The sequence below is a fragment of the Camellia sinensis genome, chromosome 10, assembly GCF_055761805.1.
Source record: "Camellia sinensis isolate YWXY chromosome 10, ASM5576180v1, whole genome shotgun sequence".
Lineage (NCBI taxonomy): Eukaryota > Viridiplantae > Streptophyta > Magnoliopsida > Ericales > Theaceae > Camellia > Camellia sinensis.
Window position 1 is genome coordinate 133153114 of NC_138970.1, and position 72089 is coordinate 133225202.

At 37.4% G+C, this 72089-nt stretch overlaps 2 protein-coding genes and 1 pseudogene across 2 annotated transcripts in view; 2 read left to right on the top strand and 1 right to left on the bottom strand.

Moving 5' to 3' along the window:
* LOC145800700 (uncharacterized) overlaps positions 1-1017 on the top strand; it is a 1505-nt gene extending 488 nt beyond the window's left edge. Inside the window, exon 2 of the mRNA XM_082890429.1 lies at positions 707-1017. Within this exon, the coding sequence (XP_082746555.1) occupies positions 707-1017 (311 nt within the window). The remainder of the gene's footprint in view (positions 1-706) is intronic.
* A 3043-nt stretch (positions 1018-4060) lies between these two features.
* LOC145800701 (secreted RxLR effector protein 161 pseudogene) lies at positions 4061-8383 on the top strand (annotated as a pseudogene).
* A 1208-nt stretch (positions 8384-9591) lies between these two features.
* LOC114315667 (putative WRKY transcription factor 40) lies at positions 9592-18476 on the bottom strand. The gene is made up of 4 exons (XM_028262280.2): positions 18251-18476; positions 17504-17761; positions 17249-17365; positions 9592-10062 (listed from the first exon to the last, which is right to left on the bottom strand). Exons 1-4 carry the CDS (start codon positions 18284-18286, stop codon positions 9760-9762), a joined length of 714 nt encoding a protein of 237 aa, XP_028118081.2. The 5' UTR covers positions 18287-18476; the 3' UTR covers positions 9592-9759.
* Between the last annotated feature and the right edge of the window lie 53613 nt (positions 18477-72089).

Here is a 72089-nt window from a genome sequence, read left to right on the forward strand (position 1 = left end):
ATCATATATTTTTATGATTTAAATTTGATATCATGATATAATTTTATGATATTGGATATTAAATATTGAAGTGGTTAATTTATTTAGGTGTAATTCTTGTTAACCATTATATAAGATATTCATGATTGTCATATTGCACATATATATTCATGTTCATCTAGAGTTATTGTTATTATCATATTGGTAATTGCAATCACATAAAAGAAATTTTAAAAATCATAATGGTGATTGCATTAATGATAATTAAATAATTCAAATTAATGAATGGAGAATATTGTTGGTTAGTTTCGTATTCATAGGGTTTACTAATTTAGTGGCTGCAAAAGTGGCATAGATTTGTAAAACTTATGAATATAGAACTATATAAAAGAATTGTTAAAAGGGTAATATTAAGGTCGACAATATTCTCAATTGCAGTTATAATTAGGAGATTGAGACTAGCCCAAAAGAGAGTCACTTTCAAATAATTATGAACTGGGTATTGTAATGTAACTTATATAATTTGACAGATTAGAATTGAATACCCAAAGGCAACATGACTAACTGAAAAGTTTCATAAATTACTTTAGACCCACATAAATGTTTCTTAACGAGTGGACAATGGATATACCTAAGTTTTGCCCAAAGGAAAGACTTGTGTGATATCAATAGTTCATGATTATAATTCTCAAAGCTTTAATATGTATATTTTTCTATCTTATTCCAGTGAAAGTTCCCACCTCATTGCACTCTCTTGCATCGGGCGTCCCTCTACTTACTAGCTCGAATTTTTCGGAATGGTATGAACACGTTCAGTTTACACTGGGTGCATTAGACTTTGATATGGCATTTCTTGAAGATAAATCAGCAGACATTAATGAATATAGTACTACAGAACAAGTTGCCCTTTTTGAATCTTGGAAAAGGTCCAATAGACTCAGTTTGATGTTCATGAAGATGACCATTGCAAATAACATCAAGACCTCCTTACCTCAAACTGTTAATGCATTGGAATACTTAAAGGCTGTTGAAGATTGATTTAGATCTGCTGACAAGTCACTTGCTGGCACTATTATGGCTGAATTGACGACAATGAAATATAATGGCAACCGAGGAGTTCAGGATCACATCCTCAATATGGCTGACAAAGCTGCAAAACTTAAAACTTTAGGGATGCAAGTTGATGAAACTTTCCTCGTGCAGTTTATTCTCAACTCACTTCGATCACAGTTCGGCGCATTCAAAATCCACTATAACACCAATAAAGATAAGTGGAGTTTGAATGAGCTGAGTAATATGTGTGTTCAAGAGGAAGTGAGGTTGAGGGAGGAAGGGCGTCAAACTGCATTGGTTGTAACTCATGGAGCTATAAAGAAAAAGAATGGTAAGTTTGTAAAATCAAAGAAAAATCCACCAAAGAAAAAGAATAAGCCTGGGGAAGAAAATCAGGCTCAGAATGGTTTCACTATCAAGTGCTACTTTTGTGGCAAGAAAGGACATGTGAAGAAAGACTGCAACAAGTGAAAGGCTTGGTTCGAAAAGAAAGGGATACCTCTCAACCAGGAAACCGAAGGAAAGTGAAAGATTTGTCTATATGGGGAACCATCTCAAAGCTGAAGTCGTAGCTGTAGGAACCTACCGACTGATCTTAGAGACGGGTCATCAGATGGATCTAGAAGACACTTTTTATGTTCCTTTAATTTCTAGGAATTTAGTTTCGTTATCCAAATTAGATCGTGTTGGATATTCAACTTATTTAGTTGTGGAAAACTCAATTTAATGTTTAACTCAATAATGATTGGTTCTGGTAATTTATGTGATGGTTTATATAAAATTACCTTAAATCATGAGTTTGCACAATCATTAGTAATTCTGCATTTGAATATTGGTTTAAAACGTGGTCTAATTAATGAAAAATCCTCAATCTTGTGGCATAGACGGTTGGGGCATATCTCTAGAAATAGAATTGAAAAATTGGTGAAGAATGGGATTTTGGAAAACCTAGACTTCACTAATTTTGAGATATGTGTGGATTGCATTAAATGAAAGCAAACCAAACACAGAAAGGTGCCGCAAGAAATAATGAGCTTCTTGAGATAATTCATACAGATATTTGCGGGCCACTCAACATCCCATTTCTTAGTGGTGAAAAATATTTTATCACATTTATAGATGGCTTCTCACGTTATGGATATGTGTATCTAAGTCATGAAAAGTCTCAGGCTGTTGACATCCTTGAGGTGCACATAACTAAAGTCGAGAGACAATTAGATAGAAATGTTAAAATAGTGAGATCAGACAGGGATGGTAAGTATTTTGGTAAATATGATGAGCCAGGCGAAAATCCTAACCCATTTGCCAAATTCTTAGAAAAGAAAGGCATTCGTGCTCAATATACAATGCCCGGTACGCCACAACAAAATGGAGTTGCTGAAAGGCGTAATCGTACACTTAAAGATATGGTTAGGAGTATGTTAAGTTACTCAATTGTACCTATTTGACCGTGGGGTGAAGCTTTAAAGACTACAATGTATATCTTAAATAGGGTTCCAAGTAAGGCGGTCCTAACAACTCCTTTTGAGTTATGGACTGGTAGGAAACCTAGTTTGAGACACTTACATATTTGAGGTTGTCCAGCAGAGGCAAGAATCTTCAACCCACAAGAGAAAAAGTTGGACTCAAGAACAATATCTAGATATTTCATTGGTTATCCAGACAAGTCTAAAGGATACAAATTCTATTGTCCTAATCACAGTACAAGGATAGTGGAGACTGGTAATGCTAGATTCCTAGAGAATGGTGAAATTAGTGGGAGTGAGAAAACATAAGTGGTGAATTTTGAGGAAATTGGGGTGGATGTCCCAACATTTGACCCTTATTGAAAAATTGTTGTACCTCAGACTATTTCACAGGCTGAGGGAAACAAATAACATAATGAAAATCCTTCACCAGCTCATGTTTCACCACTTCATGAAGATACCACCATTGAAAATATTGTAGAACCACCACAATCGGCAGTTCTAGGAAGATCTCAGAGGGAAAGAAAGTCTGCCATTCTAGATGATTACATGGTGTATCTACAAGAATCTGATTTCGATATTGAGATTAATAAAGACCCAGTCTCATTTTCACAAGCCATGAATAGTGATGATTCTACTAAATGGGTCAATGCTATAAATGAAGAGTTAAAATCCATGGAATAGAATAATGTTTGGGATTTCGTCGAATTGCTTAATAACTGCAAAAAGGTCGGGTGTAAATGGGTTTTCAAGACCAAGCGTGACGCAAAAGGCAATATCGAAATATTTAAAGCCATACTTGTTGCCAAGGGTTTTACTCAAAAAGAAAACATAGACTATACAGAAACCTTCTCTCCAGTATCTAAGGACTCACTTAGAATCATCCTAGCATTGGTAGCTCATTATGACTTAGAGTTGCATCAAATGGATGTGAAAACTACTTTTCTAAATGGGAATTTGGATGAAGAAATTTATATGGAGCAGCTAGAAGGATTTGCAAAGAAAGGTAAAGAACATTTAGCTTGCAAATTAAAGAAATCTATATATGGCCTTAAACAAGCTTCCAGGCAATGGTATTTAAGGTTTAATGATACCATTACCTCCTTCGGATTTAAGGAAAATGCGGTTGATAAATGCATATATCTGAAGGTTAGTGGGAGCAAGTTCATTATTTTGGTGCTATATGTGGATGACATTTTGTTAGCTAGTAATGACCTTGGCTTATTGAATGAAACCAAGGAATATCTCTCTAAGAACTTTAAAATGGTCGATATGGGTGAGGCAAACTATGTTATTGGCAGAGAGATCTTTAGGGATCTATCTCGAGGATTGCTAGGACTATCTCAAAAAGGATATATTGATCGTGTTTTGGAGAGATTCAATATGCAGTTTTGTTTAGCTGGTGATGCACCCATCATGAAGGGTGATAAATTAAGTGAAAAACAGTGTCCAAGGAATGACTTGGAAAGAAAACAAATGAAGGACATTCCATATGCATCAGCTGTAGGGAGCTTGATGTACGCCTATAATGTACCAGGCCAGATATTAGTTTTGCAGTTGGAATGTTGGAAAGATTCCAAAGTAATCCTGGAATAGAACATTGGAAAGCAGTGAAGAAGGTTATGAGATATCTTCAAGGAACAAAGGACTATATGCTCACCTATAGGAGATCAGAACAATTGGAAGTGATCGGATATTCAGACTCAGATTTTGCTAGTTGCCTTGATAGTAGAAAATCTACATCAGGTTTTGTTTTTCTACTAGCCAGTGGAGCAATTTCATGCAAGAGTGTGAAGCAGTCCACTATTGCTTCATCTACTATGAAGGCTGAGTTTGTGGCATGCTTTGAGGCTATAAATCATGCTTTATGGTTACGAAATTTCATCTCAGCACTTGGTGTTGTTGACTCAATTGCCAAGACGCTGAAGATATATTGTGACAATACCGTAGCAGTTTTCTTCTCTAAGAATGGAAAGTACTCCAGTGGTTCCAAACACATGGAAGTAAAGTACTTAGTTGTTAGAGAAAGAGTCCAGAAACAACAAGTGTTAATTGAAAACTTAAGCACCTCTCTTATGATTGCTGATCCATTCACAAAGGGATTACCACCAAAGACATACAAAGAGCATGTTATCAGGATGGGTCTTTTAAGCAACCCTTGATGTGTATGGTTAATCGTGAGTGCATATTTTTATTTGACACTATTTGCACAATAATAATTTTGTTTCTAATTCTCCTATTTCTAAAAGTGTGTGTACATATTAAATTGAATATTGATAAACAGGAAATGTCTTAACAAGACAAATTATAGGGGCCTTTCAGGAAAATAATTATATATCCCGATAATGGACTGGGTTGGTGAAGGTTATCGATGGTGTAGTGTATAGAAGGAAATATGACATAAATGTTATATAACTGCTATGATTCACATTGGTGATCTGAAGTAATCACAGTATTATAGTTTCTAATATATCTGAACTTATTGGCTACTTTTAAAAATTCGTGATCTCGTGTCAAAGTTTTTAGTGTGGAATCCAATGACTCAAAAATTTTATAAATTGCATATTTTGAAAAAAAAAAAAACTCATAATTGCATCATAATCGGCTTAATGGTCCAAGTGGGAGAATGTTGGATTTATTTTTTAGTGTGGCCCAATAGCCTACATATATCTACATGTTTTAATTTATTTGAACTCCACAATTAGATAAAGCCAATATTTTATATAAAGTTCAGTAATTAGAATTTTAATATAATCACTCGTCTAAGATAAGAAGGAAACCTCGATGGATTAGGAATTCTTCTGATAAGAGTTTATCTGGCCCTCTTCTCTCCTCTATATAAGGATGGGTGACTCCCCTTTCATATGATAAGTATTTTTCCATCACTCTAAATTTTATAGTCATCCTAATTAAGAGAGACAGAGAGAAGAAGGTGAGCCAAGAATTCAAGGTTCAACTATTAGGGGTATTTTCTCAACCTCTCTAATTCAATGGCTAGTAAAGGTATGTTCGTTTTATTCTTGAGTTGTATTGAATTCAAGATCATGTAAAATTTAATTCTGCATTATTATTATGATTACACTTACATTTATATGATGCAACTCGATGGCTTTTAGATTCAAGGCAATGAGGACAAAGTCTACAAGTTCAAAAGATCCTTATATGGCATTTGAAATTCTACCAAGCCATTTTGAAAATTGTCTATATTATGAGTCCATTAGATCATTGTGTCTATATTTGGCGGAACTACGACAAGTTAACAATGTTGTCTTTATATGTTGACGATATATTGTTAGCTGAAAATTGCCCAAATATGATTCATAAGACCAAAACTTTCTTGGCATCCAGATTTGAAATAAAAGACATGAGCCTGGCAACCTATGTTCTGGGTGTTGGAATTTCTAAGGATATAGTTCAAAGCTATTGTATCTGGATGTAGAAAAATATATGGAAAAGTGCTCAAAAGATTTAACATGGATAATTGCAATCCTTTTAACACACTTGTTTGCAAGGGACAAAGTTTCAGTAAAAACATGAGTCCTCAAAATAAATCTACAATTGAGGAAATGAGGGATGTCCCTTATGCCCAGGCAGTTGGTAACCTGATGTGTGCCATGACAAGCATAAGGCCTGACAATTGTCATGCAGTTGGATTGGCAACTAGGTTGCAATCCAATTTAGGCAAAGCACATTGGGAGGAAGTCAAACAAATGTTTAGATATTTACGAGATACAAAAATGTTTGAAATTGTGTTTTGGATTATGTGATATAGAAGTTAAAGGATATACTAAAGCGAATTTTGTATTCGATGTAGATGATAGAAAATCTACAAGCGGTCATGTATTCCTATTTGGTGGACTGCAGTTTCTTGGTCAAGCAAGAAACAAAGTTGTGTTGCAAAGTATACTATCGAAGTTGAGTATTAGGAATGTGTGCGGTTGAAGTTGCCAATGATGATTAGGTATAGTCTATTTTCCCAAAACTAAAAATTGATATCATTCACTTGAAACATAGTGAATTGAAGTTATTTGGAGTGTGTTGCTAGTAGAAGAATACATTCATAAGGATGCAGTCAGATCGGTGATAAAAATGTGTGCACGTATGGCCAAATGACAATTGAACGTCGATATGAGGTAAAATCATACATGAAAGTTGGCATAAGGCCAAAATTGTACCAATATAAAACATGTCCAACTCAGGTTTTACCACCTTTATTATAAGGGTAAATTACCAGTGGATCCTAATAGCTGGATTTAATTCATATTCAATCCTATTAATTCGTAGCTGAAAGTTGGTCCTATCAAAATCATCGCTAAAAATGAATTTTTGTGACGATTTTCTAAATCTGTCACTAAAACCTGACAATTAGTGATGTTTTCTATGATGGATTTTTAAATTGTCGCTGAAAACTAAAAATTAGAGATGTTTTTTTTATCAGTTTTTACAAAAAATGCCGCGAATTATCACAGGACTTATTGTTGAGACCTGCACGTAACTTATTATAATGTGTTCAAGTGGGAAATGATAGCATAAGTGTGAACACACCATAATATGGTATGCTTTGGTATATCTAATCATTACTTATTTTGGTGATGAGACCTCTCGCAAAGGAGGAGAATAATCTAGAAGCATGGAGTTTGAATTTGAATTTCAAAGAACAAAACTCTTAGACAAAGCTTCGTGAATGTTAGAGTTTATGAGATATTTCTAATGGTTGTGACTATTACTAAAAGTTACAACATTGTCTATATATATCTACTATTCGACTCGATAAGCTTACATGCACTATAAAAAATCACACTACTCAAGCTCAACTCGTGTTTGACTCGTTTAAAAATTGGTTGAGTTCGTTATGCAAACAAACTAAGTTTGAACATAATTTTAAACTCGTTAAGCTATCAAACAAAGCTTAGACAGCCTATTACTTGGTCCGATTCAGCTCGTTTTCAGCCCTAACTAGCTTTGATTTTTTTTTTCATTTTCTTTTGAATCAAGAAAGAGTTTTATTGATAAATAAAATTTTCTAAGTGACTCGAGAAGTAGCCCAAATGGTCTTGAGAGGTCATTTATGTACCATGAGTGTCAGGTCTTGGATTATAATTTATGGCAAACTTCACTTTACCCCCTTGTGGTTGGGCCGGGTGCCAATTACCCTCTGACATTCGGAAATCACCACATAACCTCCATGTAATTTGTGGACTAAAACGCACACTAACTTCTATTGACAGAACATATAAATTTACCTTTATGCCCCCATTTCTTCCTCTTCTCTCTTTTAAATAAAACCTGCAAATATACATATATATATATATATATAAACACACCTATTTTCTTTCTCCAGTTGTTCTTTTGAAGGTAATAGAAGATGATCAGACGAGAAGATGAAAAATCCTCTTAAGAGATTGTGGATCGGAAGCTATAGCCTTTTCTTTCAGACTTTTCTACAGATTCAGCTGGATGCCTTTCTTCCTTGTTGAGAGACAAAAAAAACAATAGAAGATGGATGAATATTCATTCTATTGCCACTGTCTCTAATGAGAAAAGCTCCATGCTACCAACTCTAACATATATATATATAAACCTACAAATTGCATATATATATAATTTGTATATATATATATATATATGTATATATTCTTAAATCTGTAGCTAAGATGTCCACAATACTTTTTTCATGGAATCTCAAAATTTTAAGGCTGAATGACCCCAAATTTTTTGTAACATTTCTAATTGCCTCTCATCTGCAATCTCCATGGTTTTGACTATGGTATTAGTAATCATTCATGTAGTATAAGGGAAGGAAAATCAAGAAAGAGATAAAATGGTTAGCAATGAAGCAGGGTAAGGATATGGAAGCAAAGGAGACAATGGATGGATTTTACTAAAGGAAGATAAATGAAAGGGATCGAATGTGCAGTAAGCTACAAAAGAAGAAGAGAAAATGAGGAAAAGAAAAAAAAATGAAAGGCTACTAATGGCTGGGATAAATGGAGTAGAGAGAGAAATAATTGAATGTCATTGTTTATAAATTTGAAGATGTGCTAGGGGCATTTTCGTCTTAAAAATAGTGTTACTCTCCTTATAAGCACGTGACTCTCACATTGTGTTATCTTGAACAAAAAAACTAACTGTGCATTTTATTCCACAAATCACATAGGGGTTATGCGGTGATTTCCAAATGTCAGTGGGGTAATCCGCACCTGGTCCAAACCACAAGCGAATAAAGTGAAGTTTGCCCTATAATTTATTGAGATACATTGACTTACCTTCTAATCTAACTATTATCACGTTAACATTTTACCTTGTGGAAAAAATAAAATAAAATAAAATTTCCTCTAAGCTTAAAATTAAAAACTATTTGGTTGTGTTTTCATTTTTTTTTTTTTTTTTTCCACAAACAAATATAATTTATTTTGCAAACTATTTCCAAAAAAAAATTTAGGGAAAAATTTGTGAAAATAACCCACTTTTTAGGAAATTCAAAAAAGTCAATTTCACACAAATAATGAAAATGATGAGTTTTTTTCTCATTATTTTTATTTATGAAAGACAAAAATACTAAAACAAAAAACACTAAAATAGAACTAAATGGGCCAGATAATCTTGGATTTCAAATACTCTAAACAATCCATCCTCCATTCATTGTACCTCAATGGCAGATTATAAATACGATCTAAACAACTCTTCTTGCTATACACACTTAAACTATAAATCCTAGGCAGATTAAAATGCTAAATTTTATGCTTGAAAACTAAAAGGACAAGGACTGTTAAATACGAAATAATAAAACTAATAACATAGTAAAGTTATGATAACATATATTTTGAGCCATCATGGATAGTAGTATCCAAAAGTATTTGCTTCTTGCTTTGTATTATATCAAACAAATATGGTTTCAAGCTTTTGTAGGGGAACTTGTGAGTGAAAAGAGAGATTCAGAGCCCTTTATAAAGCTTTCTGGGTTTGTTCCATCAATGAATTTTGTTTAACAAAGGATTTGTTATCTCTCCTTCATTTAATTAAGTTTATGTGTATATACACTATAATGGTTGACACTCTTTAATTAAATGCACAAATGTAATACATTTATAAATTGTCTTTTAGTGATCATATGAATGTTTTTTAAACTTTCAAATGCCATTTTTATAGTTCTATGGATTATTTTAATGTGGTCATTAATGCCACTAACATACATAAACCTTTTGATTTGGTCATTAAGGCCACATGAATCTAACATAAAATTCACACTTAGATCAAGTTATTATACTATTTGTTTAGTAATGGAATGTGCAACTGCTTTAGCTAAAGCCATCATGTAGTTAGGATCTTTGGTTAATGTTTCCGCATATTCTTCAACTCTTTTGCAGGTGTCTTCATTTTTGGTGTCTGTAGCTAAATTTTGAGTAAGATCAATGGCTATAGTTGACCGAAAAAGATTAGCTGAGACCAGACTATGATCCGGTGAAGAAGAGAAATCCACAACTGTGCTGTAATGAACTCCATGGCTATGTTCTCCTTCATAAGTTACCATTAGGATGGACTCATCCTCCACGCTTCTTTGCACCTAAAACCAAGAATAAAAAGAAGCATTCAATTTTAAGAATAAAAAGAAGCATTCAATTTTAGAATAAAACACTTATTAATTACAACTATGTCAATTCATATAGTTGATGATTGTAATTATTTAGCTGAAAATACGCACTATTAACTTTTTTATAATTTTTTAACTTTTACAAAAAATCATCTAAACCAAGAAAACAAAGGTTTGGGCTTGAAAGAAACATGCAACAAATTAAGAAATCCGAACAAAACTTTACTTCTTACTAATGGATTACTAGCACTTTTTTTTTTTTTTTGATCAGCAAAGAAAATCCTTTATTGATGAAGAAAACATACATTACATATGAGATAACATCAACAAGGAAGAGAAAGAAAAAAGGACAAGAAAAAAAACCGAGCATAGTGTTGGTGAGAAACCAACACTAGCTGACAAGACCACAAACACTTGAAGCCAAAACCCAAAAACTAGTTAACAAAGCTTATACCCACTGAAAATTCCAGCTAAGCTTACTTGAAGCCATCCTTCAACCTTTTAAGACCAAACCCTCCTATCTGGATCGCTCTTTGTTCTTTAACTCTAGCTCAATAATCTTGTTTAGCACATCATCTTCTTTCCCATTGAAATTGATGCCAAGAGATTACTAGATAAATAGCTATCTATATTAAAACCATATATATATATATGGTTTTAATATATATATATATATAGATATATATCTATATTAAATTATAAAGAGAGCACTTTAGTTAGTGTTGAGAAAAAAATGAGGCTATATAATGTTAATTTTCATACCAAAATTATACAAATAAACATATTCTTACAATTGCTTAAACTATTCACATTAGTAATTGTTTGGACAAAAATAAGAAACCCACCTCTCTAAATTCAACCTCACTAAAACCACCTCTCTCAATACTTTCTTTTGCACATATATGTGTGTGGAGCCACTTTAATATATATATACAGAGTGAGTGAGAGAACTGTCAAATTTTGTTGGTTCATGAAAGTTGGAAGGATGATGGTTAAGGGTGTAATTTTGGCCAAGGCCGGTCCATCCAGGCTCGTGCCCGGGTCGGGCCCCCGGCCCAGCCCGGCCTGACCCATGTCGGGCCTTGTGGACTCCCGCAAAAAATCGGGCTGAGCCGGGCCGACCCACAGGCCAAAAAATGAGGCCCAAGCCCAGGGGTATTCGAGCTTTGGGCGGGCCAGTGGGCCGGGCCCTTCGCTTGGACCTGGGCTCGGGCTTTGGGCGGGCCTAAACAATTTTTAATTTTTTTTAAAAATTTTTTCCACCAAAATTTTATTATTTTCCATTAAAAATAACACAGGGCCTCGAGTGAGTTGGGCGGGCCGCGCTTTTGGGCAGTCCTTGAGCCGGCCGATGGGCCGGCCCGAGCGTCAAAACGATGGCCCAGGCCCTGGCCAAAGGCCTCGGGCCACGATGGTCGAAGATAAATCTTCTAGTAAATTTGGGCAGTTGAAAAACTTGATGATACTAACAATTTTGGCATGTAGTAGTGTGAGGTATTGGCATGTGGCCTAAAGGTATGGAAAAAAAAGTTTGGGACAAAATTAATAGTTAGGCTTATGAACCAGGTTGTGCCTTGCAAAAGATCATAAAGTATTTTGCTATACGAGAAATGAAGACCAGAGATTTGTGGAAAAGTTTCCGGGCAAGTTTATGACCAAAAGTGTATAGAATTATCTCTACTTAAGGAAGAAACTCTTTCATTTTTTGTATCATGATGGTTAATCTATGTTTAATCACATTCATGATTCTAATAAAATACTTACTGATCTTTTGAATTTGGATTTGAAATTGAAGATGATAAATCTCTTTTGTTATTGAAACCTCTTCTCAATACATATGATCATTTTATCACCACTATATTGTATGGAAAAGATAAAATTTGTTATGAGAATTTGTTCTTTGGATTAACAATGAGTAGACAAAGAAAAATAGATAGACCCACAATGACACATCTAGTGAAGCTTTGAAATTATAATTAGAGTCAAGATCAAGAAAAGATAAGCTAATAAGAGACAAGCATTAGATCCCGTTCAAAATTAGTGGGAGCTTCAATTGATGGATTGAATCTCACAAATAATGGGTATGCGTATTATCACAACAAAGGGCATTGGAAGACATAGCTTGTTTTTGAAGAACAATTAATTCTAATGTCGATGTAGCACAAGATGACTCTAATGATTCTGAGTGCATTATTGGGTTCATCATTGTTTGTCACTCTAATAAGTGATTTTTAGATTCTGGTTGTACCTACCATGTGTCCCAATATGGACTGATTTTCCAACTTTGAGGAGTTGGATGGTGATATAGTCTTTATGGGCAATGATCATACATGTAAGACTTTGGGGATAGGTGACATAAAATTGAGTTGCATGATAGAACCATTCAAGCGTTTAAGAAGTATTAGACTTGAGTGAGAGTCTCATCTCTCTAGGTACTTTAGAGTATGAATATTACATGATCATCATGAAAAAAAAGGACTCTAAAGGCTGTGTTGGGTGCTTTGGTTGTGATGAAAGCTTTTCAGTAAAGCAACTTGTTTTTTTTTTTTTTTCAAGAGAGTATGATTGTAAGTGGAGCTAACCCCATTGTTAGTTTCGAAAAAGTTGATTCAAGCACCTCCAAATTGTCACACATGTGTTTGTTTGTTAAAGAAACTTCAAGGAATTTTCCAAAATTTATTGGAGGGTGTAAAGCTATGCAAACTTATCTTGGTACATGCAACAGGGAAGCATTGGGAAAAATGTTCTCATGCACGACCATGTGCATTTAGACTTGGGTCTTTGATGGTTGCTTCTCGTGAAGTTAGTTTTGGTTCGGTAGAGAGCATTAGGGTTAAGTTCCAATGTGGTTTGGATTTAATTTGTTTGGTTTGTTGAAGAAAATGTAAATCAGTTTCTTTATTAATTTAATGAATTGAATACAAACAGCTGAAGATATTATATACAGTAGTGTTATAACCAACTCACTAACAAACAACTCTAACTACCTAACAAACTTTACAACTGTTACAGATATTATTTTGAGAACCACTATCAAAACATGACTGTGATATATGAGATCTCAATGCTGAATTCTCCTTTGGCTGTGACAACTGAGGTTGTGAGTTAGGCTTCAGCTTTAGCTCTAACTGGTTTAGCTTAGATTCATTTAGAATCTTATTAGCCCCTTGCAAGCTAATAGGGCAAGGCAGCACAAGATGCTTGTCCTTCACATAATGAAACGAGAGGTAGGAAGAGGTTTGGTAAAGATGTCTACCACCTGGTCTATGGTAGGCACATACTTCAAATCAACAAGTTTGGAAACAACCTTATCTCGAATAAAATGGTAATTTATTTCAATATGCTTAGAACGACAGTGAAAAACAAGATTAGAAGCTAAGGCCAGAGCAGAGAGGTTGTCACACCAGAGCTCAGGAATGGAAAAAGAATTGATATGCATGTCTTTAAGTAACTGTTGCAACCAAGTTAATTTTGCAATGGCATTAGCCAAGGCCGTGTACTCAGCCTCAGTGGATGATCTAGAAACAATGGACTATTTCTTAGCACTCCAAGAAATCAGATTGGGACCCAAATAGACACAATAACCAAAAGTGGATTTTCTATCAAGACTATCTCCAGCCCAATTTGAATTAGAAAAAGCATGAAGAGAAAATGGACCAGCAGTAAATTGAAGGCCATGATGAAGAGTACCTTTCACATATCTCAACAGTTTTTTTACTACTTGAAAATCAGCATTAATAGGAAGATGTATATACTGGCATTCCTGTTTAATAGCTAAGGCTAAGTCAGGCCCGGTAATGGTAAGATACTACAAGCAACCAACAAGGCTCTTATACAAAGAAGGGTTGGAAAAGGGAAGATCATCTGAAGAAGAAGTAGAAGCTTTGATAGCTAAAGGGGTAGAGCAAGGTTTGCAATCAGTTAAACCAGCCTTGTGAAGGAGTTCAGTTGCATATACTTAGCTTGAGACAAGAAATAACCATGAGGCAAGGTTTAACTCAGATCCCTAAGAAATAGGACATAGTACCCAGTTCCTTCGTAGAGAACACAGTATGCATGTGTTGAATAAACTGAGTAAGAAGAGAGGGATCACTGCCAATGACCAAGATATCATCAACATAGACTACAAGAATGAGAAGACTTGTGGAAGTATACTGAACAAAGAGAGAATAGTTTGAGTGGCTCTTAACAAAGCCTTAAGAGAGAAGAAACTTAGAGAAAGTGGAATACCAAGCTCGAGGAGCTTGTTTAAGTCCATATAAGGCTTTCTTAAGCCTGCACACTTGGTGAGAAGATTGAACAAAACCTAGGGGCTGCAGCATATACACTTTTTCATCTAATGTTCCATGAAGAAAGGCATTAGAAATGTCTAACTGATGAATAGGCCAGTGAAAATGAAGAGCCAAAAAAAGGAAGATGCTAATGGTAGGCTGCTTAGCCACTGGGCTAAAGGTTTCATGAAAGTCAACTACCATGAAGAAAATGTAAATTAGTTTCTTTATTGATTTAATGAATTGAATTCAAACAGCTTAAGATATTATATGCAGTAGTGCTCTAACCAACTCACTAACAAACAACTCTAACTACCTAACAAACTCTACAACTATTATAGATATTATTTTGAGAACCACTATTGAAACATGACTGTGATGTATGAGATCTCAATGCTTGACTTCTCCTTTGGCTGTGACAACTGAGGTAAACATGATTGTGATATATGAGATCTCAATGCTGACTTCTCATTTGGCTGTGACAACTGAGGTTATAAGTTAGGCTTCAGCTTTAGCTCTAACTGGTTTAGCTTAGATTCAGTTAGAATCTTGTCATTTGTACTTCAGCATCTTTGGGTGCAAGTGCCTTCAGATGATTTGTAGGAGTTTTGAAGATGATTTCATGGAGTTTTTCATCGTTGGTCTACTATTTGGTTTGGAATTTGGTTCTCTTTTGTTTAGCTATTATTATTATTATTATTTATTTATTTATTTTTGAATTTGGTTTGTGTTGGCTCTATTGTTTTGGTTTGGAGTTTGTTTTGGTATTGCAACAACTTGGTGACGCTCTTCAATTTCGCCGTATGCTTGGATTGGCTCAATGTGTCTCAAGTGTTTGCTTGGTTTGTATTTGATTTGAAGCACTTGTTTGGTTTGTTATTTATTCATTTTGGTTAGTTGGGTATCTCAACTAGGTGGAGTTTTGTTTGAGATTTTTTGTCTTGGTTCAAAGGTTGATTGGGTACTATAGTTGGAAATCTTGCCAAGGTAGAGATTATTTGTTGTTTTTTTTTGGGTCTCATTTGTGATATTGCCCACTTCTGCTCAAGCCGGTCTCACTAAAGGGAGGGGCTTTGATACTGGTTTAATCCACTCAGGCAATGGACTTAAATATAGTTTCTCTCATATTTTGTATTGTGAAGCATAACTTCAGTTTAGTGAGGGATTCAAAAAACTTGTATTTGAGTTTCGTTATTTAGTTATTTGTGAGAATTTGCTTCATTACCACTGTAATTCTTCATAGAGCAATCATTCTCTTTGTTAGTGAAATCTTCTTTCTTTTGTTTGTGATTGTAGCCTTAGCCTAAACCTTGTAAATCTTAATTTCATGAGTTTGTGATTGTCCCTTTCAACCACACAAAAAATAATAATAAAAAAATATAAAAAAAGTCCCTTTCATTCTTATTGGTTTTTTTTATATTAGTTTTTTGGTTCTCCATATTCATAACTATCATTAATCTTGATGGTTGAGTGTTTTTAGAGTGTCTGCACAGGAAGAACTTTCTCAAGTTGTGGGTTTTTGGGACAAGTTTCAATTTAAAGCCAATTAAGAAACATATTTGTTTCACTAAGCTTGTTTTGCTTTGCTTTTGATGTGGATCTTGCTGTCGTTGGGGAAAAAGACATTTCCATCACCCGGATTTGGTTACATATCAAACTCAATTTGAGTTTGAAAATGGTGATTTCTAGAAAAGAGAAGAAGCTGCTAGAGAATTCCAAGTTGAAGAAGAGGAGTTCAGAATGATGCAGAAGAGAAGATGAAACTTCATGGAAGTTGCCATGGTCAGAACTTTAAGGGAGAAGAAATACTGTAGCACATTGATTGTACACGGTTTGGGAAATCTATAAATAGATGTATTGTTAGATTGTTTTAGATAGAGTGGGAGAAAAATGCAAATTCTAGAGAGAAACATAACATCTCCACATAAGGAGAATTTTAAGAGAGCTGTGAGAATTTGTCAGTTTACAGTGAGATAATTCTGTTTTGTATAATTTGTTTGTGATTGAATAAAAGTAGTGTTTAGCAAGTTAATTACTCTCTTTGTATATCTACACAATCGGTATATACCGATCTCCCACTTTTTATCAGGATTCAATTTAGCCATATCTAGCCATTTGCTTATTCTTTTTTATTTATTTATTATTTATTGTTTTTATTTTATTGATGTACTCCAAACTTCAGTATAAGACTCTTAAAAATACATCAATACAGAATGAGGTAGGTGCAAAGCCACCACTTAGCAAGCAAATTATATGCAAACATCAACCTAACAACAAGGACAATACTAAAACAAACAAGAGACACATAACATGTAAGAGAAAGAAAAGAGAGGAATGCACAGAGACACACTGCATAATGACGCCACCAAATGCCACCGTGATATGTGCCAATAAGACCACCAAAAGCCTTTGCTTATGCTTAAAAAATATTGTTAATGACAACACAAAAAGGAATGACATGTTTATAATGTAATCATATCTTATTGTTATTGTTCTAAATTAAGCATTCTTTCAATCCACAATTAATTATCCGATCTATTGAATCATGTGATATTATAGTTAAAAATCATGGATAGTGGAACTTTCTCAACCTTCATAATGGTGTTTTCTACCCACAGAGTTTTAACTTATTGAAAGACATTCTTGGATTGGTGATTAATCCTACAATTGTCACAATCTCAATAGGGTGACAAATGCAAGATTCCAAAACATTGTTGTTATTTTTTTATTTTTTATGTTTAAAGTTTAGTTGCACAGAACATTGCACAAGAGAGACTAAGGGTGAGCCACATATAGTCGTCTCTCTTCTGTGATTGGTTCTGTGAAAAAATTGTGTGCAAGTTGTGCAATTGATACATTAATAGTGAAATATTTTAGCATATATGTACCTTCTTCTTTACTGGACATCCGGGAGCCATTGAACACTTGAAATAAGCTCGAGGTGAAGGATTATCTTTAGTAAATTTCTGGCCATACTTTCTCCAATGAAACCCATCTTTCACTATCTAATAAGATCACAATTAACAAAGAATATAAAGTACACTGACAATTGACAAACCAAGTATATTCTATTCACCATGAACAATTATTTTAATTTTTTTTGTTAAATTTATTTATTTATTATTATTTACGTATGGACTTACTAAGCTCTTTTCACTTGGTTTGGCTCTCACAAAAACCTGTGATGTCTTGACCACTGGATCTGCGGTCATCATCTTGTTTGAGCCAAAGCCCCCATGGCCAAGGCTGTTGGTAGTTATTGCACCGCTCATTCGTTCTTCCTTCTTCCTCTGGATGTGTTCTTGAAGGATGTTGTATCGGTCACTGATAACCTCTATCATCATTTTAAGATTCTCATTTTCTCTGCTTAAGCTTTCCAGTTGCAATTTTAGATTTTCCACCTAAGAAAAACAAAATTCGATTATGATTTTTTTTATAGGGCAAAAAAATGAATAATTAGAAATTTAATAGTACAACGAGATGATAAGGATTAAGAAAAGCATTAGAGCCATGAGGAGAGCATCCCAAATCCCCAACTAGCCTGATTTGTTCAGTGGATTGAATGGTGGCAACAATTAATATATTCTGAAAAACAAAAAAAAAAAAAAGAAATTGAATTTTGGTTTTGTTTATCATATAGACCTTTGTCCCTTGCAAAAAATCATAATGAAGTTGTTTCAAAGCATAACAAAATAACTATTGACCTTTTTTATCAGGATTTTTTATTTTTTATTGATGGATTAAGTAATCATCCAGATTGCATCAATAAGGCTAAGGAAAAATATTAAGTTTTATGAATGATGGCAGAGATGCAGAATTTAATAAAATATATATTTTTTAATTTTTAGATAGTAATAAAATAAATTTGAAAAGGAGAAATTTTGTATTACCTTTTCTTTATGAGAAATGTATTGATGACCATCCATGGTTTGGAGTTGATAACCAAATTCAGATGATATATATAATATACATGAATGAGAATGAGTTTTTTCTTATAGGTAGAGAGATAGATATGCTGCAAGACTGATCCAAACCCCTTTTGTTCACGATTGGGTGGCCTCTCTCTCTCTCTTTCTCTCTCTCTCTACACTAAGAATCAGTGGGGGAGACTGGAGATAAATGAGAGTCTTGGTCTTAGTAATTATTTATTACTTTTTGGGTCTCCCAATCAAGTACATGGGGTGTTTCTCATATGAAGTCAATTTATTATTTTAATTTTTAAATTAAGTCTAATTTGAACAGAATTTTTAAATTAGGTGAAAGTGCTATTACAAATTACGCTTTCACTGTTTGGGGTCGAAAATTTGATGAACAGTGAAAGTGCTATTAGAAACTACGCTTTTAATTAAGAAAGCGTAGTTTCAAACCACGCATTTAACATAATTTTTTTTTTTTTGTGAAGAAAACGTAGTTCCAAACCACGCTTTCACTGTGCATGTCGTTTAATTTGTTTTCTGAAAAAAGCGTGGTTTAGAACCACGCTTTCACTGTGCATGTTCATTTTCTGAAGAAAACGTGATTGTGAATCACGCTTTCATTGTTCACTAAAAGAAGCATGGACTGAAACCACGCTTTCACTGTTCACTACAACAAGCGTGGATTAAAACCACGCTTTCACTGTTCATTTAAATTTTTTTAATTATTTTTTTTTGTTAATTTTTTTTTTAAAAATTTTTTTTCCTGTTGTCATTGTTTTGGTGATAATGTAATTCATTAAATTTTTTTTTTCTTTTGTCTTTGTTTTGGGTTAGAAGTTGTAATTTAGAAAAAAATTTTTGTCTTTACTAAAGCCGATTTCATATAATTTTTTTTTTTTTTTTGGGTTAGAAGGTGATAATGTAATTCATAAATTTTTTTTTGCTTTACTAAAGGCGTTTTCATGTTAAATTTTAATTTTTTTCTTTTGTCTTTGTTTTGGGTTAGAAGGTGTTATTCAGAAATTTATTTTGGCTTTACTAAAGTCATTTTCATTTAAATATATATATATATATATATATATTTTATTTTGTCTTTATTTTGGGTTAGAAGGTGATAATATAATTCAAAAAACCGGTTTAGTAAAACCGTTTTTTAGCCGTTTTCATTAAAAAAAAAAAAAAATTCCGTTTGTCAATGAATAATGGTTACATTATTGGGTTCTCACGATTGAGAAGATAAACAAGTTAAGAGAATGTGTATTTCTCCTAAAATAATTTTTGTCAACATTTTTGTAATAAAACTTAATATATAATATATGAAGTCACTAATTTACTATATACTCATACAGACATGAAAACAATATAACTGAAGCTGCAAGTGCACCAAGTCACATGACTTGACAATCCATCTGCATATACGGACAAAATAAAGGCATGCTCACTGTAAGGTAAATCAGTGAATTCACTGTTACCATGTGACTTTCTGAATTGTCACTGTAATAAAAAAGGAAGCTTATGTAGGCAATGTTGTGTTTCACTTAGCTATGCATCATTCGTTGTTATGACCAACTATTTGTATTTCATTGAAAAGTATGACTATTTGAATTTTTGTTGTCATTTGGAATTATTTTAAAATCAATTTTTGAATATTCAATTTGTAATATTTTGGGAAACATTTACAATCTCAACTTTTGAAATCAACTTTAAAATAATGGTAGATCTTGTGAGTGAAACGTGGGTTAGGTAGGAGTACTTGGCCACCAATGTTTGTGAATATCATGGTGCATTCAAATATGTCTAGAAAACTTGTGCATTCAAATCTGTCCAGAAAACTGGTATTACACAGTAATTTCGGAAGTGTTGTTCTCTTTGGGTATAAATCCGAAAAATATGAAATCAGCGTCATTAGAACTGGTTACAAGTCTAGTTTCTTACATTTTTGGCCTTGCGTTGATTGCTATTCTATACTAACAGAATCGTCAATTTCTTTAAAAAGGTGCAGAAAATAATCTGTTTGGGTATAATTAATTGTAAATAGTGATTTTGACAAGCAAATCAAGTAAAACCAATTGGGTTTCAAACTTAGTCCCTCAACTGGACCAACCACTTGTCGTTGAGCTTGTTTTTCCAGCCCCCCAAGTTTAGTTTTCTGTCAACCCCCCATTCCCTACCAGAGTTATCATTTTGACTTGACTTCCAGGAATTGGAAGGCGACACTTTCTTCTTTCCTGATGGAGATTGAAATTATTTATGTAGATGATCCCTATTTCACGAGCCCCAGTTAAGGAAATCTTTTCACCGAGCTACCTGTTATGTTTTATGTGTTGTTGAAGGTGGTAGTTCGTTTGTCTGAACTTTATTAGTCCCCCAACTGGACCAACCACTTGGCTTTGAGCTTGTTTGTCCAGCCCCCCAAGTTTAGTTTTCTGTTAATCCCCCATTCCTTACCAGAGTCATCATTTTGACTGGACGTCCAGAAATTGGAAGGCGACTCTTTCTTCTTTCCTAATGGAGATTGAAATTCTTTACGTAGAGGATCCATATTTCACGAGCCCAGTTAAGGGAAGCTTTTCACCGAGCTACCTATTATGTTTTATGTGTTGTTGAAGGCGGTAGTTCGTTTGTCTGAACTTTATTAGTCCCCCAACTGGACCAACCACTTGGCTTTGAGCTTGTTTGTCCAGCCGCTCAAGTTTAGTTTTCTATCAACCCCCCATTCCTTACCAGAGTCATCATTTTGACTGGACTTCCAGGAATTGGAAAGCGATTCTTTCTTCTTTCTTGATGGAGATTGAAATTATTTACGTAGAGGATCCCTATTTCACGAGCCCCAGTTAAAGAAAGCTTTTCACCGAGCTACCTGTTACGTTTTATGTGTTGTTGAAGGCGGTAGTTCGTTTGTTTGAACTTTATTAGTCCCCCAACTGGACCAACCACTTGGCTTTGAGCTTGTTTGTCCAGCCCCCCAAGTTTAATTTTCTGTCAACCCCCCATTCCTTACCAGAGTCATCATTTTGACTGGATTTCCAAGAATTGAAAGGCGACTCTTTCTTCTTTCTTGATGGAGATTGAAATTCTTTAAATAGAGGATCCCTATTTCACGAGCCCCAGTTAAGGGAAGCTTTTCACCGAGCTACCTATTATGTTTTATGTGTTGTTGAAGGCGGTAGTTCGTTTGTTTGAATTTTATTAGTCCCCCAATTGGACCAACCACTTGGCTCTGAGTTTGTTTGTCCAGCCTCCCAAATTTAGTTTTCTGTCAATCCCCCATTCCTTACCAGAGTCATCATTTTGTCTGGACTTCCAAAAATTGGAAGGCGACTCTTTCTTCTTTCCCGAAGAAGATTGAAATTCTTTACGTAGAGGATCCCTATTTCACGAGCCCAAGTAAGGGAAGCTTTTCATCGAGCTACCTGTTCTGTTTTATGTGTTTTAAGTATTCACATAATTCAACATACATTAATCCATTCATTAATCCAGAACATTCATTAACTCATTGCAATTCAATAAAGAAAGTCATGATCTAATAAATGTGCAGTTATAAATGTAGTTATTTCATAAACATCAGGTTCATAAAACAAATACTTGAAATACATCCATACGTTAGATGAACAACAACATTGTCTTACACTCCAGTAACAAAGATATGAGACAACATACAAACATATATAAAAGATAAAGGTGTTTGATTTCTCATTCCTCATCTGACATATAGTAGTCAGAGAGATATTTTTCATTGTTTAAGACATTATTTCGCTCAATCACTGTCAAATCTCTGTTGCTTGCTTCTGCCATTTCGGTGGCTAGCTGAAGCATGAAATGTCGACACCTCCGCATCAACATTCTATTGTTCTCCTTCTTAATTTGGTTAACTACTTTTCCATAGTCACTCACATTTCGTCTGGCCATGGTCAATGAACGACGATGAGGTACCGGTGCCCCAAAGTTACATAGATCATTAAACAATCCTTCTTGCTTCGTTACCCTGAACGCCCATTCTACTCGGATACCAGTATAATAATTGTTCGGGCTCGAGTACTTTTCGCTCTTGTAGTCATAAGTAAATGGAGGTAGCAGCCACACTTTGGAATTTCTTTGCTGGCGTGAACTTCCTGCACCTCTTGAAGACATTGTTCATAAAATGAACAAAAAAATAATAATAGTAATTGTATATATATTACTATTGTTATGACTTGAACAAACATCATACTGGGGGTATCGCTATTTATAGACATCATAGTGGGGGTTAACTAGAGATGATCTAGTGACGATAATGCATGCTGGGCACTATGGAAGAAGTGATGCCCGTGATATTATTTTATGTTATTCATTTCATGCAATCCTGAGTACCCGTGACTTTGTGTACCTGTGATGTAGTCATGGACGTGGTTGTCAGATAAAATCATAATTGTAGGCCAGAGGATCACAATGCAATCCCTTCATATTCGAGCAGTGAGTTGTCAAATAAAACAAAATGCAGTGAGTTGTCACATCGCCACATGAAACTATTTTTTCATACTTACTTTTTTAATACAGTAAGTAGTCACTTGGAATTGACGATTTCAGTACAAATTGGTGTTTTCAAAAAATTATAAATGAAATCATAAAATGAAACATGGGCTTTAATTTTCTTTGTTTTAAAGTAATATTGTTCATAAACAACTATGAAACATAGTGCAAGTAAATACACAACCGTCCAACTCACTTCGACCTGCAAAACTATCGTTGTTTTTTTCACCAAAATTATAAAATGGTCACCTGATATGTAAACACGATTGGAACTTTGCAGCCTATATTTTATGTTATTTTCACTTAATGACCTACACAGTCATCCCATTTTCTCCTCTTTGCATTTTCTACTTCCTTTTATATTCAATAAATTACACTTCACTCCTTCAGTCCATCACATAATTGTTTATCAGCACTATTGCCATGTGGTTGTATTAATGACTTAGATGAATTCTGAAATGTGAGGAAAAAACAAAGCATGTAAGTTGCGCTGCACAAAGTCACATGCATCACGTAATGTAAGAAAAAAAGTCACAACGTATACAAGCATGGCAAAGTCAAAAAATCACATGCATTACTGCATCACTGCATCACTACACAAAGTCACATGCATCACTGCATCGTTGCACAAAGTCACATAGCATCTGAGGAAAAAAACAAAGCATCCAAATTATTACGTCTGTTGAAGTCATTGGCGAGCATCACTGAGAAATGTTGGACGTATCACTGCGCCGAGCTACAATTTATTATCGTACCATACCTACTGTGCCCATGTGAATTATGCAATTCATAAAATTTTGAGGTGGTATCAGAACAAAATAACAAAACAATTAGACCCTTTGTGTTTAAAAAGCCACCCTATGCAACCCCAAATTAACTTAAATGAACACATAGTTAACTTCAAATTAAATTGGTCAAATTTCTCCAATTAAATTAAATGAAATATGTAAGGTAAAAAATGAAATTAAATATCTTGTCAAGGCAAAATAAATTGAATTATATTTGTAAGCGAAAAAATTAAATTAAATTTTCAAGCAGATTTGAACTTTGCTTAAAACCTTCAGATATGCACTGAGTAGTAAATAAAAGTCGAAGTGACAACTCCTATGAAGTTGATGCATAGTTGTTCAGGTCATCAAAGTTGGCGTGACAACTCTGATGCATAGTTGATTACAATAATTTCATACATACAGCTACCATGTGTATATATGGTATAAATATCGCATTATACCATAACAAAAGTTTTACAGCTATTTTGAGCGATATCATCATGAGATATACGGTGGTTGATCTATATTCAACAATGGCTCGCTTTGGGTTGCAGATGGAGATGAATTTCAATACCCATTAAATCCAAATTTGCGTTACTCACGTGCCACCGTCAATACCATGAGAGCTGAGTGAGAATTTTGCATAACTCGAGAAAATGTTCTCGTTGAGTTATGTCGTCAAGTTAATATTAAATTTCCTCGCCGGTTAGCCATGCGTATGCCAACTGACACTCCACAGTTGTTGCAAAGGGTATTGCATCGTATCCGCGACGAAGATAATCACATGACCCAACGTTTGCAAAGGTCCTCACTAATGAAGACCGCAAATAAGCGTGTCGAAGATGGGTTAATGGATGATGCACACCAATACTTCGCCTGGAGCATGGATGTTATGTATGAATCTGATATTGAGATGTCAGATGATGATGATAATGAATGAAATTGTTTGGATGAATGACCAAACCATTTATGTTATAATGGATTTGTAATGTTTATCCACGACTTATCAATGAAGGGAGATATTTCAATTGTTTTTGAAGAGTTCATGTAATTCTACAAATAACAAATACCTTTGTTTTCTCTCCGTTATTGTTATTTTGAAGAACGTTTTCAATACCAGCCACTCCATGCACTCACTCTACGCACTCACTCTTCTCTTCTCTCTCTCTCTCTAACACACACACACACTCATCCCACACACACATACCAAACCAATATAATTTTTAATATATATAAATTTTATTTTATAAAATGAAGACCAATATTAAATATATATATATATATATAATAAAATTTATAATAGCAAATAATAATCAACTATATGAAATTAAGACCAATATTTTCATATAATTTTTTTCAAATCATTTTTTTTTTCTATTAATTTTTTTTCAATTAATCTTTTATTTCAATTAAATTTTTTTCAATTACTTTTGTTTTCAATTATAATATGTGTGATCCCATTGTTATAAATAATAAAAATAAATATAAATATTTTAGGCCTGAACAAACATATTTTTTATTTTATGTTTTCATGGATTTTTAAACATTTTGTTCAAATCAAACGCGTTTGTAATTTATGTTTTTCTAAAAATAAACAAAAACCAGTTTTTAATTTTTTTTTGTAAACATAAACCAAAAACGTAAACGTTACCAAACGCTACCTTATTTATTTTTATTTTAGGGTTTAGGATTTATAGCTTCATTCTTAAAATTTATTTGAACTTCAATTTTATAAATTGATGTCTCAATTTATTCGATAATTTTTTGGGTTTATAAATGGTTGTCTCAATTTGTAAATTTGAGGAAAAAATGTAAATTACTATAAATAATGCAGAGACTACAGAGAATGAGAGAGAGGTAGAGATGTGAAAGAGATTTGTGTGATTCATCAAAATAAGTAAGAATAAAAAATTGTGAAATTATAATTTCGAATAAATAAGTATGACACATTTACATCATCTGTACAAGGTTGATTTACAAAAACTATAACAATTACTACAAATAAAAAAAACTATACAGTCCATATCACACCCGCTAATGCCCTAACCTGCCCCCAGTCCCATAACCCCGACCGTGGACCTCCCTCCTCGGTCTCCTGCGGTAGACTCTTTGAATATCTGGCACTCCCTCCCCTGCATGTGGCCCTCCACTGACTGCTTGTGGAGCCTGTGAGTGTGACCCCCCCTTTCCAGCATCTACTGCCCCTAATCCAGTCTCTGCCTGAAGATCGGATACTGCTGTGAGCTGTGAAACTCCCTCATCTGGTGCAACTGTATCATAATCTGTAGCTAGACCTCGACCTCTGCCTCTGCCCGCACCCTGACCTAGGCCGCGACGTCCCCCACGACCATAACCTCGGCCTCTCCCTCGCGCTCTGGAGGGCTCAATATGGGCCTCATCCTCAACATGGGAGATGTCAGTGAGAACTGCATCATGTGTACTCATGGGCACGGTCAAAATAGTCCCCAGAAAAGCAGGTGGTAACTGGATGGGTGGGGTAACAACATCATGCATGTACTGGGGCGGTGTCCAATCAGGGTCAGTGTGCTGGGTAGGACGTACGTGTGGGGAATCTGGAGAAATGTATGGGGTATCATGCGATGGGGTGACTGAAGTCCAAGTGTAGACACCCCATTTTTGACCGTCCTCAAGACTTGGACATCACCGTTTGAACACCCGGTGATCATCCATGTTTGTGTTCGTTTGGAGTTCCCGGAGGTCTCGGCTACGCGCCTTGCCTCAGGATCTCCGAACTCGACTGTTTAGTGTCTGGTTTTGAACCAAACACTTGTGTTTTGCCTTGGAGGGGCAGGGAATGCCTTGTGAGGCATCCCCACGCATCACCGGCCATGGCTAGGGGCCACCGGCTGGTGTTTTGTTGCCATCGGCAATGTGTACTGCTGGTCAGCACTCTTTATTGCCGGTCGGCAGTCCATTTTGTCAAAATGGAAATTTTGATCAGCCGACTACTGTTCATCTACTTTTTGTAGATATTTTGTGCCAGCTGTGATAGCTGGCACCCACTCTGCTTCCCTCCATACACGTGTATGGAGGGATTTCCCTCTAAGAAGCTTGTTTGGAAAGCTTTGCAAAGGAGGACTTCTATAAGAGGAGAGCTCTTCTCCTTGTTCTAGGGTTAGACACTTTAGAGAGAAAAGTTGTGTGAGAGCTCTGGTTTTAGGTCTAGGGTTCCATACATATTCTATCTCTATACCTCTCTCTCATTTTACCTTTGTGTGTGTCTAGGTGTGTTTGTGTCTTACTATTGCACACAAACACATAGTGTTACACCTTCCCTTGGCTACTGAGCTTCCAAGAGGTTGTTCTTGAAGTTCTTGGGTGGTTTTGAGCTTGAAGAGCCAGATGGTCCACCATTTTTGAAGAAAGTCTTCAAGGGTAAGAAACTTGCCTTTATATTCCCCATTTTTGCATTGTTTTTTTGCCTATCTTAGAACTGTTTTTGTGCTTAGTGTATAACATAAAAAAGTTCTGCTTTTAAGCCCTCTAAATAGTTTGTTTATAGTGTTTTGTGGTTTGGAGGTGTTTGACCCCTCTTAGGCCTTGAGAGGCCCCATTTTGTGCTATTTTGAGTGAGCTCCGGGACCTTGGTGTTTGGGCCTCCTCACCACTGAAATCTTGAGGGATTTCAGAGGTGAGGATGGTGCCTTGAGGTCCTAGGGAGGAGAGGGCCACCCCCTCTTCTTGTTGTCCTTGAAAAGGACCATTTTTGGCCCTTTGAGGGAGCACCTAGCTAAGCTTCATGTTGACCATGCCTTGGCTGTTGTTTGTGCCTATTATGCCATAATATGCCTCTGTTTTTTGTTGGTTTTGGTACACCATGCATGCTTAGCATACCTACCTTGTAATGCCATGTTTAGGCCTTAACATGCCTTAGGTTGTAAACCATTGTTCGAGCATGTTTTAGGCTTAGATTTGTGAAGCTTTTGTGCTTATTTTGCCATGCTAGAGGTCTGTCCATAGTTGTTTGGGTCGACCTTGCCATGCATTATATGCCCCCTTTGCATTTTGGCTTGTTGGCCTCAAGTGTGTGAGTGTGTAGCATGCACTACTTGCTTCATTCTAATGATTTGGCATCATTTGTAGCATCATTTCAGTCCCTTTGGCATGCTTGTATGCTTGCCTTGGACACCTCTTTAATGCTTTGAAAGCTTGTGTAGCATGCTCCATGTTTTGGCATTTGTGCATGCCTTTGAATTTAGGTCATTTGGATGCCATCTAAGTGATCTTTAGGCCTTGTTTTAATATGCTAAAATTCTGTTTTTAGTCATTTAATTCATGCCATGTGTGGTTGCACTAAGTGTAGTTCAATACTTCTTTGGTGGCCCTTAAGAATTGGACCATATTTGCATGCATGTTTGCATGTCATTTAGCCCTCATTTCATAGCACTATGGCCACTGTTTTGGGCCTAATTAGAGCTGCCCAAATCATGTTTAAGTCCATCTCTTTGTTTGTTGCATGCTCTCCTTGTATATTGTAGCATATTGGTGAGTTGTTGCATGTTTGAAATCACATGATTGAATGAAGTCACATGTTGGCTTACATGCTTGAATGCCTACATTAGCCTTGCACACTTGTTAGTTGCATTGCTCTATGCCTTGCATTTCTTGCATGCTCATTTGCATTGCCGTATTGCATGCCTAGTTAACATGCTTAGGTTGCATTGCATTGGCATGCATGCTTGGCCTCTTGACTATCCATGATAGAGGTTAAGTCCCCATTGGTTTGATTGTTTGCATTGTATTTGACATGGAAATGCATAACTTGGTCTCTTGGGCCATCACGCATTGAAATGCGCGATTGATGGCCCGAGAACCAAGGAGCATGTCCCTTTGAGTCACTAACATGATAAGGGACATGATTGGTGCACACATTGCTTGAATTGTATTGCCATGATCTGCCTTGCCCTCTGTTGCTGTCAATTGCAGATTCTGCAGGAACTCTCTGCCGACCGGTAGTGCCAAGTGCCGACCGGCAATCCTCCCTTGGCCGATAGCTTCACCAATGGCCGGTGACTACACACCACTGCCGGTGGCAATCCCATTCAGCCGGTGGCACTCCTCATTGTCCAGAGAAGCAATTCTGAGAATTTGACAGCCTCTAGAGGAGTATATCAAGGAAAACAGAGGCAGCCTAGGCATGGCAGTGCACTTTCGAGCAAGACCCGAGCACGCATTGCATTGAGCTCTCTTCCCGAGGCGGTTTACTGTTTTTCCTAGCTTAGTTAGTTTGTTAACTAATTAGGCAATTTGTAATAATTAATTAGCTTGTAGGTTAATTATCTGTAATATTTATTCGGTCCCTCCAAGCAAGGGCGAATCTGTAATAAGTGTGGGTGAGTGTGTGTGCATGTCTTCCAATCCCCACTTCTTTCTTCCCTTTTACTTACCTGCTTTGATGGTTAGTAATAGGACATGTTTAATTTAGCATACCTTATGCTATGCATGTGTGCACCCATACATTTGTCTTGCATGCACCGGGCTCGGTACATCATGCTAACTGCATTTGTACTTTCAATTCCAAATTGAATACGTGCATCAATTGATTGCATTTCACATGCTATGTTTAGGTTAGTCAAGCCTACTCTAATTGCATCCTGCATGTGTTGCATTAGGCAATCTAACATGAACTAGGATCACGCATGTTTGCTAACTAGTTTATTGTTTTGGCACAGAGTACATTGTAAGTATTTATGCTTTAGTATACCGCATGCGTGTGAGTGTTGCCATGACAGCATGTTTACCATGTGGCTAGATGCTTATGTGATAAACTGTTTGATTGCCTGTGGGTGAAGGTTGGATTGTTTGAGTTGAAAAAACTCGTTGAAATCCGTATTTTAGCCTACTTGCGAGTAGCAAATTCCAAAGTGTTTTTCAAGACAAACGGATATGCAATGCTTATTTCCAAATCAGGCAATCTAGTCTATACTTGTGTGCCGTGCGCATAACATAGTAATCCTAGGCTAATAACTGGTTTAAGAACATATAACGTTTTCAAAAACGGATATCACGGTTAGTAGAGGCCGATCTTCGGATCGGGCGAGAGGGGGTGCTCATAGCTGACCTTCCCCGATCGTACCAAAGTTCCTGAGCCGAGGCAACTTTGGTGATGACGGACACGTGGCCTTTGGCACCGAGTCAGGGTTTCCTAAATTCTCCCATTTTTAAAAATATTTAGGTGGCGACTCTGTATCTGGCAAAGCAGTCCATGTTTGGCACTTCTTTCCAAAAAATCTGTTTCTCAAAACGATTTGCCGGATTTGGACTCTTTGGTTCAAGATTAAGAACCGTGACACAAATCGAGTCCGAACTGTAGCATGGGGCCCACGGGCGCGTCTACAGTTTCTGGCGACTCTGTTGGGGATTTTAGAGAGCTTGACTCAAACTCGTGATATCCTGTTTTGATTTCATTTATGTGTCTCTTTGCATTGCATGTGCATTGGTGCGCCTAGGACACCGTGTTTGCCATCTGCCATTCCTGAACGGTTTGCCGGGGGCCTGTCTTGTCAACGCATGACCATAAGGCTGACTGGTTATGGGCTCTGACAGCATGGGAACGCAAACCCCGGTTTTACCGGGGCACCCTTTTCGACCATTCGACCTAGTGCATATTCGGATCCATAGTGACCATTCCAAGTTAGGACAGGTTGCTTACCCGATTTTAGGTTGTTTGAAACTGCCGCGTGCGTAGTGAAACCATAGCTCCTGACAAACTAGGACAGGGAAACCCTACCCCAACATAGGGGTGTTTTGGCTCTCTTTACTTTCTATGTGCTTTTAGAGTGTGTCTCTACAGGAACGTACATACCAGTTTGCAAGTTTGAGTATCAGGCCCGAGGGCACCAGTATCAGTGTTGTTAAGAATCAGTTATCTGAGGGTATTGGGTTCAGTTTTGGGGACAGTGATTTCTAGGGAACAGTGATCAGCAGTAGAGTACAGTTGTTCCGCTACACCCGTGTTTGATCCATTTGGGCTGAAATGTTGCTTGTTGTCTCTTTCAGGTTCGGACAGTTGGTACAGAATAGCTAGTGCTCCCCCTTGCTGAGGCAGGACTTATGACGACGCAGAATTCAGAAGAGATCGTGGTTATGACAGCTGCATTAGATCAAGGGATCGCTCTGCAAAGTGAGACCAACCTTGATATGTCACATCCACCCAGGTCGCCTGTTGCGCACCCGGTCTGGGCCCCCCAACTGTACCAGGCTCACGAGCCTACTACATTTGAACTAATGGGGATGATAGGTGATCTCCAGAGGTCTGTGGCGGATCTCGCCTACGGAATGTCAGCTTCACCTCTAGCCGCACCATATGCCGGGAGTTTTGTAACCCAGGAGCCCCCGTTGTTGGGGAGAATTGTGATTGAACTTAGCCAACCGGAGATGGCCTCCAGCTATGGCAATGGCATATCAACATCAACCCAAACCCTCGATCAGGCTGAGGCTGGAGGAAAAGACAAAATGAAGGTAGATGCCGATCCTATTGAACAACTGCTGCGGGCAGTCGAGGCTTTGAAAGCCGGGGGGATGAATACGCAACAGATATCCGCAGTTGTGGCAAAAACTGTGGAGGATGCTTTCCCCACTCCACCTGAGGGTAGCTCAAGTCAGTCAGAAAATCGGGATAGGCCCTGTCATGCCAGAACAGTTCCTCCTATTCCCAGCCCGGCACCCGAGAAGGATCAGAAAGCCAAGGTGGCGCCTGCCGACCCTTTCGCTTGTGCGTCCAGTAAGAACGCTCAGACTTCAAAATACCTGCCTCAAGGGTGCAGGGTTTTTCATGCTCTCTACATGCCGCTGTCTAAGGCGCTTCAGATCCTTGCCGAGAGGGGGCACCTTAAACCCTTGGAGCCTCGGCCCCTCCCGAAGAATCTCCCTGCCATGCATGATGCTGCCCAGTACTGCGCGTACCACCAACAGACAGGCCATGCAACCGACAATTGTTTCCGCCTCCGTCATGAGGTGCAAGATTTCATCGACAACGAGGTTATCCTCCCGCCCACCTCAGCCAAGTCCGTTACTGCCCAGTTATTGGATTTTGAGGACATAGATACTGCAAGTATGTAATCAGAAAGTGAACCACCTGCGGGCGACATTCGGTATATTTTGGAATGTGGCGTCTGGCATGCATTTTTGAGCATCTGTGAACGCTAGCTTCGTAAATTCTAGCTTGGGTATCGAGTCAGTCTTTTGTTTTGAGTCTGTCTCTTTGTCTTGAGTCAGTCTTTTTGCTTAAGGGTCTGTCTTGTTGTATCGAGTCAGTCCCCTTTGTGTAGAATATCAGGTGATTCCGGGGTTGTTGCCTCGAACACCGTTTTGTCTTGTAATTACCCGTTTTTGTTTTTTAATCTGTTTCTGCTGAGGGGCCAGTTATACCAACAAATCTAAATGAAACAGCTGTCGCCATCTCATTTTCATGCTTGCTTTCAGTGTAAGTTAATTGTGCCAGAGGACTTGAATGGGCTGACAGTACATCTCGCCTGCTCTCCTGCGCGCCAAGCTCATTGCATTAGCCTAAGTTTTTCAAAAACCTTTTGAACACTGCGGTGATAAAAACAAAGAGGAAGGAATTCCTCGGGTTTTGCAAAATTTTGATCATTTTGAGAGAAAGAGAAGCATGCTAAGCCTTTTTTAATGAATGAAATCATGCTTGTCAGCGTGAGTACTGGGAAGGACCCTGGCTTGATCCAAATTGGTTCCACACTATCTTCGGCACGAGCGATTCGTCGCTTTCTTAAAAACTTTCAAAAACAAATGTTTTACACGGCCCTGTGAAGACCTGTATGGAACCGCTCTTGAGATTGTGCAGCCTAGGATCGCTCTCAGCCTCAAGATTCGACCTATTTGTTTTGAACCACGAACTCATCCGGAACATTCAACGGTCAACCGTCGGAGGAGGCCCGCGTGGCCAGTTCTGAAGCAGCCCTCGAGCAAGGGGCACCAAAGCCGAATCAGAAGGATTAGATCTCGCCGGAAGAAGCTTGTGGAGCAACCGGGATGGATTCTTCTACAAATCATTGCAACAGCCGTTCTCCTAGATACAGAAAGGCTTCAACTTCATAAACCATTTGACATGGACTTGTTACACTTTTACCCTTTGAGAGGCTCGTTGGGCCGAAAACCCGGAAGGGCGACCCAGGCAAAAGTTAGAGCAAGAGAAAAATACAAAAAAGCAAAAAATAAAAAAAAGAAAAGAAAAGAAAAGAAAAGAAGAAATACAAAAAAGAAAAGGAAAAAGAAATGAACAAAAGAAAATGAAAAGAAGCTCGCAAGGTCGAAAACCCGCATCGGGCACCTTGGCAAAAGTTAGAGCCTGAAAAGTGAAGGTTAAAATACCCGAGTGTACCTTAACCGGAACTACGTAAGGCTTGATTCCCATGTTTGGGATACGTAGTCAACTTCATTCTGAAGTCCAGTCCCCAACGCTTTCATAGCGTCTCGGTCCATGCAATGGTTTCGACTTCATCCCAAAGTCTAGTCGCCAACGCCTTCCAAGGTGATTGTGTCCATATATCTGTTATAACCGTCTTCGTCATCTCTGTGTCCAAGAGTTCGACCATCACCAATGAAGACTGTTTGCGGACTGCTGCGGCACCGTCCAAACAAGGGGCAACTTTCCGTTGCCACGAGTCGTCGTGAGCCGCCATTCAAACCAAGGGCAACTTCCTGTTACCGTGCGGCGTTCTTCAAGCCAGGGGCAATTTTCCATTGCCTCCGATCCGAGGTTGCGCATCTCAAAGAGTAAGTTCCATGCTCGTTGAGCATCGGCCGTTTTCAAAAATAGTTTTTGAAAATTTTTACTGAGGTTGACTATTTTCTCGAAAACTATTTCGTTTTCCAAAACTGGACCATTTTCTTGGACCCAAAAAGGAAAATTTTCAGTGCTTGCAGCCTGACTTGTGTGGCTTTCAAATCAAAAATCGAACGAGTACGTTAATCCGACTCTCATCTTGATCGAAACTGTTTTAGTTGGAAACCAAAACGAAAAAATGGTCAAAATGATGAACTAGGGGCACAGTTGAGTCAGGCGTTCTGTCTTTCCCCCGTCGTCAACGTACTTGCCAGGAGGGCACTCTATCCACCAGAAGAAATAGCTGTGAGCTAACGGCATCGGGCATGAACCCGCATCTTCTTATTCATTCATTAATCACCTTGGGGAGGGACGAAAAATGAGAGAATAAAGAATAGAGAGGTGTAAGTTGAGAGAAAAAGCGAGCCAAAGGGTTTTGAGAGAAAAACCGAGCTGGAGTGCCAGAGTGATGTGAGAATCACAAATGAGAAAAGGGTGGGAAACAATGCCCAGAGAAACTGGCTCCTCCTGATCTAAGGTCCCCCATCTTCGTTAACGCGACTGTATGTCGTGTCTTTTGTTTTGTTTACCTCAACCTTTGTTTTAGGTCTTTTCCGAGCATGTCTCGTTGTGTTTAGGTCGTGTACCTTTGTTGAGCCCTTTTCCGCTGTATCCAGTTGTAGGCTCGATACCCCGGTTAAGAAAACCCCTTTTCCGAAAGTTAATCGTTTATGCTCAGAGTGCTGTGCCATTCCCCACATTTGGGTGAACCGAAAGAAGGAAGGGAAAATTTGAGACATCCGAGCATGTTTCAACCCTAGCCGGTTTCACCTTTGAAGGCCGTCTTGTCAGACTGGGCTGTTTTGTTTAAAGTTTGCCGTGTGCAGAATAAACCAAGTGTTGGGTTATGGGCTGTATGCAGATTAATCCTCAGCAGAGTATGGACCGTGTGTTCGGGTTAAGCAGTGGTTTGTATGGGTTGCTTTGCTGTTACTTGGTTTGGTTATCTTGTTATTACAATGCAAGTGTTCAACATTCAGACCACAGATCAATTCCATTTACATTGAGGTGTAACATGATGTGATGCAATGCAATATATGAGATATGTAAATGTAACACTTTTAAAGATAAAAGTTCGTTTCATTTCATAATCTTTTTTTAAGTACAAAGTTTTGAGGAAAACAAAAATCTGCCTGCGACAGTACAAGGTAATCTATCTACCAGCGAAGAAAGAAAAAGAAAGAGAGAACAAAGGAAAAAGTACAAAAAAAAGAAGAAGAAAAGCAGCAATCTGGGTCATCCTCAGTAGTCTCGGGCCCGGGGATCTGCCCTCGCCCTCTTCCTGGACGAGGGTCCAGGAGCATCATCAGCATCGCCGTCTGAGCCTGAGTCTGAGTCATCTCCAGCCTCCTCAAATGACCCGGCCTCTGCCTCTGCCTCGGACTCATCGTCGTCATCATCATCATCAGGGGTCGGAGCCCGAGAACTACTCCCGGCATGAGTACGCCCTCCCCTGGTACGGGGACGTGCAGTGTCTCCACGCCCTCCCCGAGCAGGAATAGAAGGCCCAGCTGGAGCACCGCCCACCGGAGGGATCTGGAAGGGAGGCTGAAAATCACAAAGGGCAAATACGTCAGAATAATGTGAGCAGTTTATCAGTGCAGAATGCAGTGTATGAGTACAGTGTGAGAATACCGTGAGCAATGTATCAGTGCAGAATGCAGTATACAGTGTGTGAATGCCGTGGGCAGTTTATCATTGTAGAGTACAGTGTATAAATGCAGGGTATGCAGTGTATCAGATGCTGTGAGATCAGTGTGTCAGGTGTTGTGTCATGCATCAGATTACGTGAAGCAATGTATGAATGGTTTGAGGCCATTGTCAGAAGAACAGACCGGAATGCTATAGAGGGCCAGGAGGTCAAAGGTCCGCTGCAGCATCCCCATCATGGAGGCGTTCAACTCCACGGATTGCCGGGTGTACCCGGAGGACGCCTGTAAGAGTATAAGATATATCAGTATTCTGCGAAATATCAAATAAACTGAAATAAAATGCCAGATGTAAGATGCAAAATGAAGTAATACATACCGGAGGCAAGTCGGGGATGCTCGCTAACTCATGACCAGCCGGGGGAGGAGCAAAGGGGATCTGGTAGATTGCCCCATCCTGCCCTCTATATGATAGTGCAGTGGGCAGGGTGGGCCAGCCAGTCCCCTGTCGCCCCCGAGCTCCGCTCCTGCCTTGCACTCGACTCCTCCTCGATGCGCCTGCTCCGGCCCCAGCTCCCGCTCCAGCTGCTGGCGCCGCTGGCCTTTCTTCCTCAGCTTGGCGACCACCGCTCAAGGGTCGCATAATATAGGTCCGGACGTACTCTGTGTAGTCGCCCTCGCCTCTGTGATGCTCCTCACCCCAGCCGGTGGTGTACTCCCTCATCTCCCGGGTGGTGAATCTCTCTGTGTCTCTCATATGGCCAGGAGGCGGACCCGGCACTATCTGCTCCGGTAAACTTAGGATCTGACGCAAGAAGCGCTCGCCTAGGTACCAAGCCCGACAGACCGGGCCCTCCAGCAAGATCCGACACTGGGCAGTCTCCCCTGAGCCCTCATAATGATCTGTCACCACGGCCGGCAACGGAGCCCAGGGCTGCCAGGTGATCTGAAAATGAAATGCAGTTTATTATCTATTTGTTATTGAAAACATATAGTGCTAAGCAAAGCCAAAAAAATAAACTCTAAAGTTGAACATGCCTCCGCTGCGGTGATGGTGTCGAAGTACCGGCGAAAGAAAATGAGAGACTCTCGTAGTCTCCGTACGCATCGCACATCGAAGCAATGGGAGAAGGGGACGCCGAATGGGATCTCCTCGTCGGGCACTGGGGCAAGCCTAGAGAAGTAGGCATACACCCACAACTGCAGAACAAGCATCAGTATGACTATCAGATAAGGCATAATACAGAATAAAGCAAAATAGCAGAACCGTGTGTTGTGCAGTGTATTGTGTAGAGTGTACAGTGTGTGCAGTGTGCAGTCAGTGTAAAGCAGAGTATATGTGTGCCGGGTGTGCAGTGTACAGTCAGTGTGGGGCAGTGTACAGTATATGTGCAGTGTGCAGAATACAGAAAGCAGAAGACAGGAATGTAAAATAGGAAGAAGACGTACCTCCCAGGCTCGCCAGTAGCCACCGAGAAGCTGTCCGCTAAGGCGGGAGGAAGAACTCACGTAACCATATAATGTGGCCAGAGCGGCGCCACCCCAGTCGTAATGGCGGATCTGCCTGACGTCCACTAGCGCGCTCAGCAAGCATAAGGGCACGGTGTTCGCCCGATCGGCGAAGATAGTCGTCCCGAATAGGAACATGATGAAGCCACGAGCATACTGGTCCACCTCCTCTGGGGACATCTGCGCCTCCTCTGCCAAGGCCGGCTGGATCCGGAAGTGGCTCTCAAACCACGAGTACCTAACGAACCCCGCTCGAGCGAGGGGAGGCTGAGTACCGAGTAGGTACAACTGGGCAGCGTCCCACTCGTCCATATCCGGGTCAAAAGGGATCGGATCACCCCCTACCCCAATGCCAGTAAGCATCGAGAAGTCGTAAGGGGTCATCGTCATATCCCCTGCGACGGAGAAGTGGAAGGAGTCGGTGGTATCCCACCACCTCTCCGCTAGAGCAGCGAGCAAGGGCCTGCAGGTAGTCAGTCGAGAGAGCCCCCTGCTGAAGATGCCAAAGCCAGCCTCGTCGACGATGTCGCGAACCGCATCTGGCAGCTCGATGTACCAGTCCCGAGCGCCGGTGTTCCCATACCCGCGGATGGTATGAGAATCCCCCTGTAATCAAAAACAACAATTGCAAGGCAATTTTCAAAATGCAGTTCTAAGAAGCATATAGGTATACAGCATGTGTGCATGTTTTCGGATTCAAACAAATACCGGGTGCCGGTGTGCTTGCCAGTGAACTACAGCGTGTGGTGTGTCAGCGTGTTTGGGTGGTTCAGAGCAGATGTAGCATGCGTGCAAGTTTTAACAGATTCAAACAAATACCGGGTGCCGGTGTGCTTACAGTGAACTACGACGTGTGATGCGTCAGTGTATTCGAGTGGTCCAGGACAAATACGGCATGCATGCATGTTTTCAAATTCAAACAAATACCGGGTGTCGGTGTGCTTACAGTGAACTACAACGTGTGACGCGTCAGTGTATTCGAATGGTTCAGTGCAAATATGGCATGCGTGCATGTTTTCAGACTCAAGCCAATACCGGGTACCTGTGCGTATGCAGTGAAGTACAGTGTGCGCCGTGCGTTCGGGTGATTCAGGGTCAGTATAGTGTGTGTGCATGTGTCAGTCTCAAACAGATATCACTTGCACGTATGTTTACGACCAACTACAGTATACAGTATGTCAGAGTTAAGCAGTTAAAGAGCATAACCAGCTACGACAGTTTTGCATCCTACATTGCGGAAAGTAAAGCAGAGAAAGAAAGTTACCTCGGAAGCGCCGAAGGACAGGTGGGAGGTGGGCTCACGCAGTAGTAGCTCGGGAGGCACGTGCCTATCAAAGCTCCTGAACTGGCGTAGTCCGTCAGGGAGCATCTCGTGAACCGCGGGCCTGTAGGTCTCCGGATCGAACGGTCGGACACGGAGTGGCAAGGGCTCGACCTCAGGGTCCATCTCATGCTCGGGAGGGGCTCCGCCCTGTGGAAGGTCATCCGCCATCTCGAGGAGAATGTGAAAATGACCGGAAGATGAAAAACCGGGCAAGAAGACGAAAAGTCAACCAAAAGTCAAACCCCGAGAGGGTCGGAAAAGGCCGAAAAAGCCGAAGTGCGGAAAAGGCACGGGTATCGAGAAAAACTCGAGGAAAACAAGCCCCGAGTGGTGAAAATCAAGAAAGGAACACCGAAACGAAGTTTCGTTCGGTTGAAAATGTCCGAAACGCGAAGGAGATCGCGAATCGAACGACGAAACGGGAGCTAGAACGCAAGAAAAGGAGAGAATCAAGGGAGGAAAACACTCTAGAGAGGGAGAGAGGTAATTTTCGACTAAAGGGAAGTGAAAAAAATAGGGTTAGAAACCCTATTTTAAAAGACCCGTGTCGAAATGACAGAACTGCCCCGATACAGGAATTCTTTGCCGGTCGGCAACACTCTTTGCCGGTCGGCAAAATATTGTGCCGATGGAGTTGTATGATGGCCGATGGACAGCCGGTGACTCATTCTGATGGCCGGTGGACATTTGGTGGCCTTCTACAGTGATTTTGGCGCCTCCTACACCCTTTGTTTGAGTTATGTGTGGGGTCCAGGGCCTTTAGTGCTCAAAACAGTGTAAAACAGTGCATTTCTGACGCTCAATCGGCCTCCATTTTGACCTCGGGTCGTGTCTTCTGTGCGTGGCACTCGAATTTGTGCAAGGTGTATCCTTTTCGTATCTTTTTGGCTCTTACAAAACTCAAAAGTTGCCCCTTGTGCATCGCATTTCAATCGCACTGTCTTGTGCATTGCATTCCATCGCGCTATCATGCGCATCGCACTGTCCTGTGCACTCGCGTTGTCTAACGCATCGCGCTATTTTGTGCATCTCATTGCATTTCGCATGCATTCCATCGCGCTATCTTGCGCATCGCACTGTCTTGTGCACTCGCGTTGTCTAACGCATCGCGCTATTTTGCGCATCTCATAGCATTTTGCATGTTTGTTCAATTTCATTACCTGCATAGACCGCATGTTTTGATTGCGTAGACCGCATGATTGTTCAAAATTTCATCACTTGCGTAGACCGCATGTTTTATCTGCATAGACCGCATGATTATTCATTTCATTACTTGCGTAGACCGCATGTTTTGATTGCGTAGACCGCATGTTTGTTTAAATCCATTACTTGCGTAGGCCGCATGTTTTGCCTGCGTAGACTGCACGTTTTGCCTGCGTAGACCGCATGTTTTCCTTGCGTAGACCGCATGTCTTTCTTGCGTAGACCGCATGTTTTCCTTGTGTAGACCGCATGTTTTGACTGCGTAGACCGTATGCTTGTTCAATTTCATTACCTGCGTAGACCGCATGTTTGTTCAAATTCATTACTTGCGTAGACCGCATGTTTTCCCTGCGTAGACCGCATGTTTTGCTTGCGTAGACCGCATGTTTTGCTCGCGTAGACCGCATGATTTGTTCAACTTCATTACTTGCGTAGACCGCATGTTTTGCTTGCGTAGACCGCATGTTTGTTCAATTCATTACCTGCGTAGACCGCATGTTTTGCTTGCGTAGACCGTATATTTGTTCAATTCACTACTTGCGTAGACCGCATGTTTCGCTTGCGTAGACCGCATGCTTGTTCAATTTCATTACTTGCGTAGACCGCATGTTTTGCTTGCGTAGACCGCATGCTTATCATTACTTGCATAGACCGCATGCTTTGCTTGCGTAGACCGCATGTTTGTAATCAATTTCATGACTTGCGTAGACCGCATGTACTGCTTGCGTAGACCGCATGCTTATGTTCGATCTCATTGCTTGCGTAGACCGCATGCTCATGATCAATTTCGTTGCCTGCGTAGACCGCGTGCTCCACTTACATGTCTGTGCTTTCACAACATTGTTATGACTTCCCACTTGCTCTGTATTGTCACGTATTTTCAAATACATTAATATGCATTGTACCTGTTAAGTTTGTTTTCTTTTTAGGCACGATATTGCCTATACGGTTCATTTGAGGCTGGTGCAACCAGACGAACCGCACAGGTATTGTACGGTCTAGGAGACCTTAAATCCTTGGAAGGTGCGAGACCTTTGACGGTCTAAGAGACCTTAAATCCTTGGAAGGTGCAAGACCTTTGGTGCATTGATGTGCACAGCTCGTTCGCATTGTCGTGCATCTCAAAAGCCGCGTGTTGTCGCGTATTTCATGCAACATGCATTTTATACATCATTTGCATTTCAAAAACAAACAAAAATATATATATAATTGCATTGTCATGCATCATCATAAATAGTTGCATTGTTATGCATCATCGCATATAGTGTACATTGCATTGTAGCTTGCATGCATTCGTTACATCACCTTCCATCTATGGCTCGCGCCTTTCCATGATTGAGCTTGGTCTGGTATGTGCCCATACTTTTCACGTCGAAACATAGTTCAGTGGACCATTCTATGTTAGCCGCGGCTTGTTTACGTACATGCCTTTCCTAGGCAAGATTCGGTTTGGCTTGCGTGCCATATCCATTGTATCAATTTCCATCCCATTGCATATTTGTAGATATTACATTGTAGTTTGCATGCATTCATTGCATCACCTTCCGCCTATGGCTTGCGCCTTTCCATGATTGAGCTTGGTCTGGTATGTGCCCATACTTCTCATGTCAAAGCATAGTTCAGTGGACCGTTCTATGTTAAACATGGCTTTTATGTGTACATGCCTTGCCTAGGCAAGATTTGGTTTGGCCGGCATGCCATATCCATTGCCATTTCCCCAGCATTTTCATATTACATTGTAGTGTAATTTTTGCATCCGGCATTAGGATCGTAGTCCTTTCCCCTGCAGGTCGTTTCCCCACTTGTGTCAATCACCCCCAATACTTGTTCTTGCATCTGTCTACATTACTCATAGTTCAGTTGACCGTTCTATGGTAGACAGACTTGTTACCTCCATCAATCTATTTGACATAGGTGTGGTTTCGAACCGCTCGTGATTGGATCGTGATTCAATTGCTTTGCATATAGTTTGCATTGTTTCAATTACATTGCATCTTCATTTGCATTGTTTATACATTGTTTTGTATACATTGCATATCATTTTGCATCCACTTTTGCATTGTCATGCATGTTGCTAATAACATCGTACCTATTGAGTTGTTTTCTTTGCAGGCACGATATTGTATGTACGGTTCATTCGCAGTTGGTGCAACCAGACGAGCCGCACAGGTATTGTATCCTCCGAGTGAGACGTATCGAGAATTACATAATTCTCTTACATCCTTTCTGCATTGTAGTGTAGTTTGGTGTATGCTAGCTTAAAATTGTCGCATGTATGCTTCATTACAGCTTTCCTTGCATGATCATAAGTTATGTCCGGTTCTGTGCATTGTCTTGCATTTTGCCCCTGCCTTCGGGCGCATACCTTGTTTGTCTTGCATGATTGTCTAAGCCTTCGGCCTTGTCAAAAATGGGTCGTCTCTGGGCTTTGACACTCACTCCCGTCATTGTTATGACTTTCGAGTTCTGTCAAAGAGGGGCAACTGTAGACACCCCATTTTTGACCGTCCTCAAGACTTGGACATCACCGTTTGAACACTCGGTGATCATCCATGTTTGTGTTCGTTTGGAGTTCCCGGAGGTCTCGGCTACGCGCCTTGCCTCAGGATCTCTGAACTCGACTGTTTAGTGTCTGGTTTTGCACCAAACACTTGTGTTTTGCCTTGGAGGGGCAGGGAATGCCTTGCGAGGCATCCCTACGCATCATCGGCCATGGCTAGGGGCCACCGGCTGGTGTTTTGTTGCCATCGGCAATGTGTACTGCCGGTCAGCACTCTTTATTGTCGGTCAGCAATCCATTTTGTCAAAATGGCAATTTTGAGCAGCCGACTACTGTTCATCTACTTTTTGTAAATATTTTGTGCCAGCTGTGATAGCTGGCACCCACTCTGCTTCCCTCCATAGACGTGTATGGAGGGATTTCCCTCTAAGAAGCTTGTTTGGAAAGCTTTGCAAAGGAGGACTTCTATAAGAGGAGAGCTCTTCTCCTTGTTCTAGGGTTAGACACTTTAGAGAGAAAAGTTGTGTGAGAGCTCTGGTTTTAGGTCTAGGGTTCCATACATATTCTATCTCTATACCTCTCTCTCATTTTACCTTTGTGTGTGTCTAGGTGTGTTTGTGTCTTACTATTGCACACAAACACATAGTGTTACACCTTCCCTTGGCTACTGAGCTTCCAAGAGGTTGTTCTTGAAGTTCTTGGGTGGTTTTGAGCTTGAAGAGCCAGCTGGTCCACCATTTTTGAAGAAAGTCTTCAAGAGTAAGAAACTTGCCTTTATATTTTCCATTTTTGCATTGTTTTTTTGCCTATCTTAGAACTGTTTTTGTGCTTAGTGTATAACATAAAAAATTTCTATTTTTAAGCCCTCTAAATAGTTTGTTTAGAGTGTTTTGTGGTTTGGAGGTGTTTGACCCCTCTTAGGCCTTGAGAGGCCCCATTTTGTGCTATTTTGAGTGAGCTCCGGGACCTTGGTGTTTGGGCCTCCTCACCACTGAAATCTTGAGGGATTTCAGAGGTGAGGATGGTGCCTTGAGGTCCTAGGGACGAGAGGGCCACCCCCTCTCCTTGTTGTCCTTGAAAAGGACCATTTTTGGCCCTTTGAGGGAGCACCTAGCTAAGCTTCATGTTGACCATGCCTTGCCTGTTATTTGTGCCTATTATGCCATAATATGCCTCTATTTTTTGTTGGTTTTGGTACACCATGCATGCTTAGCATACCTACCTTGTAATGCCATGTTTAGGCCTTAACATGCCTTAGGTTGTAAACCATTGTTCGAGCATGTTTTAGGCTTAGATTTGTGAAGCTTTTGTGCTTATTTTGCCATGCTAGAGGTCTGTCCATAGTTGTTTGGGTCGACCTTGCCATGCATTAGATGCCCCCTTTGCATTTTGGCTTGTTGGCCTCAAGTGTGTGAGTGTGTAGCATGCACTACTTGCTTCATTCTAATGATTTGGCATCATTTGTAGCATCATTTCAGTCCCTTTGGCATGCTTGTATGCTTGCCTTGGACACCTCTTTAATGCTTTGAAAGCTTGTGTAGCATGCTCCATGTTTTGGCATTTGTGCATGCCTTTGAATTTAGGTCATTTGGATGCCATCTAAGTGATCTTTAGGCCTTGTTTTAATATGCTAAAATTCTGTTTTTAGTCATTTAATTCATGCCATGTGTGGTTGCACTAAGTGTAGTTCAATACTTCTTTGGTTGCCCTTAAGAATTGGACCATATTTGTATGCATGTTTGCATGTCATTTAGCCCTCATTTCATAGCACTATGGCCACTGTTTTGGGCCTAATTAGAGCTGCCCAAATCATGTTTAAGTCCATCTCTTTGTTTGTTGCATGCTCTCCTTGTATATTGTAGCATATTGGTGAGTTGTTGCATGTTTGAAATCACATGATTGAATGAAGTCACATGTTGGCTTACATGCTTGAATGCCTACATTAGCCTTGCACACTTGTTAGTTGCATTGCTCTATGCCTTGCATTTCTTGCATGCTCATTTGCATTGCCGTATTGCATGCCTAGTTAACATGCTTAGGTTGCATTGCATTGGCATGCATGCTTGGCCTCTTGACTATCCATGATAGAGGTTAAGTCCCCATTGGTTTGATTTTTTGCATTGCATTTGACATGGAAATGCATAACTTGGTCTCTTGGGCCATCACGCATTGAAATGCGCGATTGATGGCCCGAGAACCAAGGAGCATGTCCCTTTGAGTCACTTACATGATAAGGGACATGATTGGTGCACACATTGCTTGAATTGTATTGCCATGCTCTGCCTTGCCCTCTGTTGCTGTCAATTGCAGATTCTGCAGGAACTCTCTGCCGACCGGTAGTGCCAAGTGCCGACCGGCAATCCTCCCTTGGCCGATAGCTTCACCAATGGCCGGTGACTACACACCACTGCCGGTGGCAATCCCATTCAGCCGGTGGCACTCCTCAATGTCCAGAGAAGCAATTCTGAGAATTTGACAGTCGCCAGAGGAGTATATCAAGGAAAACAGAGGCTGCCTAGGCATGGCGGTGCACTTTCGAGCAAGACCCGAGCACGCATTGCATTGAGCTCTCTTCCCGAGGCGGTTTACTGTTTTTCCTAGCTTAGTTAGTTTGTTAACTAATTAGGCAATTTGTAATAATTAATTAGCTTGTAGGTTAATTATCTGTAATATTTATTCGGTCCCTCCATGCGAGGGCGAATCTGTAATAAGTGTGGGTGACTGTGTGTGCATGTCTTCCAATCCCCACTTCTTTCTTCCCTTTTACTTACCTGCTTTGATGGTTAGTAATAGGACATGTTTAATTTAGCATACCTTATGCTATGCATGTGTGCACCCATACATTTGTCTTGCATGCACCGGGCTCAGTACATCATGCTAACTGCATTTGTACTTTCAATTCCAAATTGAATACGTGCATCAATTGATTGCATTTCACATGCCATGTTTAGGTTAGTCGAGCCTACTCTAATTGCATCCTGCATGTGTTGCATTAGGCAATCTGACATGAACTAGGATCACGCATGTTTGCTAACTAGTTTATTGTTTTGGCACGGAGTACATTGTAAGTATTTATGTTTTGGCATACCGCATGCGTGTGAGTGTTGCCATGACAGCATGTTTACCATGTGGCTAGATGCTTATGTGATAAACTGTTTGATTGCCTGTGGGTGAAGGTTGAATTGTTTGAGTTGGAAAAACTCGTTGAAATCCGTATTTTAGCCTACTTGGGAGTAGCAAATTCCAAAGTGTTTTTCAAGACAAACGGATATGCAATGCTTATTTCCAAATCAGGCAATCTAGTCTATACTTGTGTGCCGTGCGCATAACATAGTAATCCTAGGCTAATAACTGGTTTAAGAACACATAACGTTTTCAAAAACGGATATCACGGTTAGTAGAGGCCGATCTTCGAATCGGGCGAGAGGGGGTGCTCATAGCTGACCTTCCCCAATCATACCCAAGTTCCCGAGCCGAGGCAACTTTGGTGATGACGGACATGTGACCTTTGGCACCGAGTCAGGGTTTCCTAAATTCTCTCATTTTAAAAAAATTTTAGGTGGCGACTCTGTATCTGGCAAAGCAGTCCATGTTTGGCACTTCTTTCCAAAAAAACTGTTTCTCAAAACGATTTGCCGGATTTGGACTCTTTGGTTCAAGATTAAGAACCGTGACACAAATCGAGTCCGAACTGTAGCATGAGGCCCACGGGCGCGTCTACACCAAGGACCTGTTGTGGCTAGCGCTGAAGTGGATGGCACTAACGTGGACGGGACTGATATGTCTGGAGCAGCTGCTGCACTGTGTACACCGTAGTCTCCAAAATGCAGACGATCTACCCAATGGGCATGTTGGATTCCCTCGTACAATAACTCTCGGATCTCTGCAAGGGCCTGCAGACCAAGTTGTCCATCACGTCTGAAAAGGGCGTCCTCAGCCAAGTGATATGACCTCCCAGCTCGAACCACCTGAACAAAAAATCAGACATATTAGGCTATAGTTGACTGAAAGTAAATCAATTATGATATTAACAATTATCTGACACATACTATGATACTCACCAATGCCTCGAGAGAAGGCCCAACTCCTTGATATCCGGACTCAAACAGGTGGCTCGGATTACCGACTAGTAGGTGTGTATGTCACCGATACCACAACATGTAAGGGTCAGGAGAGTGGAGGACCCCATCGCTCCAATCAGCCTGTACAATACTGTCGCGACGGGCATCCCACAGCTATATGTATCGCATATGATACACACTCTAGTCAATGCCGAATCGGCCATGTCTATCAGTCGCATGCAAGCGCCACTCGGTGTCACACCGATCCGGCACGGACTGGACCCGACCAAACTGTCGGAGGACACAATCAGGCAGATGCCACTCAACCACGTCAAAACAAATGAGTGGCACTCTCGCCATCCATATCTTCTCACCCAGTCGGCAATAGTCTGGGAGCGTCGGCAGGACCCCAGCATAAGGCTGCCAGATAAACTACAATAACGACAAGTCTATTAAAAATCGCTCATGAACATATACACTCCATATGACAATTAAAATTTAGGTATTTAAATTTCATACCTCGCCCTCTATCATCCGGTCAAGTTGGTCTCTATACACGACGACAACGTGGGTCGATACGACCTCGTGGCCCATGTCAACCCTCTACCGGCTACCTCGAGGTCCAGCTGGCAACTGCATGTCTCCCTGGCCGTTGGGAACCTCACCAGGAGCAACCAGTTGCCGCCTAGACGGGGCAATGCGAATCAATCTCTCCCATGCCCAAATCTGCAATAGTTTGAACGCAATTACAATACTGATATATGCCATACAATATGAATTGACATGTAATAAAATTCTTACTAACCTATAGCAAGACAAGGGGTCCTCCGATCTCCTTCGCACCCACCTGAGCTGCTCGACATAGCATCCTATACAAGCATGCCAAAGCCGCGGCGCCCCAGCTATACTGACCGATAACGTCAATGTCTCTCAATGGTGGCAAGTACATCAGCTTGAGCAGGTTCTGTGACTTATCAGGGAGAAGTACCCCCCCAATAAGCCATAGAATATATGCTTGGGCATGTTGCTGTACTAACTCATCTGGAGCATGATCTGGAAGATGGCCCTGAAACTGCTCGGACAGCCACTTCACCCTCACTCTACCTGCCTGTAACTCTGCAGGTGTAGGTGCTACTCTCAATAGCTCAGCACATAGGGCGATCCACTGGTCCCTCGTCAATGGTGGGTCAGGTCCAGTAACTGCTCGCCCATCAATCCGTAGACCATATAGGACAGATACGTCTTGCAATGTGATGGTGGCCTCCCCGGTCGAGAAATAAAATGTATGAGTCTCTGTGCGCCACCTCTTGATGAGAGCAGTGATGAGTTGGTGGTCTAGTCTAATATGGCCTATACAATAGACACCATAGAATCCCGCTCGTAGTAGACACCGCAAGACTCTATGGTCCAATGGACGCTCCCACAGGCCGAAATCTCCCCGCCGACATGTCACCACGGTGCGTGCCTCGTCCTGCATAACAGAATGAGTAGTTTAAATTATAGCATTATCACGTAATATAAAACAAAATGCAGGGTATTTTCATTGTAAGCGTAAAGTCCAACAAACGTTATTGCATACCGGGTCCTCCCATATACTGTCAGCCTGATGTGGATGACTAAAAACTAGGACCTCATCAGGTAGATGTGCCATGAAGTCTGTACAGTTGAAAAACAAATACATTTAAAAAAACTGTATTGGTGAGCATGCAATTTAACTATAACAATTAAACTCAAATTATTCAAACATGACGACTTGAAAAACAAATGTGGTCGATTATTTTAAAATTATCAATTTGTGTGCCACTAACATGGAAGCAATTCACTAAAATCTAAATTTATCAATTTATGTGCCATTAAATATGTTAAGCAATTCAACAGAACCTATCGTTATCTATGCTATAACCAATATAGAAATCTTTTACAAAATCATTTTAGGGTCTCAGTTACATAAGCTTAATAATGACCAGTAACATGTGGATAGTTTTCGTACATAAATATTTGCGAAAAAATTGAATGAGAAATTTTTTTTCAATAAGAGGTTGCTAATTACATAATTGTAGGCATATTTGACAAAACTTCATTATTGATTTTGTGATGGTAAAAGTTCCAATAAAGTATAAAATTTGTAAATTACGTAGATCTGATTCATAAATTGTAAATGTAAAAAATGCTTGCAGCAGTTGAAATATTAAAATCTTAAAATGGTAGAAGAACTATGTGATTTTCACTAAAATTTTGTAATAGACATTTTCAATCAAGTAGAGAATAAAAAACATAGGCCTATGTGGTATAGTTAAATGTTTTTGCATTGTCCTTTAGTTTAATTTATTTGTTTAATATGTTAGTTGTAAATTTTGTCAAGGAAATCAAACAATTACAATATATAAAGAATTAAAAAATAGAAATGATCTATTACAAATAAAAATTATCTATTTAAATGTACAACCCCGTTTACAAATAATGAATTACAAAATAAAGAATTAAATGATCTATTACAAATAAAGAATTAAAAAATGATCTATTACAATATGTAAGTATTACATAGTCTTCATCGACCAAGTCACACCGGACATGTTCGCCTGTCATGACCTGTCTGCTGGCACTCATTGCAACGAGCGGTCAAACACCTATTTGATATATCCATCTCATTCGGAATACAAGACATAGATGTACGACCCCGTTTTACTTCTCGCAGACGAAGTACATTAAGCATTAAGGTCCACTGCGGATCATTCCAATAATCTTGATGCGGTATTGGATTGAATTTAGTTTCCCAAACCCTCATGTATACAGGAAGCTTATATACTAGATCAACGTACTCGAATGGATTGTCACCGCATTCAGACATTACAGCGAGCATATGAGAACATGGATAGTGTCGTATCTCATATTTCCCACAACTGCACGTGGGTTGATTCATCCGCACAATTTGTGTATTGCGACCTCGTCCATGGAGGAAAGATGTTTGCACATCAAATACGCGGCATGGCCTATCAGAAAATTGTAATATAAACTAATCGAGTTCATATTTTTAGGTGTACTTAACTTCACAACATAATAACAACAATTTAGTTTATATTACAAACTAACCTGTCATACGATATCAACTTGAAAGTATTTGCCCTTGTGATGCCATCCTCAATAGTTTTTTGCATCTCTAGGGTATTGGAACTCATTTCGTACATCTATTTCAACTTGGGCTCCCATCTCGTCAAAATATTTTACGAGCCGCCGAAATGTAAATTCAACCATAGCTGAGATAGGTAAGTTCCTTGCACCTTTCAAGACGCTATTGAAGCACTCTGCATCATTGCTGGTCAATACCCCCCACCGATATCCACCGTCATACGAAAGGGCCCACTCCACAGGATTCATCTTGTGAACCCAATTGATGGCATCTTGGTCAATAGCCTGTATCTGTTGTAAGTAACCATTACACTTTCGTCGTTGATGAGCACTCCTTGCTTTCCATAGAAGTTGTTTTAGCTCCTTATTTTTGAACCTAGTGTTAAAGTTACTACAAACATGTCGAAGGCAGTGCCGATGATATCCAACAAATTGGAACGAGGGATTCAGCCAATGCCGCCTCACAACAGCTAAAATACTCTCAGCTCGATCAGATATCAAAGTCACTCCCTGTCAGTCCATGACAATATGTTCCTTGATATTTGAAATGAAGAACGACTAAGACTCCAAACTCTCCCTATCGACAATAGCGAATGCAAGCGGTAATACTTTGCCATTGGCAGCGACAATCATTGCTACAAGCAACACACCAGTGTATTTCCCGTATAAGAATGTACCATCTATGGTTATAACAGGCCTACAATGCCTGAATCCATCGATGACGGGTTTGAAAGACCAGAAAACAAAGTGGAAGACGGGCATAATGGTTGTACCTCCGGTATATCTATGCTTCCATTGCACGATGGTGCCAGGATTAGATGTTTGTAATGCATGCATGAATTTAGGCAACATCCCATATGATTCATCCCAATCCTCGAATACCATTGTAATTGCCTTTGCCCTTGCATGCCACGCTTTCTTGTATGATATACTATAGTTCATGGTCTTTTTGATATCTTCGATGACATTCTTAATTGGCATATCAGGTTCATTCTTCATACGACAATACCTATGAGTCAGATTATTTTGGTGTGAACACTGTAAACAATCAAATATGTATATATATGTAAACATTTATTTTGTATACTCACCGCAACTTGTCCCAAAAGATGAGAAGCAATGTAACTGGAGCTAATATTAGTGTGGTCCCTATTCATTCGTGGGTATAAACAATGGTGAGGACCCCTGTGCTGCTTTATTTCAAAAAGACCATGTATCCTACTAAGAGATGCATGCAACCACCATCTGCAATTGTGCTTGCAAGCACACACCCAAACGTCTCACTTGGAGGTGACGACTTTATACTCTTGATTATTTGTTGCATGGTACAATTTCACAACATGTACGAGTTGCTTCTTATCAATGAAAACCATCCCTTTGTCCAACTCTGGATTTTCAACATTCCATATTCGGTTACGGGGAACGACATCGTGGTTACTAATGTCAAAATCACCACCCATGTGAATGTTTTCATAGAAAGGGATTTCAGGTCTAAGTGGAATGGGGGCATTCTGAATATCAACAGGAGCGTTGGCATCATCTTCTTCATCATCATCATCTGATCCGCCCAATAAATTTTCTTCATCACACATTTCATTCTCATCATTGTCTAGGGCGACATCAGGACCGTACATGTCACTGTCAGCGAACTGCACAGAATTAACCGTTTCAGCCATATTACTAACAACTTCAACTGGAGTGGTATGATGGCTGTAGGTGGGCACATCTTCGGTGTTATTGTGAAATTCAGTCTTATATCCACCACGTGAACTTGATTCTCCACCATGGCCATGAAATGTCTGCTGTATGTAGCCCGCTGCATAACATTCATTTGATTCATACATAGGAGACTGAAACGTTGTCGTGTCAATCCCATGTGTCAGTAATGTAGTGAACGGACGAGAATCCATCTGTCTCATATTCGAGAGATTGTGTACAACCTCTTTATCAATGTACACTTCCAAACAATTTGGTGGTTGGAAACTTCCACCGATACTTAATACGGCGTTCAACGCCTCATCGTCATTGATCGGTAATATTTTGTATTTGCTGGTTGCTTGCCACTGGCGATAAGGATATCTACATTTGAAGATCAATCAGACTGTTTCCCCATAACTTGCCGCCTTTGACATAAACATCTCCTTCAAATTGCTAAGTGTGGTGCCAAGTTGCACCCCATATATCCCTTTCGGCTCAGTATCATATGACACACCTTCATCGGGATCCCGAATTATGTTTCCCCCCCAGTAGAAGATAATTGGAACAGTTTCCATATACTTGCTTCAATGAAACAATAAACATTAAAATATCAACAATATACATATATCGAATTCTACTTCTAAAATAATTATATGAACTTTAAATCATTTAATTCGAATTATTTGTGAGGCAATAACTTTATCTAAGTAATCAGTAATTGCAATCCAACAATCATTATTCAATTTTTAATTATAATATGAGTTAAAATAAACCTTATGTTTTGGATTTTTTAGCTTTTTAAGAAAAAAACTTACAACACATAAAGAATGTTGGTTTGTTTGGACATAACTGTGTATGGAACTCCTGTGTTCTGCTTTTTCCATTATTTATTACGATTAACATAATGCTCTTGTGCACGGTAAATGTAAATTTTTCGTTTTCCATGTTTCTTCTTCTTTGTTTTGATAACATTTCAGTGTTGATTTGGTTTTTACAAGTAGATTTCCAAACAAGTTTTTTGTGTTAACAACCCATCCCTAAAATGAAATTTATAAAATATAAATTTCATTCACAACACTTAACAAAATTTCTAGTGTCATCACCAATTTTGAATGTCATGGTCAGTGACGGAGCCAATGAACTAAATCAAATGGGACACTTAGTAATTATAACATTGAAAATTTTTATAAAAATATTTCACATAAATTTTTACGATTGATTTCAAGAAAAATATATATATATATATATATATTATTTGTAAGTAGCATATCATAGATAATATAGAAAAAAATGTCATGGATATAAGTAGATATTGTTTGTTGTCATTTCTCTCTTGTCTTAATTCAAAACACTTATTCAAACTGATTCAAAAAATACCAGAATTCAGTATAATTTTAAAAACACTTATTTTGTTTTGTTTTCATAAATCTTGATCTATTTTTTAGTATTTTGATAAAGTAGACAGATATATCACACATTTAAAAAATTACCACCCAATCAAATATTTTTCTTATTCAGTGAGATTGGACAAAATTGGACAAGTCATACAAACATCTTAAATCATAGTGTAAGTTTTGTATGAAATTATTATTTTTCTAATTGAGTTAAAAGAACTCGATTGATTTGGACAATATAAAATAGAGGTTTCAAACATTGTTCTTCATTTTTTTAAACTACTGATCCAATTCTTCAGATTTATGGACAATTAAAGATAAGTTAATTTGATTTGCTCAAACTTGTGCCATTACGGACCTTAATGACAAAGTTATTTCCTATGTGAAATAGTAACACTCATCCACTTTTTAGAGGTCATAGAGGCTTTGTTATGAAATTCAAACAAAAAGCTCATTTTGGCTCGTTCAATACCCATTGAAAAAACTTTTTCTCAATTTGTTAAGTTTTGTGACGAAATTTTAATTTCTACTATAATGCTATTATATGTATTACAAATTCAGCTCATTAAATTTTTTGAAATTTCTATTACAAGAATATAAAATTAAATGTTAGTATCTTATGATGAAATGTCTTCAAATTATTCTAGTATCAAAGTTAATATTTTTTATAAAAATTATTAATTTCATTGAATGTATATTAAAAATAATACATGATATAGCGGTTTGGTTTGATTTTTTAAACTTTTTTTTGATTTTTTTGTCAAAATATAAATAAATTTGACAAAAAAAAAATTGTTAGCTTTGATTTTTCAAATGGTTGTGGAAGAATGTGGCACCTCTCAAAAATCAATTTTTTTTGTTGGTTGGCTTGGAGAGGTAGAGTGCAATCCGGTCTAAGGGGAAACCTTTAGCGGAACCCAAATAAAAATAAATCCTAAGAATTTTTTATAATATTTTGGGTGCCTCACCCTAAATACAGTGAAATAAACCAAACGAAACTAAACCAAACAAAGCTTTATGTCCCAATCAAGTGGGCTACGATACGTGAATAATAATTTTGTCATTTGGTACTATTAAAAGCTATATGCTCGGTTAAATTAAATAAATTCGTTTAATTTTTTTACTTATCACATCCCAAGTCAATTTGCGTCTTCCCCTAACATTTCCTTTTACGGTGATCCTATCACATTCTTCTCTACCATTTCATCTGCTACTCTACATTGTACATACTAAACCATCTTAATTTGTTCTCTCTGAACATATTTTCAATTGGTGCTACTCGCACCATTTAATGTATATTCATTTCTATTTCTCTCTGTTCAAAACTTACCAAACACCCACCTAAGCATCCTCGTCTTAACTACACTCATTTCATGAGTTTGTTATTTCTTAATTGTCCAATATTATGTGAACTGCAAAGTATCACTGGTCTTACAATTGTTTTATAAATTAACAACGTCAATTTTGTTAGCATCATTGATCACATAATATGCCAAAGGCACTCCACTTGAACCGACTTTGATTCTATTACAGGTGGGAATTTGTAACACAACATGAATTGTACACGAAATTAGGGGTTAGGGTTGAACATTTTCAACACAAACACAAATATGACACTATATAATAACATGATAAATAAATAAGGTTATGTCAAACCTGCATAATATGAAATTGACACAGATAACCCATTTAATAGATAATTAGTTACAAATTTTAATGTTATTTTCATTAAAGGATGCCAGAAATGTTTAAATCTCTTATGTAACCTACACAATTAAATAAAGAAAATACGTAAAATAGTATTTTCAGGTTAATATAGTCATTTTGTCTTTTTATTTGAGAGAACATGATCTTTTCATTTATTATTTTGAAATCAATAAAAATATTTTTTTTTTGAATAAAATAAAGTCAAAATTAAATATATATATTTTTAATAATTTCATTTAGTAGAGATTAGTTTCATGAAATTTAACGTAGGAAAAAACGTTAATCTTTCCATACACTTAATATTTTTAATTGAAATTCATATTATGAAATTCATATTTGTCATTTTTTTGAAAGATAAAATTGACTTTAACCCCTTTTGCTTTACTCCATGTGTGATTTACCTCTGATACTTGAAAATAAGAACATAACCCCCTTATGACCTAGCACTTGTTTCACACTTGATGTTAACTTGGATTGAACGTCTGACGGTATACATCATTTAGTCCACAAATCACAAGAACATTATAGTTATTTCCAAATTATATGTGTAGTTTGCACATGCACATTGAAGTGACATTTGCCCTTTATTAAATGTGCACAATGTCTTGAATTGAATAAATACACCTAGAGGGTAAAATAGTATAGTGAAATAAATCAGGTGACAAATAACATTTCTCATATAGTATAATAGATAGCAGATTCAAGTATACAACCCCACCTTCATATTACCAAGTGAAATACTGAATAAAGGTGTATATATATGTAGTACTATTATAAAGAGAAGTCTTGTCTGGGTGTTTGTGTCTCATATTTTGGGTTTTCTATTAGATAATTAGATAATTTTCTCAGTTTTGTAAGATAATTTCATAAACTGAGAAATTGTTAGTTTTGTATAACTAAAAAAATAATATTTTATTTTTATTAAATTTTATATTCAATATTAGTCATGTTTGATAAATCTCATTGTGTAGACTCGAAAAATATATATTTTATTAAAAATAATTGTGTATAATAAAAATTGTGAAATTTGTAAGTTTTGAAAAAAGATAAAAAAACAAAAAAAAAACAAAAGTAAAATTCCATATCAGCAATACTATTTGAATAAGAGAAAATATCTAGTACTTTTGAGGCATGGTTAGGTGATTTTCAAAATATTTATGATTGATGGGGAGGGTAGGGCCTACAATTTTGTATTAGGGCATAAGGTATAATGCTTGGTGATTAGTGGATAACATTGTCATGTGGTGCACTAGTAACACCTAATAATTTTCTACTAACACTCAAGAAGTTGACACAATTTCTTCTTCTTTTAATAAAGGTGAAACAGTTTTACATAAATAAATATTTTAAAAATAAGATTTTATGGGTTAACAAAAAAGAAAGAGAACTTAATGGAATATGAACATTACCAATAGGACTTTTAAGTAATTAACCCAATTATTAGGACTTCTTCCTTCAAATTTAAGAAAGACAAAAAGAAAATTTGATATTGAAGATTAAATTTAAAAACAAAAAATTAATAGAGCAGTGATATATACTGACAAAATTTGTATAAATTTTTTGATGCGGATCTTTCCCCTAAAAAAATGTAGATGATTTTCATTTGTAATAAAAGGAAAATCAATTTGATAGTCGTACAGTTTGCTTCTTGTCTCAAATCAATTTGATTCTTGAAGCTCTAATTGCATCAACTTTTATCCTTTAATTTTACACAATCAATGAATTAAGTGTAACGGATAATATCTATTAAGAGATTAGACCAAAATCAAAGGTAAAATAATTCATTCAAAAGGGAATATATCACTCACACTAATCCCTTAATTACTTTGAGAATAATAAATTCACTATTTTAGTCTTAATGTTAATCCAATTTCTAAACACTAAATAAAGGTGAACTACTAAATAAAATTGACTTTAAAATTGACTTTAAGAGAACATGATTTTTTTTTTAAAAAAAATTGACTTTATGAGAACCTGATTTTTTTTTTTTTTTTTTTCAAAACTCTCAAATTTTGAATTTTTCAAATTCATTTCAATTTTCAGATTTTGAATTCAATCATACAGTTTACAGTCTTATTTTCTGAAACAAATGATCATATATATGTAAGTATGTGGACCTCGAATTGAAATTGTCAGTCTACCTTAATTCTCAATTCATGAATTTCATAATATGAATTTCAATTCTCAATTCTCAATTATATAAATTTCATAATATGACATTAACAATTCTCAATTATATGAATTTCATAATATGACATTAACAATTCTCAATTATATGAATTTCAATTCGCATAATTTTATTCTTAATTAAAAAAATTCCTTTTATTTATAAGCAAAAATTAAAATTTCCAATTCAACAAATATAGGTTGGTTTATTCACAATTCAAAATTCCAAACCCTAATTTCAAAAAATATAGAATAATTTCAACAAATTGAAAACCCTAAGTTAACCACAAGCATAATTTAAGCACAAGAATAATTTCAACAAATTGAAAACCCTAATTCCAAACCCTAATTTCAACAAATTGAAAATCCTAATTCCAAACCCTAATTTGGAATTTCTGCATAACACAATAATTACCAATTCAAAACCCTAATTACCAATTCAAACCCTAATTACCAAACCCTAATTCCAAACCGTAATTACCAATTCAAAACCACACATTCACAATTTCTGCATAACAATAAATACATCAAATTCAAATGAGACAGAGAGAGATAGATGCCATACCACACAGAGAGAGAGAGAGAGCAGAGACAGAGAATGAGAGCAAAGAGAGAGTCTGAGAGCAGAGGGAGAGCGAGAGCGAGCGTGAGAATCTGAGAGCAGAGGGAAAGCGAGAGTCTGAGAGGGACGAGAAAAAAACACAAGTGTAAAAACGTGATTACAAATGAGGGTGCTTAGGGTTATCTATAAATTGTAAAAGCGTGGTTTCAATCCACGCTTTCATTAATCAACAGTGAAAGCGTGATTCACAGTCACGTTTTCTTCAGAAAATGAACATGCACAGAACCACGCTTTCTTCAGAAAACAAATTAAACGACATGCACAGTGAAAGTGTGGTTTGGAACCACATTTTCTTCAGAAAAAAAATTTATGTTAAAAGCGTGGTTTCTAATAGCGCTTTCACTGTTGATCAAATTTTCGGCCCCAAACAGTGAAAGCATGATTTGTAATAGCGCTGTAGCCTAGTTTGGGAATTAAGATGATAAATTGGCTTAATATGAGAAAAGCCTCAAGTACATGCGTTAGAAAATTATATGCAATTGATAATATATTTTTATTATTTTACATTTTATTTTATTAACTGTTGTGTTGATCTAATTGTTTATATAATGGGACTGATTGGAAAATGAAATTTTAGCCTAATTTAGGTTAAAATTTTCTAAAAAATAAAATAAAATAGGTTAAAATAGTCAATAAAACAAAATGTTACATCAAACTCATAATGATTTTACTTTTTCTCTCACAAACATCACATACAACTATAAAAAATTCGATCATTTTTCCAAACACAAAAATTTTAACTTACTAAAATAGCTAAAAACTAAAATAACCTAAAATTAAATAGTAACTTCCCGAACACCCACAATATTAAAAATATACACAAGTAGTTAGATTTATTACATTAATATTGTGCGGATAAAAAAAATAGTAACAAGTATAATATGATATAAAATTGTGATAAATGTTGTAGTGTGTACTCATTTAGGAGTGTATATCAAATGCACCCTATTCCAAAATGTGTAATTTTATTATAAAATTTCGTAGTATTAATCATAAAACGTGTAACCTTACCATAAATTGACGTAACAAAAAATGTCGCAACCAAGGCACAAACTTTTGCAACATTAACAACAAAATTTTGGATATTTTGTTATGCCAATTTATGGTGAGGTTATGCATTTTGTGGTTAATGTTATAAAATTTTGTAATAAAATTACACAATTTTGTGTATGCACCCTAAAGCTATGTTTTGGTTTATAGATTTGAGAAGGAATTCAAAAAAGGAAAGTGAAAAAATGTATGAAACTAAGTGAAATGTAAATATATTTTATTTATATTTCACCTACTTTTTCTCTTTTCTTTTTCAAATCTCTCTATAAATTCATGAATTAAACATAGCGTAATAGGGTGCATAGGATTTCCCTCCTTATAAGCACCAAATGCAAGAATAAATATTCACTATATGCATTACATCACAATGGGAGTGTTTAGTGCAGTTGTTAAAACAGATTACAAATTACAATTTAACAAATGCAAAGGGTAGGCAGCTTCTCAGAATCATCTGCAATTCATTTGGATTCTTTTCTATTTTCAAAAAAGAAAAAAAAAATCTAGGACAAATTACACTAACAGTCTTTATAGTTTGGGGCACGTGTTACTTTGGTCCCCGACTTTTCAATTGTGACACATTTGACCCTGAATTTTGAATTTTGTTCCAAATAAGGACAATTGAAGATATTATTGCTTAATTTCAAGGGCAAAATTGTCACTTTGATAAAATATAAACTAATTTGACCAAAAAAAATGTAAAAAAAATATTTTTAAATTTTTAAAAATTATTTCTACCCACCAAAAATAAAATTATGTAAAATTGATAAAAATTGCATGATTGATTTAAAAAAATTAATTGTACATGATCATCATTCAAACACATAATAAAAATTAATTTGGTAAAAAAAAAAATATCTAAAAGATTTATCAATTTTATATAATTTTATCTTTAGTGGGTAGAAATAATTTTTAAAATATTTTTTTGACATTTATTTTTGTCAAATTAATTTATGTTTTATCAAATTGATGGTTTTGCCCTTGAAAAATTCAATGGTATCTTAAATTGTCCTTTTTTTGAACAAGATTTAAAATTCAGGGTCAAATATATCACAATTGAAAAATCATGGCCAAAGTGACACAAACCCTAAAATATGGGGACTGTTGGTGTAATTTACCCAAAAATCTAAGAGTATAATTGTAAATTAACATGCCCACAACAAAAACTGATAATCAGATGCAGAGGGTAATAACTTCTCAAAATTATCTATTTTAGTTAAAATAAATTATTAGAATGAGAGATTCAATTTAATTAAACAATCTAAAATAATTTTTTCAAAACTAAAATTTATAAGTTAGTCAAATAAGTCACACGGAACACTCTCAATGTGATGTAGAAGCACCTTTTGATAGTGCTACACAAATACAATTTGTATATAGTATAGATTTGCTCTCAATGTGATGTAGAAGCACCTTTTGATAGTGCTACACAAATACAATTTGTATATAGTATAGATTTGCTCTCAATGTGATGTAGAAGCACCTTTTGATACTGCTACACAAATACAATTTGTATATAGTATAGATTTGCTCTCAATGTGATGTAGAAGCACCTTTTGATAGTGCTACACAAATACAATTTGTATATAGTATAGATTTGCACAAAATAATTTGATTTGTATTCATTTATTGAGTGTTAAAAAGTACATCACGGGTCCCAAAAAAATATCATTTTAGTTAGAATTCTACTGCCTTCCACTATTCGTGACATTTGGTCTGTTTTTTTTTTTCTTTTTCTTATTAAGGGCCCAACCCCAACGTGTTTCAGGGACAAAAACCAAAATCGATGGACGTTTGCTTTTGATACACTAGCGGATTGTATATTCTTTTATTATTATGTTGGGAAAAATTATGGGACACATCATGAAAAATAGTAAAAATATAGAAAAAATTACTTGTAAATCCCATTTTAAGTAATGGTGATCCATTTAGTCTTACGAATTTTCTTATACACCAATTAATCCCATTGATTTTGAAAAGGTAGATTTAATATACTATTTAAAAATTAGATTTACAGTTATAACTTTATTTCTATTATGTTTCATTTTCATTTTTTTTTTCTTTTATGCTAGAAAGGTAAGGTACACAATATATAACAATCAAATTTATGATAAATTTTTGTATAAGAATCTTTTTTATTTAGAAAACATTTCAAAAAAGTACAAAAATGGCCTGAAATATGAGATATTTTGCAAATATTCCAAAAGAATGTGAGATTATTCAAACATTTCAAAAGGGGTCTAAAAACTTTTTAGTAAGTTTTGGAGAAATGTATAATTTCAAAGTATAACACTTCAATGTAACACTCAAACGTGACACTACAATATAACACTCCAAAACTTGGGTGCATAGGCCAAAGCTTGTTGGTATGTTAAAATCTCTTAACACTGACTCAACAGCTAATTTGGAGGTTGAATTCACTGAATTTGAAGTGTGGGCTACTATTAAAAGTTGTGATGGAAACAAGGCCCCAGAACTTGATGGATTTAATTTATCTTGCATACAGAAATGTTGGAGTATATTGAAGCATGATTTTATGAATTTCATGAAAGAGTTTCATGAGAATAATAGATTGGTTAGATGCTTAAAGTGCTCTTTCTTTACTCATGTCCCAAAGAAGCTCAATCCATCAAGTCTTTTGGATTATCAACCTATTTGTCTTATTGGTGTAGTCTACAAAATTTTGTCTAAGATATTATCATTTAGATTGAAGAAGGTGTTACTTGATGTGATTAGTGATAATAAATTTGCATTTTTAGGGGGAATAAATATAATAGATTGGGTGTTCATAGCAAATGAGATTGTGGATTAGTAGAAGAAGACAAAAACTAAAGGTGTAATTCTCAAGTTGGACTTTGAGAAGGCCTATGACACTGTGGATTGGGAGTATTTGTTTGACATGCTTCAAAATTTTGGATTTGGTGCTAGATGGATATGGTGGATTAAAGCCTGTGTGACTTCTCATGGTAGCTCAGTGTTGGTAAATGGCTCTTCTACAATTGAATTCAATCCTCAGAAAGGGTTAATGCAAGGTAATCCACTTGAATGTTTTGTTTTCCAGAGCTAGGGAGCTTAGCCTAATTAGAGGTGCTAGCATTGGTCCCAATGGATTGGTTGTCTCCCATCTGCAATTTGCAAATGATACAATCTTGTTCTTTGTAGCTAAATGGAGTGAACTTATCATTATTAAGAGGATCCTTATATGCTTTGAAATCATTTCAGGGTTAAAGATTAATTTTCAAAAAAGTGTTGTATGTGGAGTTGGAACTTCGGCCTAGGTAGTGAAGGATTTTGCTAATAAACTGAATTGTTCACATCATAAACTTCCCCTAGTTTATCTTGGCTTACCTTTGGCTGCAAATCCTCGAAGGAAATAAACTTGGAAGCCTATCTTGGATAAGATCAAAGCAAGACTTGCAGGTTAGAAGAGAAGATTGATGTCATATGCTGGTAGAGTTAGCATGATCAAGGTAGTTCTATCAAATCTCCCAGTTTATTACCTATCTCTGTTTAAGATGCTTGAGTGTGTTGCCAAGATTGTGAATAGATTGCAAGCCATTTCCTATGGGTTGGGTCGGATAATCATAGGAAGCTTCATTTGGTGTGATGGGGAGAGGTGACAAAGACTTGATATCATGGAGGATTAGGGATCAAAAATATTACAAAGGTGAATCTCTGTTTGTTAGTTAAGTGGTAGTGGAGATTTGGGGCTGAAAAGATGGCTTTGTGGAGACAGTTGATTAGAAGTAATTATAGTCACATGAATGGATCCTTCTTATCTCTTCTTGGAGTTCTAAATAATGAGTCTAGGATCTGGAGAGATGTAATATATGTGGCTGCTCTACAACCAAGTGTGGTTAATTATTTCTTAGGCAATGTTAATCTTGTTATTGGAGATGGCAGTAGGATTCTTTTTTGGTGTGATAAGTGGATTGGTCAATCAAGCTTGGAGAATCAATTTCCTAGACTTTTTGGCTCATCTACTGAGCCTCATGGATCTCTAAAGTGGTTTGTTGATGAAAAGCTTGCAAATGGTAGGTGGATTTTGAATTTTAGAAGGCCCTTCGTGCATGGGAAGAGGAGGAATTGCTTAGATTGACACAGATTCTGGGTGAGGGTCCTGAATTAAGGGCAAACAGTGAGGATCATATCAAATAGTTGGCTTCTCCTTCTTGGATCTTTCAAGTTAGATCATTGTATGGGTGACTTCAATCTAATGAGGGTCACGTTGTGGAGTTATCAAAATTTATTTCGAACAATGTAGCTCATTCAAAAGCGAAATTTCTGTTTTGGCTGGTGTGGAGAGGAAGACTTAAGACTGCTGATTTCCTTCAAAGGATTGGTGTGTTAAGGGGTAATTCTATTTCTTTGTGTTTGTTTTGTGTGACTAAGCTTGAAAATCTTAATCATATTTTGTTCCACTGCTCCTTTGCTTGGAAGATATGGTCTGATGTAATTGATTAGTGGGGATCTCAATGGGTTTCCCTTGGCTCTATGAATGAGTTGCTTCATTGGTGGTTTGGTTTTAAGTTCAAAAAGAAGGAACTCAAGATCTAGAATGCCATTCCTATTGCGGTGGTGTGGTCAATATGGAGGCATAGAAATGATTGCTTATTTAGGGGAGCTCAACCAAATTTGGAGGCTTTATGTGAATGAATCAAAGTCAGAGTGGGTAAAGAACCATCACATTGGCAGCATGTATTCATTTCATGATTTCATCTCCAATTTGTGTTTGATCGATAGTTGCTTCTGAGGTGGTGGTATTGGTTAGTACTATTGGTTTGTGTTGCTAATTGCTGCTGGCAGTTGTTCCCTTTCTTATTGGATTTGGATACCAGTGTGGAGACCTCACAACACTTTGCTCATCTGTCATTGTACATTTAGCAGTGTGTGGTGCGCTGATTTTTTGGGTGGTCTATTCTTGGTGGGTTCAGGTTTGGGTGTATTTGTATTTGGTTGGGTTTTTTTTTTTTTCCTCTTCCCTTGTCTCTGTTTCTGTTTGGTACCTCATCAAACTTGGCTTGATGCTAGCATATGATTGAGCTTTCATATTGGTGCCAACTTAGTTGGGATGGATATATTTAGGTATGATGCTTCTTGCACTTGCCCTTTCTTTATTGATGTATTATTGTTGTATCTCTTTTAATCATCAATAAAGTTTATTTTTTGTTGATAAAAAAAAATGTAATACTCCAAAACGAAATTCTTAGTGTATTTTTTTTCCAAACAAAACACGCTCTAATATAGCACTCTAAAAAAACTCCTTAATTGTTAACACTCTAACGTAACACATAAAAAAAACTCCTTATTGTACTTTTTCCAAACGTAACACTCAATATAACATTTCAAAAAAAAAAAAATCCTTAGTGTAACACTCTAATATAATATACAAAAAAAACTTTTTAGTATACTTTTCTCAAACATAACACTCCAATATAACACTTTAAAAAACTCCATAGTGTAATAGTTTAATGTAACACATAAAAAAATTTCTTAGTATACTTTTTTCAAACGTAATACTCCAATGTAACACTTCAAAAAAAGGATGTGGGATTCTTAAAACCATTCCAAAAGGATGAGGGATTCTTCAAACCATTCTAAAAGGAGTACAAAAATTTCTTAGTAAATTTGGACAAATATATAATTTCAAACTGTGAGAGTTACGTTTGAAAAAAGTACACTAAGGAATTTTTAGTGTTTTTATGTGTGTTATATTGGAGTATTACGTTTGGGATTACATTGATTGGAGTGCTACGTTTGGAAAAACGTATACTAAGAAGGTTTTTTTTTTTTTTTTTATATTTACATTTAGAAAAGTAGACCAAAGAGTTTTTTAATGTGTTACATTGGAATGTTACATTATTGGAGTATTTTATTAAAGTGTTACATTTTTATTCGTAGTGTGGGATATGTTCCAAAAGAAGAGAAAATTCAAAACTTCTATAGTGCAGATTGCTCAAATGTGTAATTTTACATCTAGAGGAATTCACTTTTATCCCTAAAAAATTAAACTCAAACATGTAAGTGACTATCCCTTTGTGTAATTTTCACTTTAATAGGACCTTTGGGTTTATAAAGAAAAAAAAAAAAAAAAAAAAGGAGGACTAAATAGTTCACATGATTATATTTTGAAATTTATTGGTGCTTCACCTAAAATTATATGCCTTTTTTCTTTATTAATTTATTACAAAAATTATGAATGATAAATCTATGATATACTCTTTAAAGTAAAAGTTAATCCTTTTGTGGTGAAACAAATTATGTCATTTTATGATTTAGATTATAAAATTTTATAATATTATTTTAAAAAACATACCATACACACCAATTTAGGATTGCACATAATTCCCTTACTTTTATTATAATCTTGTTTAACAATCTACCAAATGTATTAGTATCATATTCAATATTAATTTGCAATTTTCATTATTATTTTTTTTAAAACTTAAAATGGTTTGAGACCTCTCATTGACAACAATTTATTTTATTTATTTTTAGAAAAAAATGAGTATCTAATTTGGCCAATTACATGTGAGCAAAGATTTAGTCTTTTGTATGTCGTGTTTATTTTGTGTCGAGAATTTCATTTAAGGATCGAGTTGAAATTTTTTATCAGTTTATTTCAATTCATAGATTGTATTTGAATTATAAATTTTGATAAAAATTTAAATATAAAAAAGAAAAATATAGGTGAAATATAGGTAAAATGTAATTATATTTCATTTACATTTTACTCACCTTTTCTTTTTTCCTTTCCAAATTAATAAGGCTACTTGGTTCATAAATCCAAAATCTCAATTTTGTTTGGCCAAAAATTCAGGAGCTGAAATACTTTGTCCAAAGGGACAAGCTTAAGTAAAATGTCAAAAATACCTTTACACACACACATACACACACACACACACATACATACATATATATATATATATATATCATATAAATGGACCCGACACTCAAATGTCCATCACATAGTCACACATACTCTCTCTCTCTTTCCAAACCCTAACGCTCTCTCTCTCTCTCTCTCTCTCTCTCTCTGTGTTTGTGCTCCTCCGCTTTCCTCCGTCCTCCTCCATCGATGCTCTTCCGCCTTCCTCTATCGCTACTCTTCTGCTATCTTCCGTAGCTCTATATAGCTATTTTGGTTTAAGACTCGAGCCATCTGATATTCTGAATTCGGGTTTCATTATTTTGTATTGTTGTCCATATCTTATTCCTCATTTTTCTCCTTGAATTTGGCTATTGGGTTGTGTTGATTATGTTTGGAACAAGTTGGTGGATTGTTTTTTTTCAAACTTGTGTTACCCAAATTTATGTTCCTTCGCTCAAGCGATACTTCCTGCGCTTGAGTGGTCTTTGTGAAACTATAGTACTTTTGTAGGTCTATAAAAATACTGGGAATTTGTATTCTTTGCTCGAGCGAAGCTTCTTGAGCTCAAGCAATGACTTCTATTTGTAAAACTACTAAGATTGCGTATTCTGCGCTCGAGCGGAACAACTTATTGTGTTTGGTCGCTCAAGCAACACATCTTGCGCTCAAGCGAACTATGCGTATATCAGTTTGTAAGCAGGCAATTTTACATCACTTTTTTTATCTCACTCTCTCTCTCTAAAACATTTCAAAGCCCAAAGTTGAGACACTCTTTCTCTCTAAAACTCACCCTCTCTTTACAAATACACCAAGATCTACCCATTTCTCCACCTTACTCCCTTTGTTAAAAGGGTAGAGCTCACCTAGAGTTTCATTTTCATCTGTGTTTATCCCGTCTTCTAGCTTTGAGGTAGGGATCCTCTACACTCTTTTATGAGTTTTGACTTAGCTATTTGTTTTTTTATAAAACGATCTTGTGGTTTTGGATGATTTTGAACAAATCTAGGGTTTTGGTTTAAAATCAAAAGAGGGTTTTTCAAATGAATGTATTGGAAATTGTTGTGGGAGTGGAAATGAGATTGAGTTGTGGTAAAATTATTGATTTTGATACTTGGAGTAGATTTTGGAAGAAAAAGAGATTTTGCCCTAAATGTTTCAAATGTTTATTTTGTATAAATAAATGGAATTGATGTTGAAAATGTGAAATTGTATGGATATTGATATGGATGGTGGAGTTGGATATGTATTATCGCCCATATCTTAAATTTTGGAAAGTTTATCTGTATTAGAGATTTTATATCTGTTTAGGAATATCTGTTTTGGGCTATCGGTAGAGGATAGCTATGATTGTTGTAAAGATTGCATAAGGATTAAATGAATTGAAACTAATTTCTCATCCACGTGCATTGAACTTTGTTGCTCATTTAATACATTGCGAATGTATATGAATTTGAGAAAAATGGGTGAATGTTGGAAAGATGTGCGTATCACCAAATTAAGTTGGCTTGTGTGTCCAGGGTGAAAGTCTCGAAAAATGCACGTATACATAAGTCTGATTCCCACGGACGAAACATCCATAAAATGGAAATAGTAGCGCTTGTATAGGCCATGTTTACATGGGTGCCGTTTGACCGTTTTCCGTGACCGAAATATCCGTGAAAGGTTGTACCGGTTTGAGAATCCCCCTTTGTTTTCTGTTGTAAATGACATGATTTGAGAATTGTGATATAAACTGGACTTACATGGTTTTGGGAAAGAGAAATGAAACGCTTGGTCATGAGAATTGCATATGCATAAAACCCTATATCTTTGTTAAGATTCATATATTGTGCTAGATGATCTCTACTGGGCTTTGGCTTACCCTATGTGGGAAAAACCATTTTCAAGTGTTGGTGAGATGCTTCCACCAAGGCAATAGCTTGAGAGGATTAGAGCAAAAGCTTTATTTTGTTTACTTGTTATTATTTTGTACAAGCCTAGGGCTTCATATGTATTGGATTTAATTCAATTTTGATGTAACCAAGTATAGTCATGGAAAGTTGTAGGCTTCAGGGCATTTCAATTATTTGTTTAACTTCTATTTCATATCTTTGCTGTTGGCACGTGCTACAAATTCAAGATTAGGACTTATGAATGTATATTTGAATGGGTCACCCTTTTGCACAACTAAATCTTATGTAATAGAAGGATATTATACTCTGATTTATATTGTTGTTTACTTATTGTCATGGATGATTTATTGTATTTGTTTTGAGGCGTTACACTCCAGGCGTGAGATCCAGATTCGTAGCTCTGCCACTTGAGACGAGAATGTTAGAGGTGAAAAGCTGCCGCATATAGTGAGCTGTCAGCTATGAGGATCTTCGTCGATCTCTGGTGGATTCGTATCTCCCAAAGCCATCTTTGGCACGACGCTACCATCTTTACTACTGTGATTACTGTTATTGATATTCATTATAACAGCGGCATTCCTTTTCATGTTGCCGCTCTTGTCTCCGTCATTCGCCATAGTGGAGGCTAAGCTACCGATCTGATGCTTCTTGATTTAGCTTTGTGTTTCACTAGTGTTGTCTTCTACTACCACCTCAGGTCTCTTTCTAGGAAGCATAAAGTGCAACAAACTACTGAATCCTATTGACACATTCAATAACAAAATTGTGTTCAACAAACTAAGATCGAAACAGTTCTTACGCACCAATCCAACGATGACCGAAGTGTTAGGTCCCTTGTGTTGTCAATTCCATGAACAATCACATTTCAATTGTAAAGTTTGTCCCCTATTTTTCTTTACTCTCAGTATTTCAGGCCCTCTGCAAAACTTCTGATAGCTCACTTTCTTCACTCGAGCGCACACTTGATGGCTCAAGCGAAGGCACTTGTGGGCACATGTTCTAGGCTCACCACTCAAGCGACTAAGTTATTGCTCAAGCGATGAATCCTTGCTCTCAGTACTTCAGGCCCTCTGCAAAACTTCTGAGAGCTCGCTTTCTTTGCTCGAGTGCACACTTAGTGGCTCAAGCGAAGGCACTTATGTGTACGCGTGTTCTAGACTTATCGCTCGAGCAACTATTCCTTCGCTCTAGCGGTCTATGTGACCTAGAACTGTTATATGAGGCATCTTATGCTATTCTTTAGGGTTAGCCACTCCCACATTTGACTTTGCAGCCTCAAGAACTTGAGTTACTTACTAGGGAATTTTTTGTAGTTTTCCTCAATGGCATTATGAGATTGTTATCTTATTTAGTTGGATTAATACATCAAGGAGCTTGCCATCATTCAACCAATCAAGAGAGTTAATTAGTGGGTTCCGAGAAGTTAAGCTTGGATGCTTTGAAGGAGTTCAAAGCAACTCATAGTTGTGGATTCAACTAGGGTGTTGTGGATTCAACACCGTACTATTCAATCCCAAGACAAAGGCGTAGGTAAAAGCGGCACAAAGAGCGGAAGACATTACTAGAGTGAGTTGGGTAGTTGTTTGTACTCTTGTGTAATTTCATTATCTTCATATGGGATTATTTAGTGGCCTTTGCCCCTGGTTTTTTTTTATCACAATTGGAAGTGTTTCAATTGTGGTTTTTCTATATTAAATCTCTTGTGTTGATTTATCTATTGAGAAATAACAATCTAAATTACTTTCGTACGTGCTAGATGATTTAGATTGTTAGTTTTGTGTGTTTGGGATTTATTGCAATTTAATCTATATTGAATCACGAATCACTTAGGTTTTTTAATTGGTATTAGAGTGGGTCACTCGTTCTTTGATCATTTTCAAAGCTATAGGAGTGTGATTTTGTGTGATTGGAATTTATGGATTCAATTTGCGAAAGTAACTCAATCCATAGACCTCATTTTCTTGATGGAACAAACTACTCATATTGGAAAACTCGTATGAGGGCATTTTTAAAATCTATTGATGGGAAAGTTTGGCATTCTGTTATGTATGGGTGGAGTGAACCAGTTTTGATTGTTGAAGGTGTTGAAATTCCCAAACCAATTGATAAATGTGACACAATTGATTATCCAAACTAGAGCTGGAATAGTAAAGCTCTCAATTCGCTCTTTTTCTCTGTCACCCCGGAAGAGTTCCATCGTATTTGTACTTGTGAGGTGGCAAAAGAGTCTTGGGATATTCTTGAAACGATTCACGAGGGTACCACTTCTGTTAAAAGATCAAAACTTCAACGTCTCACCTCATCTTTTGAAACCCTTTTTATACGTGAAGATGAAACGTTTGATGTATTTTATGCTAAACTCAGTGATATTGTGAATTCTTGTTTCATGCTCGGTGAAAAAATTCCTGAATCTTGAGTCGTTGGAAAAATTTTGAGGTCTTTACCCGATACATTCCAATCAAAAGTGACAGCTATTGAGGAGGCTCAGAATGTTGATAACCTCAAGCTCGATCAATTGGTTGGAAACTTGCAAACCTTTGAGGCAAACCTGATTTCAAAGAAAAAACAAAAAGAAACTGTGGCTTTTTCTAGTACTCATGAGGTTGCAAGGAGTCTTGAGGTTGAAATTGATCTGGAGTTTGAAATGACAGCTTTATTTGTAAAATAGTTTTAAAACTTTTTTTAAGAAAAAGAAACCTAATTTCAAGGAATCTAGTTCTAAGGATAAGGGTAATGATAAACTCAAATTTGTTTCAAAACCCGAGAAAAAGATAATGAGAGGATAGGGAGTCAAATGTTATGACTGCCAAAGGTTTGGGCATATGGCTTTCGAATTTCCTTCCAAGAAAAACAAAAAGAAAGTGTACACTGTGACTTGGGAAGATGAAAGTGAATCTGAACAAGAGGCCGATAAAGTGGACTCCAGAGAAGATGGTGAGGGTACCTTCATGGCATTTTATTCTAGTGTTCCTCAATCTACTCCAAGGCCTGTTCAATTTGCTAAAGGTGCTAATATCCATCATGCTCCCACTTTTGATGGGAGTAACTATTTGTTTAGGAAATCCAGAATAGGGGTGTTCCTCAGAGCTTGGGATCCAGAAGGTTGGTGAACAATTGAAGAAAATATTGAAGCTCCATTTGTGATTGATCCAATTACAAATCAAAAATCCATCAAGCCTATAGAAAAGTGGAGTGAAAGTGATAGAGTTTATATGGAAAGTAGTGAATGTGTCTTGAACACCATTAGGAAAGCTCTTTCTGAAGAACAACAACAACACATCTCTCATTGCATTAATGCTAAAGATGTTTGGGACGTGTTAATACAAGTCCATGAAAGAGAAGAATCATCTTCACAAGCATCCAGTTCCTCTCGACTTCATGTTCTAGTTGCTCGGCTGGATGGACTCAAGAAGGAAGGGAATCAAAGAAAGGATGTTGTTTCATCTGTGAATGATGTTGATGATGATGAATCTTCTAAGAGTAAAGATGAAATAGATAGTGAAGAGCTCCAACAAGTGTATGAAAACTTATACATGGAATCTCTTAACTTGTCTAAGTTAAACAACAAACTCACTGTCAAACTCAAAGCCTACGAAAGTGAGAATGTCAAATTAAAGAAGGAGGTGTCCGAGACAAGGAATGATGCCATCAAGATCTCTAGTGATCAACGAGCCCTCTCGTTGCAAAACTATTGATGTGTGAGACTGAGAGAAATGAACTTCAGAAAATCTATGTAATCTATGAAGAAAAGATTGAACTCTCGAGATGTCTCAAGTAGCTTTGGAGGAGCTTGTCAAAGAAAAAGAAGAAGAACTCAAGAGTGCAAAGGCAAAAATTGATCTATGGAACAAAGGATCAAAGATGTTGGAAGATATTATTTGGTCTCAACAAATGAGTTCAGACAAGAGCGAGATTGGCTATGGTAGTAATTAACTGCAACATGAGAGTGCCTCTTCATCTCATGACAAAAGGACTCAAGGAAATGAAAAGGTTCAACATGTTGACAGTTTTCAAAATCAACCCAAAGTTGGTATGAATTGTGAAAAAAAAAGGTAAAACCTGTTTTTATTTGTCATCATTATGGTAGGTATGGCCACATTCGTCCTTACTATTTTGAGCTGTTTGGTAGGGAGTCTCAAAGAGGTAGAAGAAATCCTAATACCTCGTGGGTTAGGAGACAACCCTACATGTCATGGCGGAATACCATAGCTCACAATGGTACTCACAACGCCAAGACATCACCTAAGAATCATGATGGTCCCTTTCTAGTCAAGACTAGACGAGTATGGGTGAGAAAAAGTGACTTGTCTTGTTTTGTTGTTCACACTGCTTATGAAGCGTGTGACTCAGGCATGTGGTATTTTGATAATGGTTGCTCTTGTCACATGTCTGGTGACAAGTCCTACTTCACATCCCTTAAAAATTATGAAGGAGGAATTGTCACATTTGGAGATGGAAGCACATCTAGAGTCATTGCTAAGAGCTCTATAAGTGCTCCTGGTCTACCAAAATTGGATAGTGTATTGCTTGTTGATGATCTTAAGGCTAATCTTTCAAGCATTAGTCAAATGTGTGACTCACACCATGAGGTATTATTTTCAAAAGATAAATGCGAGATTTTAGACAAAAATGGAAATTCCGTTTTGCATGGTGTGCACACATCTGACAATTGATATGCTATTGACACTACCAATGATCTTACTTGCCATTTTGCCACCATAAGCAATCTTGACTTGTGGCATCAACGGTTAGGTCACATCAATTTCAAAGAACTAAGTAAGATCGCAAATAATACTACTAGAAAAGGGAGCTTTAGACATGGAACTTTTTGCTACTGTTTGAAAATTGTCGCAAAAAGTAAGCTTTTGCGACAACAAACGAAGTCGTCGCAAAAGTAATTTTTTGCGATGGAAAATCCAAGATCGTGGCAAAAAATAGTATTTTATGTGACGTTTTATTCCCAGTCGGTTTTTGTTTTTTTTTTTTTTTGTTTTGTTTGTTTGTTTGTTTGTTTGTTTGTTTGTTTGTTTTTTTTTTTTTTTTTTTTTTTTTTTTTTTTTTGCAGTTGTTATACTTTTTTTGTGACACCATTTGTTCCACCGTCATTAAATGTTTTTTTTGGCTTCCCGTGACCTGCCTCTTTTTCTTTTCTTCCCTACCCTTTCAGTATCTTCTTCTTAGATAAAAAAAAAAAGAAAAAAAAAAAAAACCGTCTAGACCCTCACAATCATCTCTTTCTATCCTCTTCTCTGTGTCTCTCGCTCCTAGTCGTCTCTTTCTATCTCCTCTCATTTTCTTTCCTTTCACACTCGCTCCAGGTTACCCTTATGTCCTCTCCTTTTCTTTCCTTTCATACTCGCTCAAATAGACCCTTACAATCTCTCTCTTGCTTTTGCTCTCACTGTCACATTACCCTCACAGATTGTCTGTAGCAGCAGCGGCGGCTACTTCCCATCAGTTCTCCCTCCGGCATCCAGGTATATCTCTCCTCTGCTCTCCTCGCCTGTCCTCTCCTCTTTTTCTCTTCTTTTTCCTTCATTGGAATCAAGCCCTCTTCATTGTATTTGTTTTTTCTTTTGCCGCTACCTACTTTTTTTATTCTATTTGCTGATTTGGGAATGTTCCCCTCTACCATTGTATTAGTTTTATTTGGATTTTCTATGCCATTTGTGAAATACTTGATAGTTAGTTTAAATACTTTGAACTAACCCAACACATTTGTTGATAATAAAAATCAATTTCTAACTTTGCAGAATACTTGCTGATTTGGGAATGTTCCCTTTTGTGTGTATGTGTGTGTGTGTGTGTGTGGTGCTTTTGCCTCTCCTCTTCTATATCTCTATATTTGTTTTTGCTTTTTCCTCTACCTGCTCTTTTTTCTTTTCTTTTCTTTTTTTAA

Coding starts and splice junctions, on each gene's coding strand:
- LOC114315667 (XM_028262280.2), bottom strand. CDS start 18,286: ATGGATGGTCATCAATACATTTCTCATAAAGAAAAG. Junction 17,366..17,503: donor AACCAAGTGAAAAGAGCTTA/GTAAGTCCATAC, acceptor TGATCTTATTAG/ATAGTGAAAGATGGGTTTCA. Junction 10,063..17,248: donor GATGTCCAGTAAAGAAGAAG/GTACATATATGC, acceptor TCTTGGTTTTAG/GTGCAAAGAAGCGTGGAGGA.